At 48.0% G+C, this 67,983-nt stretch overlaps 2 protein-coding genes and 1 long non-coding RNA gene across 6 annotated transcripts in view; 1 reads left to right on the top strand and 2 right to left on the bottom strand.

Moving 5' to 3' along the window:
- Positions 1-3,428, bottom strand: part of LOC138109181 (uncharacterized) — a 4,726-nt gene extending 1,298 nt beyond the window's left edge. Inside the window, exons 1-2 of the long non-coding RNA XR_011150332.1 lie at positions 3,311-3,428; positions 2,658-2,754 (exon numbers count right to left, since the gene is read on the bottom strand). This is a non-coding gene — a long non-coding RNA (uncharacterized lncRNA). The remainder of the gene's footprint in view (positions 1-2,657; positions 2,755-3,310) is intronic.
- Positions 3,429-7,535: 4,107 nt separating this feature from the next.
- LOC138110067 (uncharacterized) lies at positions 7,536-34,514 on the bottom strand. 4 transcript variants are annotated; one of them, XM_069014740.1, is made up of 10 exons: positions 34,426-34,514; positions 31,540-31,625; positions 17,112-17,240; positions 16,363-16,409; positions 15,138-15,230; positions 11,847-12,018; positions 10,372-10,509; positions 9,157-9,286; positions 8,176-8,337; positions 7,536-7,731 (listed from the first exon to the last, which is right to left on the bottom strand). In XM_069014740.1, the coding sequence occupies exons 3-9, from the start codon at positions 17,119-17,121 to the stop codon at positions 8,196-8,198; spliced, it is 732 nt and encodes a 243-aa protein (XP_068870841.1). In that variant the 5' UTR covers positions 17,122-17,240; positions 31,540-31,625; positions 34,426-34,514; the 3' UTR covers positions 7,536-7,731; positions 8,176-8,195. The 4 variants fall into 4 exon arrangements, with proteins under 4 accessions (XP_068870841.1, XP_068870842.1, XP_068870844.1 ...); XM_069014741.1 differs by having other exon boundaries at positions 7,536-7,699; XM_069014743.1 differs by lacking the exon at positions 10,372-10,509.
- FOXI3 (forkhead box I3) lies at positions 34,049-37,503 on the top strand. Its single transcript, XM_069014739.1, has 2 exons — positions 34,049-34,816; positions 35,988-37,503. Exons 1-2 carry the CDS (start codon positions 34,117-34,119, stop codon positions 36,575-36,577), a joined length of 1,290 nt encoding a protein of 429 aa, XP_068870840.1. The 5' UTR covers positions 34,049-34,116; the 3' UTR covers positions 36,578-37,503.
- Positions 37,504-67,983: the final 30,480 nt, after the last annotated feature.

Raw genomic sequence — 67,983 nt, 5'->3', positions numbered from 1 at the left:
GCTTTCACCAGACAAGATTATTGATTATTCATATTGGTCAAGGTTTTGAGTGATCAAGGGATAAAGGACTGAGTTGCTGCCTTCTCTGAGGGGAAAACCACCCCAACAAACAGTGTTTGAATAGGAAAACATCTATCACAGAATGTGCAGTAACCGTGGAAAATGTGAATGCAGGAGCAGGTTTATGAGGAGTGACTCAGACATTGGTCATCCCCAGAAGAGTGGTCAAAACAGTGAGGAGAAGAGTGACAGGAAAGCACCTGCATTGCAGAGCTGGTGTGACTCAGCGGAGAGTTTAATCTCCAGCCTCACAGATTTCTGTCCTGTCATGCAAGTCCCATCCCCAAGAGCATCCCAAATCCATGCAGTCTGTCTTTCCCTACCAGCTGCAGGCCTGGGAGTTTGGGGCTCACACTCAAGAACATTTCCCTTCCTTTCCAGAGGTGAAATTCTGAGGGAAGAGGGGATCCCTCTCAGTGCAGTGTTCATTCAGGATGAAAAACTGGTTTGGCCACAAAACCATTTGAAAATTGGTTTTGAAAACACCCTGTGCTAGCATGGTTAGGATGATGTTGATAGGGACAGCTGACTCTGCTCTGGAAAAGTGGATAATCAAATTAGGTAAAAAATGAATGGAAAAAGAGTGTTACAATTTTCTAAAAGCCCAAGTATTGTCTTTTCTCCTGTTCCTCTGTTTTTCAATCTTCCTTAAAAGCTAGAAATGTGCCAGTGAAAACAAAAGGCCTGATTCCTGTTCAAAGACTATTCACACAGTTCCTTTAACCTAGAACAACTTGCTCCTCAAACCACAAAACACCCCAACCTTGCATTCACCTGACACCCCACTCCCAACCAGGATGGGCTGGTTCCCACACCCTGCAGTCCTTCCCTTCTGCCTGGGCACCTCCAAGTTGTCCTCCCTCCCACAGAGCCACACCACCAATGGTCTTATAGTCTTTTCCTCCTTCCTGTCTCACCAGGGTGACCTCCAGAGAGGACTGGAGTTAGATGATTTCCAAGGATTACAGAAATATTTCTTGGATGTTTTTCCTGTGAACACCGTATTGGGATCAGAAAGAATTGTATGAAAAACCAAAACATCAGAGCTGGCATTTCTCCAGCTGGCTGCACAGCTCCATTTGGAATGAAAAACCCCATTTATTCTGTGTTAGGCAAACAGGAAACTGGAACAAGCAATGTATCTCCTGGATACCCACCACTCCTGGTATTTGCACTGGCTGGGTTTCAAGGCAGCAGGGGACAGGCACAGGCTCAGAGGGCACCGAATTCCCCAAGCACATCAGCTGCTGCCCCACTCTTTTCCTTCTGGTTCGTGCCACTTCTTGATTTCTTTGCTAGTCTTGAAGCAATTTTTCCTGCCTCTCAAGGTTCCCACTTCTCCAACAGCCTCAGTGGGGTTTCCAAAGGTTTGGGGCTCTGTCTTGAGCCAGTGGCCCAATTTTTGAGGGTTCTGTTATTGCAACATCTTTACTGCCTTGTCACACTGGGAACTCAGCACCAGTCTGTGCAGCAGCACCATGTGAACAAGCCTAACTCAGCACCAGCACCTTGCAAAGCCAGGATAAGGCAGAGGTAAAGCCTGCAGGCTGGTAGTTGTAGCAGCAAAGTTGGGTTTATTGATTTTATTGCAGGGAGCTGTGACCACTGCAGGAAAGAGTGCAGGGGAAGCAATGAGGAAAGTGAGCACTTTCAGCTGTGGGACTGCAAAGAGTCACACCAGGGGTCTCCTCTCTCTCATTTTTATTAAATTTACTTTAATTTTTTTTTCTTATTTATTTTCTACAGAATCTGAGCCTCTTGAAATAAGCAGTAAATTTTCCAGGGAACCCAATAGCCTTTGGATGTGGTTTTCAGGGTGTGTGAACCCACCACCACAGTGAGAAACCCAAAGCCCCTCTGTCACCTGTGGTGCAATGCAGCTGATCTGGCTCTCCAGGTAAAGTAGTTTTTTGTCACAGCTGAACTGAAGAGGGTGTGGGTGATTGTAATGGTGGCATATCAATCACAGCCTGTATCTGCTTTTGAGGCAGTTTGATGGAAATAAAACACTGAAGTTCTTGCTTTCACTTTTTGTCATTATTTATGTCTTTCATATGCACATTCCTTGGATAAATGCAGTGGAATCTCATAGTGTGAACCGTGATGGAAAGCAGGAGCAGCTGGCAGAGGAAGGAGCAGCTCCCAGCCTGGAAGAGTCACACGTGTTGATTAGAGCAGGAGCTTTCTGATGGGAGTGTTTGCCCTGCTGACCTGATTAGTTAATTGACTCATTATCAGCAACCCACCCAGGAGCCATCTAACAGAGTCCATGAGAATATTTTCCCTTGATATCCAGCCCACAGAGAATGAAAATCTACTTACTTTTCATATTTCTCTGGGTTATAATTTCCCTGAGGAGTAACACATATAGCTGGATGTCTCCAGCTGGCCATGGAAGGATGAGAACTGAATTTGCAAATATTACAGCATGTTTCCATTTAACAACTGTTTTTTAAAACAGGGAAATGTTTTATATAGGCTTAGTTCCATGTAAGATTGGCTCCTCCTGAGGGGGATAGGCCTGGCTGGATATCTTCACTGTTCACTGGGAGAGCAGCAATGCTCAGGTCTACAAAGGCCACATGATCCCAGAATACCTGAGATGTGTCCACTGCACCAAGAATAACCTGCCAGGTAAAGGAAATGCTCAGGCCACCCAAAAGACAATTTTCTCAATGTCCAGTGACAAAGGACCTAAAGAGGAAAGTAAAACATGTGGGTCAGCATGACCCTGGGTTGAAACATTTTGCTTTGAGCTCATGGAAGGAGAACAGAAAAATATGGGCAAAATCAAAACTTATTACAGATTATGTTGCTTGCAATTTAAAAATAAAATAGTATCAGTGGAAAATTCTAATAGCTTTACCAGTATGGTTTATATCTGATGGAGACAAATCCATCAAGCAGCATGCAAACTGACCACAGAATCAGAGAATAAGCTGGGTTGGAGGGGACCTGCAAAGATCATCGAGTCCAGCTCCTGGCCCTGCACAGCACCATCCCCCAGAGTCACACCATGGGCCTGAGAGCATTGTCCAAACACTCCTTCAGCTCTGTCAGGCTGGTGCTGTGACCACTGCCCTGGGGAGCCTGTTCCAGTGCCCAGCCACCCTCTGGGGAAGAACCTTCTTCTAATATCCAACCTAAACCTCCCCTGACACAGCTTCAGGCCATTCCCTCAGGTCCTGACAGCAGGCTGTGTGTTTCCTCCCAGAAGAAGGAGATCTGAGGTAAAGCACTTGGAACCCACCTCTGAGCTGAGCACAGGCCAGGACAGCTGCATGCAGAGGACTTGTCAACATCACGTAGTCATTTATAGCTGCAGTCATTTATAGCTGCAGTCATTTACAGCTGTAAACTCACTTTTATCTTGCAGCAGCATCAGAGGGATCTGTACACCATAAATGGAGTCATCACATCTCAGCAACACATCCCCTTTCATTTTCTATTGGATGATTCATGTCGCTTTTAACTGAACCAAAGAAACCGTCTTCATCTAAGCAAGCTCAAATAAAGGCAGTGAAGGATTTTTAAGTGTTTATGAACTTCTATGAAGATCGTGTCCCACATTCAAGCCCAGCAGACCTGTTCCCAAATGCTAACAGCACCTGAGCTGCCCCAGAAACTGCATGGAAACAGGCATGAGGCCAGCTGAGACTGGTTGGAAAGAAAAAGACCAGATTTTAGGGGAATTGGGAGGAATGACTGGCAATTGCTTTTGTTCTGGACTGCCAAGCCATCACAATAAACCTTTCACCCTTCTCTCTGTTTCTCTCTATTTCTTTTGAACTCCATCTTTTGCCCAAGAAAGTGCCATTAAAACTATACCACTCGAAAAGGGCGGACCACCATCCTTTGACAGAAATCATACCTGGGCAAAATGTGTTAATTGGCAAGTTCTTTCCCTTAGCTTATACTTTCTGCCCAGGTTGGTGGCTGAGCCAAGGGCAAGGCTGGCCTGGCTGCAGCAGATGGAGGATTTGCATCATTAACTCTTGCTAACAATGAGCATATGCTGAATGATTTATTGCACAGTTGTGAGTTGGGTGGCAGCCATAGGAAGAGTTTTGTCCAAAACAGGAGGAAAAGTTGATTGCTCAGTGATGGGTGAGGATCAGCCCTTGAATGTCCTTGAAGCCTTCCAAGAAGTGGTGGCAGTCATGGGCAGTGCTGTTTGCAGAGCAGGGAAGGTGCCCAAGCAGTTACTGCAGGTGCTTCTCTTTTGTAAATGTCACGTCACACCACTGAAACCCCAACCACCAATGTTTTGCTCTGCTGGGCCAAATTAATCTTCTAATTACATTTGTAAAAACACCTCTGAGAATTTGTGCCTGTTCTGTCACAAATCACCAGTTCTTCCTAACCATGCTCTTCCAAGGAAGCTGCTGTGGGATTTCTGCCTGTTCCCATGGAAGGTGAAGGCAGCATCAAACACATTTGAGGGTTCAGTCATTCCTTGGTGAAGTAGCTGCTCGGTAGTGGTGGCCAGGATGACCACAGATGTATTTTAGGCTATCTTTCAGCACTGTGAAATTCATTTAGCCATTCAACAAGGAGGTTGTGCACCTCTGATGTACAATGAGATAATCTGTGGAGAGTTCTAGAGAGACTCAAAGTAGAGAAAGTCATCAATAGATTAACCCATGATAATCTTGAATTAATTTTTCCATAAAGGATGCATGAAGTTTAAAGTTCAGTCGGTGCTGCCACGCTGGGAAATAGAAAAGACAAAATTAAAGATGGAAGATGCTACTTCAAAATTCACAGTGATGATGAGGGATGAACTCAGAGTGTCCTTTTCCCTAAACAGATATCTCTATTATGAATCCTAAGGAAGACAATTCTTTAGCAGCTTAGCAGGACCAGGCAGAGCGTGGCATCCTGATGCCAATCAGGATTCTAATGACTGAACCTCCAAAATGAGAATTTCCCCTTCTACCCAGGAGATGGCACTAAGGCACTCAGACATCACTTCAGCCTTACCACAAACCTGTTTTCCCTGAAGTTGTATGCTGGGGGCAAAACCTGCAAATTTTACATTCACTGGGTTGTGCTTCTTGTGATGGGACCGAGTGTCCCGAGAGCAAACATGTTTGTGTGGCTCTGTGGATGCTATCACTCGGATTTTAAGTGGATTGTCCTTCTCACGGCTCTGGTGAGCTCTCACCAGATCAGAGCAGCCTCCATCCAGGGATGTTCCTCTGTTTTGGACACAGGGAAGCACCGAATACTCTGAAGAAATATGCCTCTGCCTCTGCCATAGCTGTAATGAGGCAACAGGACCCTGGAAAACATCTCCTAATCTCCACCAGCCACATTCTGACTCATACCCAGCTTGTTTCTCTGTGTTGTTTCAGGGGTTTTCTCTTGAGCCTTGTTACTACTGTAAAAGCTGGTTGCATCCCTTTTTGAACCCTGTTGAGCTCATGGCTGGTGTCATCTTGGTACTGCAGAAAAAGGACTGAAAATGGATGGTGTTGAGGTAAAGCCAGTATTTCTAGAGCTTCTCAACTCTTTTTGACCCCAGTGCTCTTCAGTGTTAACCCTGTGTCACTCACACAAACAGGATCCATCCACTGAAAAGCCAGAGCACTGCTGGAGGCAAATTGAAAAGGAAAATTGAAAAACTGATTCTGTGTCTGCTCCCTTCTGCCATCTGGATATATTTGCATGCAGCCTGAATGTTCCCTGCATGCAGCAGTGACTCCCTGGGGCCCTGAGAGCCCTTTGGTGTGTTTGAAATGCCTTGGGACCATCACCATTTCCATTAGCAGGGAGCTGGGGGGGGTAAAGCTCTAACAGCATCACTGCCATGACACACAGACCCATATTGGGAAGGGGCAATGATGGCTGGAGAAATAAAGGTTTGAAAGAAAACTCTGGGAAGAGAAATGGCAGGAGATGGGGATGCAACAGGCTGGATCCTGAATGGAGGCTGAAACGTGGAGCACAGCTTTCAAAAGCTGCATCTCTAAGCCTGGTCTACAAATCTGAGAAGTGCCTGAGCAAGGATGCTGTCAGGAAATCCAGGAAGGACATTTATGTCCAACATCAGCAGCTTCCTTCCTTCTCCCCAACACAAAGTTAAGGACCCCTTTAGCAAACCCAGCATCCATCTGCCTGATTGAATATCCTCATTACTGCTCCTGATGGGGTGTAGCACAATAGTATCTTCTGATCCAGGCATTTGTTTTCACCGTGGTTGTGATTAGCATTTAGCAACACGCTTTTTCCTAGTGATGTTACCTTGTATGTCTGCTCTGAAAGCTCATCTAGCCCCTGTTAGTGCAGCAAAACACACCAGAGCAGTGTGGAAATCAGCTTGAGGAGCCCGACTCCAGTCTGGGCAGGCAGGAAAATGGTGCTTTTTTCATAAGAAAAACCTGTCAGTAAGGCCATGGGGTTAATTTTAAGTGGTGTAAAAGTACATCTTTCCACTAAGAACATCTCAGTTCTCATGGTCTCGTTTTCCTCGGAGTCAAATCTGTCTCCTCTCTGATGTAAGCAAGTATTTTTCCCCACTTTTAAGGTTAAATGTAGTTTCATTGTTTCTGTCCTCCAAAACTGCCACTATTCCACTATGCTTAGATACAGTGGGAACACCCTGTGTCACCCACATGCTGCATTGGGTCAGCAATGCCCCACAGCAGAGCAGCTTTGCAGAAACACTGATCTCTTCTGCTTCCCTGTATCATCTGTTTGGAGCTTGGCCCTGCCAGACATCATTTTGCTAAATCCCCCAGAGCTTAGATGAACTCCTTGGGGCGGGGACCAGCATGCTGCTGTGTCTACACAGTCCCTGTCACCAACAGGTCTGGGCATATTTGATATTACTGTAAAATAAATTATTTGTTCTCATTATTTTTGATATTTTAGCTGTATCTGTTAAAAATGTCTTGCTTCTCCCTCAATACTGCAAGGATGTCCATTAAAAGGAATACCTTTAAGGAGTCAGGGAGAGGTTTCTCTACACCACCTCCTCCGGGATAATTTTGGCATCAATTTAGAAGACCCAGTCAGGTCACTAAAGCCACAGCAGAAGGGCTGACAGCCCTTCCCAGGTCTGGGTTCGGCGGCTCTCCATTGCCATCTTCAGGCTGGGAGCAGCCTTGATCCTTCCAGAAACTTGAAAATCCCGAACGCGGCAAACTCAATTCCGGTTCACCCAGCATTAGCTGAAATTGACGGCCAAAACCTGGAATAAGGTGTTAAATGTAAAGGAGGGGAAGGAGCTCTGCAAGGCTGGTACCCAGCTGCCCTGAATAACACAGATATCTCCCTCCCTGTGAGGGCACAAGGCTTTAGGGAGTAAATTAACACTAACAATGCTGTTTAACACACACTGCTTCTTGCTGACAAAGTTTATCTTCAAGTTTTCTTTAAAGCACATAAATTGAAAGTGCCCGAGTGATTTTATCTCTGCAGCCTCCATTGTCTCCCCCCAAAAACACCCTTTTTCTGACTGTGATAAAAGCTGAGGTTCTTGGGAGATTTTAATCATAATCTGCACTTAATCTACACTCTGCCAAACATTTCACATCTGACAGACACGGTGGTGGGTTTGGAAGAGATGAGGTATCCCAGGCTTTCAGGGTCTCTGATGAGCAGTATCACACAGGCAGCTTGGAGGGCCAAAGAGCTGTAATCACAGAACAACACAGGTAACACATCCTAAAAGAAACCAGAAAAACATGGAATAATGCAGGTGTCCTGGCCCAACAAGGCCAGCCTAGATGAGGCCACTCAGACCCAGCACTGTCACCCACTGAACACCTCCATGCCATTCCCCCACCTCTCCAGTCTCCAGACGGTGTCTGACCACCCTCATGGTGAAAAATACTCTCCTAATTAGATCTGGTTGGAAAATCACTTTCTAGGAGCCCAGAAATCATAGAATCATAGAATGGTTTGGGTTGGAAGGGACCTTTGAAGGTCATCTAGTCCAACCCTCCTGCACTGAGCTGGGACTGATGCTGCTACTCAGAACAGTCCAGCAGCCAAACTACTCTCATGGTAGTTTGTACCAGCTCCCACGACTGTTTACAATTTTTTCCCACTGCCTGAGTCCCTGAAATCCCAGCTCTCAGGGCCAAAATGGATGATCCTGGTGCTTACCACGGCCACCGTAGCACCACTCAGTGAGTGGCCTCTTTCCATCGCGGTGTCCATCGTGCATCCTTCCCAAAGGGCAGCCACTGAGCAGAGATGGGAGATGACCAGTCCAGCCTCTTCAGGAAGATGCTGTAGCTGTCTGCATACTCAGAAACCCAGTGGCTGCTGCAGAGAACATGGGGAAGGGGGTAAGGAGAGGACCTCCATCCTGCGGTTCGTGCCCCAGGACAAGGGACCTGCCTCCCCTTCTGCGGTGTTTGACCACCCAGCCAGGAATCTGTGTAGAGCAAACCAAAGCACATTCAGATGGGATGGGGGACAGGGGGAACAGCCTGTCTCCATCAGGAACGGGGCAGATGCTGCGACACACACGGCTGTCATCGGGATCAATCTCCCGCGTGGACCAACCATTACATAGGCTCAGTCTCCAGCCCACATACAACTCCAGGATCACAGATTAAAATCTGCAATGCAGAGCTGAAATATGTGTGTGTTAGGGGAAGGTGGGGGGCATGAGGCAGCAGGGAGGAATTGTCTTTCCAGTGAGAAATGAGAGCTCAGGAGCAGTTTATGCCTGTTTGGTTCATAGTGTGCAGATGAGTCACGTTGCAAACAGCTCCTGCCTTGGTTGATTTGAGAGAGCCCTTTCCCAGGGGAAGCCTGGCCATGGAAATGATGAGACATGTCTCTTGCCCTAGCCCCACAGGGATCTTCTTTCCATAGGGATGAGGCTGTCCCAGAAATTGTCTCCCCACTCCAATCAACCCCGCTGCAAAACTTTTCAAGAAAAGGCTGATTGGGCTTTGAGAGTGGATTTGTCCCCGAGGGAATTTCTTTGGGCTCATTGCATAGCACGGACAGGGAGATTTATGCTTGAGAAACACCTTCCAATTCCAAGCAGCTCCAAAACCTCCCTGCCCTACTCTTACCCTGTCCCCCACTCCCAGCAGCCACCCTCTCCTCCCTATCCCACCTCTCCCTTACTAATTGAAGCGGCTCTCTTCAGGGAAAACGGGAGAAGGCCTTATCTCCTCTGTATAGAATCCACCATGGACTCCCATCTGGTGCTGGTAATCTTGATTGTAGATACTTTTCCACTCAAGGTTAGAGCAGTCTAGTGAAAGAAAATCCAAATAATTAAAAGATTTTTTTTGCTCTCTGTCTCCTGTATTGCACAGCCTGAGTGTTCCCCCTTCCCCTGAGCTCCATTGGCTATTTGTGCTTCCAGTGCTCCTGTTGGAGCTCCCATGATGAAGGGATTAGCCAAAGGAAAACACAGGAATTTCTTCCCTGGTGTAGATAAAGTCATTTAGATGAGATTATTCAGCCCTTATTTCCCATAGCCTGTGTGAGGAAAGCTGCACAAGGCAGACCTGGAAATGATATCTTGTGATCTTCCTGTCTGGATATTGACTTGTCACCTGGTATATATTTTCCCCTACTGTCTAGATTTTCTTTCCTTCGTGCCATTAATCAGGGACTAAACCAGGGAAGAGATCCATGGTTCACTTAACCCCTAACTGAACACCACCACATCTGCTGTGATATCTTCCCCAAAAATCTCTGTGGGACCTGGTTTGAAAAGGTACCATCTCCCATCTGACTCTCCAGAGATGTCTTATCTGTGTGTTAACAGCTTGGTGTGTGTCCTCCTGTCTGTTCTGACCAAGCAGATCTGCCTGGGTATGAACATGCAGGGAGGACACACAGAGAAGAGCCACCCATTGTAGATGTTTCACCTTCTCTGGGTATTTTTAAAATGACACATTCCTATAATGAGTCATTGGTAGAGTATTTTTGTAGTGTTCACTGTGGCTGAGGTTACAGGTGTGTCACATGTGCATGACCGTGTCAGGCTGTTAATGCAGCCCAGCAGCAGCTCCTGTGCTATGACATTATTTCCAGGGAGACCAAATCAAAGCAGCATTGTGCTCCATGGGGTGGCCTGTCTGGAAATTGGGGTGAAAGAAACACCATTCACAACACTCCAAACTCTTCTGGAAGATAACTCTTTTTCTCTGCCCTGCTTCTCCCCACTGATGGGCAGGTGGTTGCAGGGGATCTGTGAACCCTTCCTGTGTCACTCACTTTCCCTTCACCCTCCTCAGCCTCTTCTGGAATTAAGTTAAAAACCCAAAGCCAGGCTGAAGGCCACCAGTCATTCTCATGGGGCAGCTGCCACAGCCCCCATCCACTGACCTTTCATTAAAATAGATGAGCCAAGGTTATGGTATTTGTATTTATCAGCATTGTACAGCCTTTCCTGGTACAAATCCCGGGTGAATTGCTGGTAGGTGACCACATTTGAGGATGGCAGTTCCCTCTGCACCAATGCCCCTGAGACAGGGGAGAAGAAGAAGGTGCATTAGTCAGGAATCACCTGATCAATCAATTACTCATCCAAATCATCACTCTATCCTTCAGATGGGGTAAGTTGAAGTCTCAACTGGCATAAATCAGGGGAGATCCAGTCACTTCAGCAGAGCTTTGCTGAAGTGCACTAATTTTGCATTGATCTGGCTCATGGCACAAGTAGGAGAAGGATTTATGTTGGTGCAAAGCAAGTGGAAGGAGCCGTGCTGTCTCCACATTGCCCTGGAGTGCTAAAAGGAGCTGAGACACTCTGCAGCAGGTCTGTGTGTGAAAGGGAGAAAAACTGCACTGCTGGGATACACAGGGGCAGAGCAGGAAGGGAAAAGCCCACAGGAGTTTTGTCACTAGCACAAGACAGCTTCAGATGGGCTTGGCAAGGAGATGTTTGCAGCCCTCAGATGTCAAGTGCAGTCCATATGGAGACATGTCCATCTGAGATGCTTGTCCAGACTCTCCTTCTATTTAGTGGAGAGAGAAAACCTGCCAGGGCTTACTTCACCTCATTGTCAGGGTGGCATTGAAGCTACAGGAGATGGCTGTGTCTTTGCTCCCCTCTGATCATGGAAGAATCCAGACACAGGCATCCCCCACTGGGAGAGATCAGCTCAGGGAGCAGAGAGGACATCCCTGGTCTCCTGTTGGCTTCTGGAGCACTGCTGAGCAATGGCACCCTCTTCACTCTCAAGCAGGAGCTCAGGAGAAAGTCCCCACTTTGGGATGGTTGAGCATGGCAGAGTGATGTTTGCTGACCACTCCTTTTGCTTTTCTGACTTCCATCAGCATTTTAATCCATGCAAGCAAGCTGTTAAATGGTGTGGCTGAGAGCTGGCTACCACCCCCTTTGCTGCATTTGCTGTCAGACAGGTACCCATAGTAGAAGGCATTCAAAAACCACCCAAACCCCTCACATCCAACCAGAATCCTTTTCCCTCCCTGCACTTCTGCAAAGCGGGGTTGACAGCATCTCCCTCTATCCCAACAGAGCTGTGAAGATAAAACCCTTAGAGACCCTTGCTAGCAGTGGCTTTTCATGCACTGAGATGTTTCTAAAACCCCAGCTCCCTACACCTATGCTTTGAGCTGGCCTAGGAGCTGCATATCCCTGGTGACAGGTGCTGTGCCCACGTGTGCATCCTTGCCAGGCTCAGCCCAGCACCGAGGCATCATCAGGATGCTGCCGTGTGCGTCCAGCCAGCACGGACCAGGGGCTGGGGGCTGGCAAAGGCCCAGGCAGACAGCCCCTCAGGCAGCTGGACATGGCCAGTCAGCTGTTCACCAGCAGTGCCAGCGTCAGGGGTTACCCTCTGTTCCATCTGTCGGAGCAGGAGCTGGAAGGGGTGGGCAGCAAGACAGGTCGTGCATCGGGTCAGCGAGAATCTCCAGTTTCCCTGCCCGTCTTGTTGTCAGGTCAGAGGGCTGGCACTCTGGTAGGTAGCACTTGGGTAGGTCTGGAACAGGAAGGAATGAAGGTGTCTGCAGAAAAAGTCCCGTGTGAATGGAGAGGCAGCAACTGGGGGGGCAGTTGCTAAAGCATCGTCGAGCAGCTGCCCGCAGCAAGGCCTGGGCCTCGGCGGGGTCAGCATCTCTGGGGGCACAGTGGCCACAGAGCAGCTCTGTGGCTCTCACTGAAGTACAGGAACCATCACAGCTTCCTCTGTCAGCCCATCTTACAGCGTGGGCCCTGGGTGGGCAGTGGGAGGGAGCCTGGGCAAAAGCTGCGGTTTGGTGGTGGGAGAGGGAATGGCTCCAGGGTTCATGTCAGGGAAAGGCTGAAAAGGCTGCTGCTGTGGCTGATCTGGGGGGGCTCCAGCCTCTCCAGCTGCACACTGCAGCTCCAGATGGTTTTTAGGGGCTCAGAAAGGGATTCTCCTGCTGTGAGCTCCACCAGGCTGCTGGGACCAGCAAGGACCATCCTCACGGGGTTTGTCTCTTGTTGTTTTGGGTCTCTGTGGGTTTCTGTTTGTCCCTCAAACTCCAGGGTCCTCAGAGCAATCCCCCAGTGTTTCTCCTTTTCAAGGCTGACAGGTGGAGGCTGCAGAGCTACAGGAACTAGCTGTATCTGGGGGCTTCCCCCACTGAGGATGGCCAGAGCTCCTCCTGAGGCATCTCCAGAGGGACAGGAGCCTCTAGGAAACCACAGTAGGGATGGCTCATCAGCCAGTGCTTCCTTCCTTAATACAAGGAGTTCCCCACCTTCCCCTTGGGAGTAGGTTACTGCCCAAAATGTCACAGATAAAAACATCACAGTTGTTTTATCCTCCTAAAAAAGTACAAATCCTATCAGGGCCAAGAGGGAAACCTGGGCCTCCCACATACCTCATCATCACACTACCCAGTGGGACAGCTTTCTTTGGCAGGCCTTGGGAATTAATAAGGAGCCAAAGGGAGCTGCAACCCAAGAGAATCAGACATAGCTTCCTTCCTTCCCATCTCCCAAACTACACCAGCACCTCCACAGGGCGCGTGCAGCCTTCCAAAAATAAAATTTAAAAGTTTAAATGAAATAAATAAAGGAAAAGGAGAAAAGAAAAAGAAACTGATATGCACGGCTCGGAAACCACGCTCCAGCAGGCAGGGGTTAAACCTTGCCGTCGCAGCCGGGCTCCGGGCTCCTGGAAGCGGAGCAGCCACCTAAGGCTGGGGCTGCCCGGGAAGCGCTGGCCAGCCCGGAGAGCAGCGGGAGCCCCGAGCGGGAGCGCTAATGAAGGCTGCTGGCAGCGGGAGCGCTCCCTGGGGCAGGAGGAGAGGAGAGGAGAGGAGAGGAGAGGAGAGGAGAGGAGAGGAGAGGAGAGGAGAGGAGAGGAGAGGAGAGGAGAGGAGAGGAGAGGAGAGGAGAGGAGAGGAGAGGAGAGGAGAGGAGAGGAAAGGAGAGGAGAGGAGAGGAGAGGAGAGGAGAGGAGAGGAGAGGAGAGGAGAGGAGAGGAGAGGAGAGGAGAGGAGAGGAGAGGAGAGGAGAGGAGAGGAGAGGAGAGGAGAGGAGAGGAGAGGAGAGGAGAGGAGAGGAGAGGAGAGGAGAGGAGAGGAGAGGAGAGGAGAGGAGAGGAGAGGAGAGGAGAGGAGAGGAGAGGAGAGGAGAGGAGAGGAGAGGAGAGGAGAGGAGAGGAGAGGAGAGGAGAGGAGAGGAGAGGAGAGGAGAGGAGAGGAGAGGAGAGGAGAGGAGAGGAGAGGAGAGGAGAGGAGAGGAGAGGAGAGGAGAGGAGAGGAGAGGAGAGGAGAGGAGAGGAGAGGAGAGGAGAGGAGAGGAGAGGAGAGGAGAGGAGAGGAGAGGAGAGGAGAGGAGAGGAGAGGAGAGGAGAGGAGAGGAGAGAGATCACAGTGATGCCATGAAGATTTTTGCCTTTTATACCCCTGTTATACCTTTTTACAACTTCTGTATTCTTAGTGCTTTTTCCCTACATTCTTCGACTCATTTGTTAAGCTAAGAGACTAAACATTTTAGAAGCTTCGTAGCCAGAGATCAGTGTGCCCCAGACCCCAAGGTCCTCTCCAGAGCACATTCTGTAAACCAAGATAGAACCATCCAGGGGAAGGTTCCTTGGGGAGGGGGGCTCACTTGAGCCTCTCATTGGGGAATCTTTGATAGATATGCTAATTAATAAAACCTATAATGTTATACCCGATGTTGGGGAGGGGGACAGAGAGAGATAGACTCGACGGGGTGCATCTCGATGCATATGACCTGGACGTGTGCACCTAAGGATCCTTAAAATAAATACCAAGGTAAAATCCCTTTTCCCCTTCTAACCGTGTATGACTCTTGATTTTAAGACCAGGAAAAGGCTTCAACAGGACAGCACAGGACAGGGCTCCCCAGGCTGCTGCCCTGGCAGGGATGGCAGCAGTGTCCCCACACAGCCCCTCTGCCCCACGGGCACCTTCACACAGTGATTTCTCTGTTGTTGCTCCTCCCTTTTCCTCCCCAGCCTCAACTTTTTTTCCCTCTCTCATGAGCGTATGAGCCCAAAGCACTCCAGCAGCCGAACATGCCCCCCACCACTTCTCCGCAGTGGCCCAGTGCAAACCGCAGCTGTCCCCACCGGGCTGCCACAAGCAATTAAGCCAGGGCAGGCGGAGCGAGGCAAATCAGATTAAATAGCTCAGGGGGTCGCTCGCACTGCGAGGAGATTAGAAAAAAAACAACCCCAGTTCCCCACAGAAGTCTTCTCAGGCCCGTGGCAGGGCAAGGAGCCATCTCCATCCCAAAAGCAATCCCCCTCCTCAAGGCGGAACCGGGATGGGTCTGATCCTGACGCACCCACCAGCCCCACGGGGAGCAAGCCGAGTCCAAGGTTCGGCACCGGTTCAGCAAGCAGTCGTTAGTGCCCTGACTTAATGAGTGTAATTAGCATCACTCCCCACCAACAGCTTTACCGGAGGGTGCAAGGGGGATTTCCCGCACAAGGGATGGGGGCACAAGCCGAGGGCACTTGGGCGTGATGGGACCTGCTGGTGGGTCACAGCCGTGGGGACCACGGCAGTGCAGACAGCACCCACTCCTGCTGCCCGCTTGGCACCATCCCAGTCCCCAGCTGTCCTGAGAGGGGAGCTGGCAGCCTGGGCTGGGGATCCAAGGCAGGAAAAGGGCACGGTACCGGTACGTGTGCCTGGGTGGGTGAGTGGTAGTCGTCCTGCCAGCAGAAGTCCTTCCGGTAAATGCTCTTGTACTTGTCCAGTGCGGGTGGCAGCTGGAGGAGAGAGAAGGCAGACACAAGGAAACACTAAGATTCAGGGGAAGCCTTCAAAAGGGCTGATACAAACCCAAAATGCTCCCTCATAGCTCAGGAGAGGATGAGCTGCTCTTCTGGGCCACCTGGGGCCAGTCTAGTGGGGTGACCCCTTGCTCAGTTAATCCCCGGGCAGGATGGCAGGGAAGGTCCTGCACTCTTTTGGCAATGGTTTCTGGGGCTCTTCTCGTCCCAGGATTTCCCCATGCAACAAAGACCTTCCTCCTGCCTTCCTCAAACCTCCTCTGACTGCCCAAATGGCCCCAGGCAGAGGACTAATACAGAGCTGCCGAAATACTTTGATCAGCTGCTGAGGTCCAGTGTCACTCAGGTTAAATCAGCACATGCTTCCATCTCCTATTTCAGTAACATTTGCTATGTGCTTATCACGTATTTAAAGAGCTGGCTAATGTCAATACTCATTCAGCAAAGCCGCTGGAGAAACCATGGCAGAAAACTCTGCCAGGGGATATAAAGCCTGTGACACCTGCCCTAACTCCAGAAATCCTTGCGGTACAAATTTTTGGAGACAGGGAGAGGATTTTAGGGAGAGAGCACTATCTGTGTGTCTTCTCCCTCAGCATGCACCATGAGCACTGCTGGAGCCAGGAAAGCTGCTGAGACAAGCCTTCAGGCTGGCTCCAGAGCTGTTTCTATGCTGAAGCATTAAACGTGATAACTCATCAATGCATGGCAAGGGCTGGGGCAGATGAGCTCCGATTGCAGGTGTTACTGTGATCTCCACTGCTGCACAAACACATCCACCACACAGGCGTGGCTTGGCCAGCCCAGGCAGGGGCTGCACTGCCGTGTCCCTGTGATTAGGGACACTGCAGCAGCACACAGCACCTTAGGGAGGGCTTTGTGTGCCTTGCCAACAGTCACCCACCTTGGGCAAGAATGTATTTTATATTCTCAGTCCTTTTTTTCTAACATTTCACTCTTTTCCCCCTCTGGGCTTCTCAAACCAGCATTTGCCTTTTGCCAAGGATGAAGAATTCCATTGTCACCAGTTCCTACTATCTTCCCAGCAGACCCAGACAAACCCAATACTGAAACACCAGTGATGATGAGATCCCTGTGTGTACTTCACCTTCCAGGCCTTTGCATCCCTCATTATCTCCATGGTGAACCAGGAACCTGCACCAGAAAATTAACTCAGTTAAAAACCAGCAGACCAGATCTTCTCCTCCATCCCACCTCCAGGGATAAGGGAACTGGAGATCTGAAGCTGGCCACGGGTGGGAGGAAGGGGATTCAGCTGGGGCTGAAATACTCAAATTGGCAGAGTATGACTGATTTCATCCAACTTCAGCAAAGCAAAATATACCCAACCAGGATGTATGGAGATGGACACTTCAGGGGATGCAGTCTGTCGGAGCCCAGAAGGGATGAGATGGAGGCATCCCAGCACCAGCAACCCCAAAGCCACCCAGAGGGTGAACAGGTGTGACCCCTCCTGGGGCAGGGAACATCAGTGATGGGATCCAACAATGCTTGTGTGGTCATGGTGTCTCCAGGGTCAAAGGAAAACTCCATTGTGACACCACTGAACTTCAGAACCCTGGAGGCCTTGGTGGAGGAAGGGGAGCCCAAGGGGGTTGGGGTTTTTTCTTGGAGGTGAAGGCACCTAACAATCATGCTGGGGGGCTGTTAACCACTTCTACAGCTGCAGCCAGCCATGCTGGGGACACCTGGTCAGGAGAGGGACAAAGCCTGCCCTTTGTGAGCCCTTGAAACCCAGCCCAGCTCCTGCTAAAGAGGTGAGCAAAAGATGGGGAAACTGAGGAGAAAAGGACATACTTTGTGGATATGCTAAGCAGAAGGAAACAGCATCCTTACCTCCCTGCATGGAAAGATGGGGAACACTGCAGAATTAGGGCAGGCAGGGATCTCCTCTTGGACTCAGAGGGTGGCTGAGGACACCTGAACTGTTCCCTTCAGATGCTGCCATTCTCTTCCTCTGAAGAGCTGCAACATGAGGCAGCAGGGGATGCTCAGATGGAGCCCTCTGTCCCATGAATAGAGAGCAACACCACACCAGCTCCACAGAGCAGTATTTAGTCTTTAAAAAACATCAAGCCTTGACCAGGTTTGTATGCATTTCACCAAAAAGACTAATCTTGCCTAATTTTAGATGCACACAAGGAGGATATCTCCCTCTGAGCTGATCCATCCTGACTTCCTGGCTCATTCAGCCCAGTTCATGTAACCAATCCAGGTACGTAGTTGGGGCTGAAATAAACCCAGAAAGCCTAGGTTTGGTGAGCTGAATCCGAGAGCCCAATTAGCTGCATGTGAGCCTAGTGCAGCCATTGGTTCAGAAATGAGGTTCTCTGCCACTACAGTGATTCAAATAGTGGTAAATGCTGCTTATGAGCCAGGAAGATGAGATCTCAGCTCCAGGAGGAGAGCCAGTCACAGACCTGTGTTCACAGGCACTGTCGAAATGAGCTGAATTCCACGTTATTTCTCTCTGCACACTGTTAGGCACCAGTGTGCAACTGGAGCCCAAGGATGCTCTGGCAAAGGTTGTGAGCTGCTGACAGCTCTGCACTGGTGTCAGGAAAGAGGAGAAGCCCTCCATCCTCACTGCATCTGATGCAAATTAATATTAGAATAAATAATGCAACAAGGAAAGAAACTATTTCCAGAAATGTGAAACTCTCGTGTTCTCCTGTGCTTATATTAAAGGGATTACACTCCATTTCCTTCTTAATACAGCTAATGCTCTATGGGAAGCCCTCAGGCCAGGGATTAAAGCACTTATTCAATTAATTAGGAACAAACTTCTGCCTTAAAGTCAAACACACAAATATCAGTAAGCCCTTGAGAGTGTCTTCCTTCCCGGGCAGAGAAAATGGATCCTATTTCTGGTGTAAATGAAACCAAGCCTGCACTCTAGGATTACCACGAATAATATAAATTCAGAAGAATCACTTTTAAAATATCACAATTCTGTAACACAGCAGAGTGAAAGAGGGACAGTCCCATCATCTTGAACTCAGCACTGGAACTCCCATCATGGGGAGCAAGATCAGGTCCTATAAGGATAATATAAACGAGCTACAATTTTAGGATGTAACATTGGCAACCAGCTCCAAGCTGCAGGCACAGCAGTGTTTGGGAATATTTGAAGTTAGGGGTGAAATCCTGGCCCTGGTAAACACAAAAACATAAAATGCTTATTCAGTAGGATCCGAATTTCACCTAAGGTGTCTGATTCATTACTGAGATAGGAGACAATTTCCAAAACCTGGCTCCAAATCCTAATCTTTCTTGATGATAGCTTGATCCTTCCATCTTCTCGCAGGCACAGCTCACATGAAATTAAAAGGCATTTTGCCAGAATAGTTTATGCAGGAACAGCCCACTGTTGCTGTTCAGTTTCCCATTCCTTCTTCCCAAATATCAACGGATGGGGCTGATAGTTGCCAGCACAATCTCAATTAGAAGTGGGTAGGAACCAAACTCCCAGCTCTCGCCTTCCTCTGCCTCCAAGAGAACTTATTTGCCTCCTCATTGCTAATGCAGAACTGGAGAAAGCTGTTCCCTGCATTGCTGCTCTCTGTGTAGCTGTCTGCACACCCCTGAGACAGAAGAGAGTGCTGAAGACAGAATAAACACCTGCAGGAGGAAATTGCTCTTAAATAATTGGTTTATTTTCACAATACTCCAGGGAGATGATGGCTCAGATTCCCAGACTCAGGAGCTTAAAGCAGTCACGTGAATGGCAGCACCCCTGTTTCTCAAGGCAACGACAACTCCAAACATCCAGGGAGGTTTCCCGAGGGTGCTGGTGCTCTTGGCCTCTCCACATCATGCTACAGAAGCATGCTCTCCACAGCATGCACAGAAGCAAAGTACAAGTCAGGCAGGACCAGAAAGTCGAAGGCAGACAATTATGTGTTTTAGTAGCACCTTGGGAGGATTTGCCAGTGGGCCTAAATGTGTGATAGCTGAGCTCAGGTCCTTCAAAATCAGATAGGAAGAGTTTAAGTTAGAGTCAAGGATCTTAATTATAGTGTAAAACAATGAGATTTATGTACCTGACCTGTGCAGATCCTTCCTGGAATCTTGCTGGTCATTCCCCCTGTGCACAGAGGGGTGAATTTCCCTCTGGAAAGCCAATCTCATAGCCTCAGTAAGACTGCAGTTGCATAGAGGACATGATGCAGAGACAAATTTCACCTCAGTTTGGCCCTAACTTACCATTTTTGCTGTCTTTTTCCACCTGTGAAACACAAGAGTTCTCTCTAAGCCTGTACTGCCCTTGTGCAAGGCACTGCTCTGGGCACTGGCAGGGTTTGGGGGAACCAGCTCAGCTATTAACAATTCCAGGCACAAAAACATGGCCAAAGAAGACATACCTCCCTGTCATCCCAGCCCCTGACAAGTGCTCCTCAGGCCAGGAATAAGATTCATTGCCCCCATGAGGATGTTGAAAGAGGGAAGTGAGGGGTAAGCAGGACCCCCAGCACAAGGAAGAGGCAGGGTGTAATCTGGGAATCTCCATTCAGGTTATCACCACCAGGAGACAAAGTGCAAAGAGGGGACTCTTCTTCAAGGGACGGGTGTTGACAGCCCATTCTGTCAGCAGGAGGTCAGCACCCATTTGGGTCTAAAAACATGAACTTTCGTGGCAGTGCAGCAGTCCAGCATGGGCACATTTCCCATGGAGTTGTTTCATCCTTCTCTCTTGTTTTCTTGGCAGATGGGTGGGGGCATTTATGGTGTCTGTGAGCAGAAACAAGCAGCATCCTTGAGCCTAAATCCAGTCCTGCTGCTCTCTTCCATCCACCTAAAGCACTTACAGGACTGAGCCCTCAAAGCCAAACCCCTTGTTACACAGACACTCCTCTGTGCAGAAGACAAGGGGAGCTGGTGAACTCAGTGGTGGTGTTCCAAATCTTTGGGCAGTTCCGCTGTAACCTGCTAAAACAATCAACTGTTTGTCCCTGATTATCCCCCCCAAATCATCCATCAGCAGAGGATGGCTGAAATCTCATCACTGCCTATGTGATGTGTCCTGTGATATAAATCATAGGATATTTATGCACCTGTGTAAGGCAAATACATATGGGTTTTGTTGGAGAGCCTAAATCTGCTCCCTAATGCCGTTGTTTAAACAGCCCTTTAACCACATCACTTTTCTCCTCGTTAGGTTAAGTTGCTGGAGGTGAAAAAGTCCTTCCAAAATGGTTTTCACTCACTCACTCAGTCCAAAGTAAACATGCCTCTGGGACCATTATGTGTATCAGGTATCCAAGGCTTTGTTAAGAGCTTGCCTGTTAGGCAAATTCTGCTCCTCTTTCTCCTTGGAAGAAACAGGTTAAAATTAGAGACAGGCTCACAGGAGTAAAGCAGAGCAGCTTTACAAAGAAATAGGAAAAACAGACAAAATTCAGAGCAGCTCACACAAGTGACCCAAGTCTCAGAGAGTCTCTTGATCTAAAGTAGCTCTGGCTACAATATGACATTGGCTTGATTTATGCCTGTCACTTGTGATCACATTCATGGCAGATCTCTTGGTCTGTGCTGGACATTTTCACCAGCAGTCAGCAAAGACACCCTAAAGAGCTGAGAGCACAGAACAACAAACACAGCCTTTGCTAACAATACATAAAGAGGAAATGTGCATTTTTAGCACATCATGAAAACTCTCCAGCCGTATGCCCACAGGCCTGGAGGAGCACCTGGGCTTTCCTTGAGCATCACCTCACATTACAACACATCTGCTTCCTAAAGGCAAGTCTGGCAGGGCACTCTGAATCAGCTCATCCAGACCTCATCCACACCTGACTGCAGTGAAGAGGAGCTTTTCCATTGACTGCTCCGAGGTTTGGGCTGGCTATGCCAGTGAGAGATTCCCTCACTGCAGTCATTAGAGCTGTTCAGCTCATCTAAACTTGTCGGGGAGAATAAAGCAACCACCTGCTTCCAGTGACAGGAAAAGTAAAGTGAGATCAAACACAAGCAGGAGGAGAGAATTTAAGCAATGCAAGAGGTGGCTGCATGTCATTTCAGAAGTCACCTTTTGTCTTTGATCTGTGCTTAGGAAGTGGGCACCTCCTGGATCAGATGGCCATTGGAGAAGTGTGCCACTGAAGCCATCCCACCTTGAAGTCTCAAGTGTTTGCTTTCCCCAGGGATCCTCCTTCTACTTCCGCTGCTGTGTAAATCATCTGCCCTAAGATTTCCTTTAGAAAAGCCAAATAATCCAGATTAGGGAGCAGGGACCAGGACTCGTGTCCTCCCCTAACACCAGGATTGTTCACTGCACTGTATTGTACATGCACAGGTAGATCCCCTAGAGATCAGGGACTTATTATAAAAGCTGCTATGCAAACAAAAAAGCCCTGGCCCTGAAAAGCTTACAGTCTAAACACGAGACTCATCAAGACTTTGACTGGAAGTATTTTAAAGACAAAGCTCTTTGAGACAAAGCAAGCTACAGATCACACAGAAAATCTGTGTCAAAACCATGGATAAATCCCACTTTGCTGAATCCTCACTTCTCCTCTTAACAGCTCCTTGGAGCACTGCCTGGGTTTTGCTAACAAAGCATTCATTTTAGCAGCACACTTTGGGGGAATAAAACACTGTGCCATTTTCATGTGGCAAGAACATGCAGCAGCTTTCTAGAGGCCGAGATTCACAGCAGCCATGCATGCAGATATTGACCAACCCTGGGCATGCAACAAAATAAACCCTCTGCATTTAGTTTGTTGATGCCTTCAGTGAGTGTTAACAAGTGGAAAAATCAGGGGGAAGAGAGAGCCTGGTCTCAGGTTACCCCATAAATTGGTTAAGGCTGCAGAGGGGATTACAGTGCCAGAGCCATCCTAAGCACGGAGATGTCATTACGGCAAAATCAAAGGTAACCACGGGGCTTGGCAGGTAACTGTCAACAGCCACGGGAAAGAGCCGGCCTGGGAAGGAGCTCCACGTCAGGATGAAATTCAGTCACCTTTATTTTCATTTCAGGTGAGGGGTCAAGCAGAAAAGCTATCCCCAGCGGCCTTTATTTACAGTTTTCAAGGGAGCGGCTGATGAAGCATTTAGAGGAAGAAGGATGAACCTGCTCTCCCCTCACTCAGGGAGACCAGCCTGATGACAGACAGAGGATGTTGTAATGGCACAGGAGCTGGGAAGGAGCCTTTTATGAATGTAATGGCACAGGAGCTGGGAAGGAGCCTTTTATGAATGAAATGGCCGTGGTGCTAATAAAGTCCCTCACAAAACTCCCAGCGACTTGAACAGGGCCAGGACTTCACTGTAATGTTTGCAGGGAGCCCAAGGAAATTATCTTCCCACCAGGACACTTTCTGCAGCACAGGAACTCACTCCCACCCGTGGTAACAACACACAGCCCTGTAAGCAGATTTCAAGGCATTTTTTCAACTTTTTTCTTTTACATTTCTTCTCTCCATCCTCCCCAGGCAACCAGCCTGAATTTCTAGCAGGCCACTATATGATCATTTTTTCCTTCTAGACACGTTGAAAATTTGCTATAAAAACTTTGCAAGGTTTTTGTATTTCTCTGGATCTCTTGCTGATGAATGAATACAGAAGCTATAAGTGGTTTTGTGTTGTAAAGTCGGAGTAGCTATATCCATGTATGAAAAAATACCCTGGACTGTTCCGTGTTCTGAGCTCACATCCACACAGCCCAGCCAGCACTCCCAGTGACAGACTGGTCCCATGGAAACTGCCCACTGGAGAAGTTTATAGCCTCTGAGCCATGCCTAGGGATGGGAGAGTACTGTAAATCCCAAAACATGCCTGGTACATGCTAATAACTGGACAGCATGGACAGTTGCAGGTCACTGGCTGGGCCCATGGCACGGTGCTGCTCAATGCAGCAGTGGAAATAGAACCACTGTGTATGTTCTGGGCATCCAGTGTTCTCCTGGGTTGCTATCAGGTGAATGGAAGATGACTTGCAGGGGAGTTTTAAGTCCTCACAGCTTCCAGCTGACCAGCATGGGGAGGAGCGTGTGATGGCATCCCACAGGAACCCCACAAGGCTCAGTTCCAGCTCCTCCACGGACTGCGGGCTGCAGCCAAGCCTCCTGCCATTCCCAGAAATCCCCACCCAGACAATGAAACAGACAACAAAGGGCAAAATTTCTCCTTTTCCACTCAGGCACTGGAAACCTTCCTTCACCCTCCCTCCTCTTTAAAGACCTAAACCCAACCAGCAGCCAGTTTTGCAAGGGTTAACCAGCATGAAATGAATGTGGAGAGACAGTCCGGGACCGTAATCACTTATTATTTTCAGGTAATATGCTTTATCTCCGACTAATCTCCTCATCTGGAGAAACACTCACTGCAGACAAGAGTCACTGAGGTTATCTCTGATGATGGGGCTCCACGGGCTGCTGGCTGCGAGGGACCGAGGAGAGGCCAAGGAGAGGACTTCAATTATGGCCTGAACTATGCTCTGGTAGCTGAAAGGCCATTGTTTAATCTACTAGAAATCATCTATTTTAGCAGATAAAGGGATTACTTGGGTTTTCTTTTCCCCAAGAACAGCATGTTATTCCAACTACTAATGGAACATTCGGTATTTAATTAAAGAAAAAGCACAGGGAGAAGCAACACAGGCATCAACATCACTTCTGGGGAAATTCAAATTGATTGTCACCCTTTGATGCTGCTCAATCACCTCTATCTCACTCACCCTTCCTACAACCCAGATTAAATCATCTGGTTCTCTCCATCCTGAACATTTTATTTTTTTTTTTTTCTAAGGGATCCCATCCAAACCTTTGGGACTATGCAATGTGAATTCACCGCTCTGCAGGAATCTCCTGACTCGTAAAGAGCCAGGTTACACTCTCCTTGTCAAGAGGAGAGTGTGGAAATTTGAGTTGGATTTTGCCTCTTCCACACGCTTGGTGCTGGCTGCTGTCTGTCAGGGCTCTGTCTGCCTGCCCCATTAGAGTGACCTGGTGACACAGGTCCCACGATTGGAAACTCAAAGTGGCTTCATTGCTCGTGGATGAACTGGAACTGCTGCATGCAAAAATCTGCTCTTTGTCCCTTTTCCTTCCCAGCTCCCTTGTCTCTGCCATCTCCCATTTTTAGAGAGGTTTGCCCTTTATTTTTTGCCCCACAGACTAATGACCACAAAGGGCAGTTACAAGTCATTTTCAAATGTTCCTCTGTGCTCAGCAAATACAGGTTCCTTTTTTTTATGTCCTCTACCCCTTCGATCCATGGACTGTTGGACCCAAAGGGTCTGTGGGGGAATATTAAGAAGTAGCTGCTTACAGAGGCAGGTGCAATGGAAGGGTCCACACCTCTATTGAGAAAATTGCACACCACCAACAAAAAATCCAAACAAAAAGCAATAAACTCATTTCTGCTAACATCTGGATCTTAATCCTCTTCCCTTTACCAGAATGAAGAACAGGGTGTCTTGGAAGAGATGATCCATCCAGGCAGCAGTCAGACCTTCCTCACAGAAATGACTTTTTGCACATCCTCCTGCTGACTGTCCCAGTCCTGGCACGGCCCCACAATCAGTGACACTTCATTGCAAACCCCAGCTGTCTTTTTTTGTTTCGCCTTCCCGACCATTCTCTCTGCACACAAAGCAAGGACAGGGACCAACTGAGTAGCCTGATTTTTGCTTCCCTCCTTTCTCTGTGTCTTTTCATGGCTGTTTCAGTTGATCTACGCCCACATGTGCCAGCTACATCCTCCTTCAGATCTCTGTGAGGGATCTGCTGCTGACCTGTGTGGTAAAATGTCTCAGATAAACAGGGCTGTCCATCTTGTCCACCCGGCTGCTGCCTGTCTATGTAGTTCTCATCCTTTCTCCCTTTCCTCCTGGCCTTTGCCTGGCTCATGCCAATGTTTGATCTGCATCACTCATCATGGGACACAGCAACCTGACTCTGCACATCTGATGAACCGGCACCACCACTGGAGATGAGATCATCTTCAGGTTTTTGATCTTCTGTCTTTGCCCCAAGTCTTTGGTGACTCTAACTCCATCCTTCACTTTCTACAGGCAGCTCCAGAAGTTACTGCGAATTATCAAGTCACCCTGTCTGCTACCAGTCATTGTGTTGAACCAGTTGTTCAGCTTGTTCTTGACCAGGACTGCTGACCTCACCTCTTCATAATGTTTTTCAGCAGCTTCTTACACATATCATATAGCCCTAGGACACTCCACACACCTATTGCAACATACCGGGTCAAATGACTTTTTGAAATTGTGCAACTGAAGAGCTGAAGTGCTTCTTGATATCTCTGAATTTGCCTGGGATCAGCCTCTTGCACTGGTTTTGCTGTACTCTCCCTCTTGCTTTGTGGAAATGAATCTACCTTCTCAATCCTCCAGCAAGGAACACAGTGAGGAATTTGCTTGGGTATCAGGAAACATACAAAATTTGGAAGGTCCCTTGTGGGAACCCATCTAATAGGAACACTTTTCCTTGTTTAAGTGATCTTTTCTTTCCTGATAACATGCAGGTGCCTGGTTGGGCCAGTGACCCATGCCACAACCACATGGATCCATCCTCAGCCCCTCAGAATTCTGTCTCCTGACCTTTCATAGAATTATAGAATGGTTTGGGTTGGAAGGGACCTTAAAGATCATCCAATTTCAACCCCCCTACCATGGGCAGGGACACCTTCCACTAAACCAGGTTACTCAGAGCCCCATCCAACCTGACCTTGAACACTTCCAGGGATGAGGCAGCCTCAGCTTTCCTGGGCAGCCTGTGTCAGTGCCTTACAACCCTCACAGCAAAGAATTTCTTCCTAATATCCAATCTAAACCTGCTCTCTCTCAGTTTAAAGCCCCTTGCCTTGTCATGACACACCCTTGTAAAAAGTCCCTCTCCAGCTTTCTTGTAGGCTCCCTTCAGGTACTGAAAGGCTGCAATAAGGTCACCTCAGAGCCTTCTTCTCTCCAGGATGAACAATTCCAATTCTCTCAGCCTTCTGTGCACCTCTGCTAGCAAGATCATCTTTCCAACCTGCTTCTGAAGCATTATAATCTCCCAAACACTTCAAATCTTTAAATCTCTTTATGGGTCATCTTTAAAAACTGTGTTAATATTCCCCCCATCTCTTCAGCCTGTCCTCTGAAAGTCAAGAGCTTTCTTCAACATTAATGTTGTGGAGGATACACTAATTCTTCTTCCATAATGTCGAATATAAAAATCCATCCTGACTTGGACTTTCACAGGAATGTTTTAACACTGCCTTGTTTTTAAACCAATTCTCCTTGACTACCCTTGACATTTTCACTATTGCTCCACATCTGCCTGCTCAGGATAAATCTTTTCACCAATGCATCCTGCTGAGCACTGGCCAGGTGGAGAATGTCTTCCAACACTCAGGCTCAGTGGCTGCCTGCTTTCTTTCTCACCAAGCAGTGTTAAATAAATGTTGTTGAGACAGGTGATGAGACTATGGCTGCAGAAGACCCCAGGGGAAACACAGGTCTTTCTTTTCCCCTCCTTGCTAATTTTGGTCTTCCTAAATGCCAATCAGAGCTTCTCAGCTCTGTTGACTGCTTAGTTTGCACTTGCACTTCTTTTTGCTTATGTAGAGTCTGTAGAGCCTCATGAAAGCCTGCAGGCACTCACCATATCTGTCCCAGTTAGCATTGCCTTTGCCAGTCTTTGACATGTGCCAGTCAGTCACAAACATCAGTCACTGGGCACATGAGTGGTTCACTCCCAAGGTCAGGCTTAGGCATGCCTTGACTGGGAGCAAGATCACCTGAAATTCTTCAAAGAAATCAAGGAAGTTCTTCCTTGGCATCTGTTGTAGGAGCCCATAGAGCTGTGAGCATCAGGGAACCTGTTCCACAGCCCTGAACAGAAAGGCTGATTTCTGTAAGGCGACAAATCTTGATTTTACAGGGGTTTTCTTTTTATGACTGTGATTCCTGCTGATGCCTCTCTTGCATTTTGCTTTACTGCCTTAGAACAAGGTTTTCCCATATGACATTGCTCCCTTGTCTGTCCACCTGATTTTCAAAAGCACACAGTATTGTGCTGGTACATCTCTAACTGCCTCATAAACAGTGGGATTTTACCCAAAGTGATCTCAGATTCCTGTTTCTGCTGGCCAAAGCTTACATTAGCAGCAATCCTTTTGCTGGACCACTTCCCCTCACCAGACACAGACCAAGTTGGAGATACCAGATAGCATCTACGTGGCCAAGAAGAGTGAACAGATTTCAAAATGTTTCTTTACAATAGCCTTAAAGTGTCACTGTGGTCAGCTATCTCTGTGTGACCAGCTGAATTGAGCCCCTTCCCTCTATCCTGCTTAAGTTCTGGCCCCTGATTCCTGCTCTGACTTTGTCCTTTATCCTCACGCTCCAGCTCTTGCATAGATATTTATAGACTACAAACAAGTCACCCAGAATATGCCCTTCCTGTAAGTAATTAAAGAGAGTTCCTTGAGAAGCTTCAAGGCATAGCTGCACATTGTGTGGTGGTATCTGCTCACAAACATGGTCCCAGTTTTTGTTTAAATCCCATAGGGTATTTGTATTGTATTTAACTGGATAATAAACAACTTCATCCCTGTTATTTTACCCTGCTACTCATGATTTTATAGGTGCCATCACAATTTCATACAGCATCAATATGGAGTTATAATTTCTTATTCCAGTGCCTCATTCACCCCAAAAGCACAACAAGGAATAGGTGATTATTCTGAAGAACCACAATAACCTTTCAAAAAATTATTCATTTTTGAGGGAGACTCCATCACCTCTTCAGTATCAACTTTTTTTCCTAAATGTATCCTTTTGCTTTTCCATATCAAAGACACCCTGCCCACTTGCCCCCCATTTCCACGTAGAGGTAGCTCTGTGTCAGTGAACTGTTCTCTTCCTTATTTAACACTCCATAGCCTCAGTTTTAGACTCCTTCACATTCAGTAGACAACAATTCTTTATTTTCCCCCTGAATTGATGACAGAAATGGAATAATGAACCAATTTCCACAAAACTTCCCTGAGATTCAAGGATTCATTTTTCACCGTGACATTCTGAGATCTTGGTTCAACCAGTTGGATCCACTTAATGTGAACCATGGTGATTTCATACCAGTTTGTAAAGTCCGCCTCCAAGACGGAACTAATCAAGTACTTTCAGAAATCAGTCACACAAGAGTTGTTCCAACAGCAAATTAATTTAACAAGGTCTGTTTTCTATCTACACACACTCATTGGCATTGGGTCATTGTCTCCCTTTAAGAAGGAAATTAATAATTAATTAAGACATTCACCCACCCATTTCTTGCCTTTTACATTGATGGGCTGCCAGTTATAGCATCACCCAAATCATTTGCCCCAATCCTTTTAAATAAGGAGCCAGTATCAGCTTTCTTAGTGCTCTGAAATCCTCCCAGTGTCCCAAAATGAAAAGCCAGTATTAATGGCCCACACGGTATGTTCCTGGTTCAGGGAGTTCAGAAACCCTTGGCTGTGAATTACTGGGAGTGGCTCATCATAAAATATTTCATTTATGTGGCTGCTATTTAACATAATCCCTAGTTATTAATGGAGCCCAAAATACTTTCACCAGCACCTGAAACTAACATACTATCTGATTTTTTTTTGCCCCAGACAAACATGAAAAAGAAATACTAATTTAATACTCCTCTGTTTCCTTGTGGTGATAGTGATGGCAGCCACTGTCTTTATCTACTAATAGTTTTGATTATTTTTGCCTTAGCTGACCATAAATTTATGTTTTTCTGTTCCTATTACTCGTTCCAGAGCGGAGGTGGCTTATTCAGATGAATTAGGACCAAAGGAGATTGGTCTTTACCTTGCCCTACGGGAGTGATCACTACAGAGTAACCAGCCCAGAGCACCAAGCTCTATTTCAAATATTCCATTGCACATAAAAAACATTTTAAAAGCACGGAGATGCTTTGTTTCAGCCCAGGTCAACTTCTTGCTTTAAGCAAGAAGCCCCTTGCTTAACACTCCTCCCAGAAAAGACACAACCCAATAGTACCAAGTCAGGCACACGTCATTGCCAAGTGGACTTTTTTACTGCTGCAAAAATAAAACGAGGAAGGATTAAATTCATGGGACCAAAGTGAGGATTTTGAAATACTTTTTATGAATCTTAAGCCCAAGGAGAGGCTGGGGGAATGCAGGGTGATGAGAACTTCTGCAAATGTGTCCCAAAACCCCTGGAGCATGTGCCTAATCCAGCCACAAACAGGTGACTTCCTTCTGTCTCCCACCAGGTTCCTTTCCCCCTCCCCCCAAAACACAAAAGTCAGGATTCTTTCCCAGTTTTGGTAAAATCACTTCTGATACACAGAGTTACTAAAGCCTGGCCACATCCCTCAGTCCCTCAAAACTCTGAAATTCCCACTTGCAACTGTCTCACTCCCAAGGTGTCTATTTAATCCCACTTTTATTAGGAGCACAGCTCTGGGTAGTTTACAGGGGTTACAAACAATGAAGCTTTTATCAAAACTTCGGCTAATCAGTCACTAACAAGCTCTCACTCAGGAAGGGGCTAGGCAGGCCCAGGCTAAAACTAACCTGAGGGGATAAGAAAAAAGGGGGAAAAAAGGGATTGGGAAGAGGGCGTTCTTCTCAAACTGGATTAGTGCCCCAGCCAGCCACAGAAACACTTGTGCGAGCACAGCAGCCACAAAAAACAGCGAGAAGTGGACACAGAGCAGAACTGCTCCTTTCAGCCACGGTGTTTTCTCCCAGCAGCCTAAAGTGCTGCAGCAACTACAGTTTGAGATGAGCTATGGTTTATTCCTTGCGTTGTGGCCATGTCCAGGGGCTCCATGACACTCAGCAACATGGCAATGCACTCAGAAAATATTAATATAAATATTCCAAAATGTTAACCCTCAGTCTGCAGCCTGCAAAGTTCAGCAGAGGCCGTGAACTTGAAACAAAACCAAACCAAGCCCATTGTTGGTAGCCTGAACATCATGAGATGAGAACACCTCCCTAGGAAATGTTGTAGAGCCTGAAAAATCAAGAAAAGGTTTGAAAACCTCTGATGTTATCATAAGGTAAGTTGGCAAAATTAGATGTCCAGAACTTGAGTCCAGTAGATGACTAGATACAGAGAGGGAGGAATATACATCATTCTCCTTAGGTAGGGGATAAAAATTACTTTAACCTGTGTACACGTACACAGAGCACCCTTCCCAAATTCACAGCAGTGAAACATCTATTGCACACCATCTGTTAGCCATTTGCATGAAAAATTGGGGGTTGAGTGAAAAAAAGAGATGTTCTTTAAGCATATTAATAGGTGTAAAGTACCCAAAATAGGGAGGAATATGCTTGGCTCTAAGGAAGGGAGTGATACTAGATCTTAAATTTAATTTGAGCTGCTCTTAGTCAATTCCTTATTGTTCTTGAAGGTGGAGACACTGGAGTACTTCAAGCGAAAAGACAATTTTTCCATCTTGCCTCTGAGGATGACGAACTCATTCCTGATTTCACCGATCACTCTGGAGAAATTTGTAAAAGAGTTCTTAATGAGCAGATTGTATGTGGACCATAGATTTACCACCTTGCTCCTTGCCAGCCCTGGGGAAAAAGTGAGACTTAGATTGCAAATGCAGCCAAAACAAACCAAACCTGTGGTTCCTCCTTCACTGCAGAAATTTGGAGCCATTGAAGGGATGCTGGTTTCTCTATCCTCCTGGTAAAGCCAAGAGCAGCCAATATGGGCTCTTATGTTCCGCTCCACCAACACATACCCTGTGCCTAAAGCCCAGCATCCTTGGGAAATGGAGAGAGATCCAGCTGGGTGCAGGTATCTGTCCCCACTGCTGGGCTGGGCGCTCAGGTCTGAGGCATTTCCAGGTTTCCGTGTTCAGCTGCACACATCTGAGATCCACAGCAGGAAAGGGAAGCCTGTACCTACATGTTCAGAGGAGCAGGGCCTCAGAGGCAAAGCCAGTGTCTTCCTACAGGGGGAAAGTGCTGCTGCATGCACAACAAGGACAGGCACGGCACCCAAGCCAACAGTGGGGACAGCACCAGGCAAGGATGGGAAGGACCTTGCTCTCCCTCAGCCCTTGGGAAGCCTTGAAACACCTTCTAAGGCAGCTGGCTGGAGAAGTTTGCACTTAATCACAGCTGGCTGGGGATACAGCTCAGCCCAACTCGAGGTGCCACGGGCTCCTCTACCCAGCACACCTCATTGCCCACTCACAGAGCCAACAAAGCTGCTGAAACCCACCCCCAAATCTGCTCCCAGTGATGGACAGTAGCCTCAGACTCTTACCTTGAAACTGATTTCAGTTTTGTGTTTCATCATCTCTTGCCAGCTCCCCGGTGCGTTTCTGCAAGGCAAACGTCTCCCAGAGCTCTCTGGAAAAAAAGCAGCACTTAGAAAGCAGAGAGGCAGAGTGCTGGATCTCTTCATGCTCTCCTCATGCCTTGGCAGAAGGGAACAGCAACAGGTCTGTACTGAGAGCTGATGATGTTTCAAGGCAACACTGCACGCTACTTGCAGGATAAATGCATTAAGAAAATTAAATGTTTTTACAGCCGTCACACCATCAAAGCTTTATTCTCTCCACTCTTTAAATTAAGTGTTGGTTTGCATATCCATGCCATCCCAGCTGTGTAATAACCTCTCTAAAGCTATTTTTGTTTCACATTCCTTACTATTCAGTAAAGCAAGCTGGAGTTTTCTGAGGACACGTATTTTTATTAGAGCTAATTCAGCATTATTTTCTAAGCCGTTTCCTTTGTTGGAGGCAGAGAAATCAGCTAAAGGAAGCTCGAAGGCAGCACCCCTGCCTGTGAGGGAAACTGCCTTCCCCGCCTCGCCATAGCCGGGCTGTTCCTCTAGATGGCTCTGCCTTTGCCCAAAAACATCAAATCCCTGGAGCAAAAACCTCAATTTCGAGAGATACGGCGATCCCACTGACTGCTCCTCTCCCTCCTGCAACGATCGAGGGGGTTTTGATAAACACAGATTTGTTGTAATTTTAGAGAATAATATTTTCGGCTTAGCTCTTCAAACTCAGAGGACAATTGCTTTTTAAAACTCTGCCTGTTTGTTGTCCTTTAAATGTCCTTTCTAGCTGTGATTTCCCCATAAAGTGCTTGGTTTGGATGCCTGTTGTCCCGTCAGACTTCAAACCGGCATTTTCCAGCGCGACCCTGCTCTGAAAAAGATGACGAGCTGTTATAAATCTTAAGGGCAAGGAAGCTGAGAAGGGAAAAGGCACCTTGCGAAACGTAATGTAAACTTTTCTCCTGCTGTTCTGGGTATCCAAATACACACTGGAAGATCTTTTCCCCAAGGGATCAAAAATAAAATCAGCAACAGTGACGGAAACAAAGTAACAACAGAAGAATAAAAAAACACGCACACACACACAAAAACCCAACAAAACAAAAAAGCAACAAACCCCCCAAACACCTCTCCTTATGATTAAAGGAGAAAACCCCAAATCCTAGTTCTTTAAGACAGTCACCTTTAAGTTATTCTCTGTCTCAAAAAATGTTTGTTCACTTGTTTTAAAACGAAATACAAAGTCGAAAATCCTTCGGCTATTATATCCCTGCTTAGACCACACGGGATGAAAATTTGGGATTGGAGACAACTCGGGAAAAGCTTCACTGGTTTACATGTGTTTTTATAACTATTTTATGAAAGGCATAAAACGCAAAGGCTTCTCCCAAACACTCCTCTGCCCCAAATCCTGTTGTCAGACCAAGACGCCCGGCGCTTGCAGGGAGCGCTTCGTGTATACACCAGGAAAGGGCATTTTTGGGCATTTTTACCAGCAGAAAACTGAATAACAACCCCATTTAAGAACGGCGGATGAAATGTAGGACTTATGTATCTAGTAAGCGACCGAAAAAGACTCTCTAAATCCTCCCGCACCACTGACCGTATTTTTGTTGTTAACACGTGTGCTTTGCCCCGGACCAGATTTGTCGGAGCTGGTCCCTGTGTACATCCCGGCTGTCGGGATCGTTACGAACACCGAGAGCTTTTTCTCTGCAAAAGGATGCGCTTTTCCTGAGGCTGCCCCAGAGTACTAAGGCGAAAATAACTTTTATTCACTAAATCTCGCCCCGCGCCCGCCGGGCCGTTCCGCCCGCGGTACGAGCGAACACGCCGGTGGCGTTCGTTTCTTTAATTTCGGGCAATTCCTTATCCAAAGCTAATGAACTGCGACCTCCGCCCCGGCTGCTGAGCGACGGGTGGCAAAACTACACTTCAGGAAGAGAGTTTAAGCGAATTCCACCCTTCGCGTTCCCGTCGGGGGAACCGCAGCGATGCTCATCCCTCTCCGACCTCTGCGTCGGGGCCGAAGGGATCGGGGGCGATCGCATCCGTGGGAAAGCGGGATCGCATCCCTGAGCCTTGGGGCAGCGCGGACAGCTCCGGGGAGGGGGCGGCCGGTGCGGAGGCGACCGGGCAGCGCCGGGAGAGACCCCCAGGACGGGGAGGGGGGGGATGGGCACAGCCCGAGGGGTGGGTCCGGCGCGGGGATTCTGCCCCCGCGCTGCCGGGAGCCAAATCCCTGGCGCCTCCCGCAGCTCCCCCGCCTGTCCCTCCCCCATCGCCGCTCTCAGGGCCCGGCCTTGCCCCCCTCCGCCTCCCTGCCCGCCGCCGAGCCGCGCTACTGGCTGCTCCCTGCGCGCCGCCGCCGCCCGCCCAGCCCCGGCCCCGGCCGCGGGCGGGGAGTCCGGGCGCACGGCAGCGCCTATAAGGGCGCCGCGCCGCAGCCCCCCGGGAGTTTTTGGTCTGGGGCCACCGGGGCCGCGGGGCGGGGGGTGTCGCCGGGAGAGGACGGGAGCGGGGGGGAGCGCCGGCCGCCCTGCATGGCCAGGGATTATGAGCGCCGGTGAGTTGCAGCAGGCGCAGCCCAGAGCCTCGGCGCCGGCGGCCGCCCCCGCGCCCCCGCAGCCCCGCAGCGCCCAGGAAGCCCCCGACATGGCCGTGTACTGCAGCGAGAACTTCAGCGTCTACCCCCAGCCCAGCCTCCACCCGCCCGGCGCCGCCGCCGCCGCCGCCGCGGCCGCCGCTGCCGCCGCCGCCGCCGCCGCCTCCTCCGGGCAGCGGGCGGGCGGGTACGCGCTGGGGGACTACGGGGCTCCCGCCAACGCCGGGTACCTGTGGGGCATGAACAGCCCCGCGCCCTACCTGCAGGGCCCGCCCGGCGCCGCCGCCGCCGCCGCCGCGCCCTTCCTGCCGCCCGCCTCGTACGGCTGCTCGCGGGGCGGGCAGCTCGTGGGCTCGCCCCCGGCGCCCGGCTCGCCGTCGGCGGGCGGCGCGGAGCTGAGCTGGCTCAGCCTGGCCAGCCAGGAGGAGCTGCTGAAGCTGGTGCGGCCGCCCTACTCGTACTCGGCGCTGATCGCCATGGCCATCCAGAGCGCGCCCGAGAGGAAGCTCACCCTCAGCCACATCTACCAGTACGTGGCCGAGAACTTCCCCTTCTACAAGCGCAGCAAGGCCGGGTGGCAGAACAGCATCCGCCACAACCTCAGCCTCAACGACTGCTTCCGCAAGGTGCCCCGCGACGAGGACGACCCCGGTGAGGTGCCGCGCCGGGCGGGAGGGATGGCGGGGCAGCGGGGACCGGCGGGCGCGGACACCGGCACCACCGTGACAGAAGGGCGGCAGCGTCCCCGTGGCCGGCGGGTCCCTTATCCCTTTCTAGTCGGGCGCTGTCCTGACACCGCGCTCCCCGTCCCCTCGGGGCCAGCGCTACGAGACCGCGCTTCTCCATCCCTTCTAGTCGGATGCTGTCATAAGACCACGCTCCCCGTCCCCTCGGGGCCAGCGCTGTGAGGAGACCGCGCTTCCCCGTCCCCCGTCCGCGGCGCTGTGATGTTTATGTGACCATCCCCTCTCGCCCCAGCCCGGCCCGGCGCTGTCCCGCGGGAGGTGTAGGCGGGGGCCAGCCGGCCCCAGCCCTCGCCCCCTCCCCGAGCAGCCCGGGAGCGCCGGTTGTGCAAGGCCCGGCTCCTCCGGCCGTGATTCACGGCTCCCCTCCCTGGCCGCCGCTGTCCGGCCCGGCCCCGGGGCACAGCCGGTGCCCGGGAGTGGGCGGAGGCGCGCCCGGGCAGCGCTGGTCCGGCCCGGCGGGGCCGGGACGTGCCGGGCTGGAGCCCGCTCGGGACATTGTGGGGTCACTGCGCCCGTCTCGGCCGTGGGCAGGAGGCGAGTGGGGACAGCTGATGCCTCCACAGCACCTCGCACCAAGTCTTGTGCGAGGGGCAGCTTGTCTGCGGCCCCCGCAGCTCGGTGCTGCTGGTCTGCTGTCCCCTCGGTGTGCCTGAGTGTGCCAGCCCACCACTCCATCCGCTCTTCTGAGAGCCATGCCCCGGGTACTGCCTTGTCACCCACTGCTGAGCTGGCTGTGCCCCAGCTTCTGTGAGGCAGCCAGAGCCAGGGGAGCCCCTCTTCACATTCTCTTTAGCCAGGTCTGATGTAGAGGTGCAGATCTGTTTATGCTTTGAGATGGGGAAGTTCTCCTCTTCTCTGTGGCCTCAAGGTTCACTTGGTCATCGGAGGGATGGAGGAGGAAATGTCCTGGAAACAGGTTTTGGATCCATGTACTGGATAACAGAGGGAGGAAGAACAGGTGCAGGAGAGATGTGGGTTCTGTGCAAGTTGGACAAGACATGGATGCTGCTTATCTGCCAGCAGTGGGGCTGTCGCAGATGCTGACTTTCTCTCTTCTGTCTCCTGTTTTCCACCAGGGAAGGGAAACTACTGGACCTTAGATCCCAACTGTGAGAAGATGTTTGACAACGGGAACTTCCGTCGCAAGCGCAAGCGGCGCTCTGAGCCCAACGCGCCCGCGACCGCCTCAGCAGCCTCCTCTCTGGGGGGCCTGAAGGCTGAGGAAGAGCGACCCATCCCAGCCACAGGCAAACCATGTGGAAACAGCCCACCCCCGGAGCTGGACCCCTCACCTTCTGCCAGGGACCATCCCAAAAGCTCCTCTCCCTCCAGTATCATTTCATCCACCCCTAGCTGCCTCAGCACCTTCTTCAGCGGCATGAGCTCCCTGAGCGGCGGAGGCAGCCGGCTGACAGGGGGTCTCAGCAGTGATCTGCATCACAGGAACTTCTCTGCTGGACAGCTGAGCAGTGGCACTTTCACCCCTTCCAGCAGCTCTTCTCAGGAGGTGCCTTCCCCAGACCAGCTGCAGCGGGTCGCGGGACCTTCCCCTGCCTACTACAGCTCCTTCCACCCCAGCAGCGGCAGCCAGGGAGCCCAGTACAACCACTACTACAACTTCACAGTCAACAGCCTCATCTACACACGGGATGGGACAGAGGTGTAGGATGCTGGGGCAGCCAGCTGGCCAGCGCTGCAAAGGGAATGGGAGTTGGACCATGCGCTTTTGCAAACAGCATTTCAACGTGGAGTCTTCCCAGGAGTTCTTCCAGGAAAATGGGTCTTCTCACCTTTCAAAATAAGAACACCCCTTAAGCACCAGCAGAAGGCAGATGCAAAGTTTTTTTCCCCATCGTGGAAAACATTAGGTGGTGTAGATGATTTGCCATCTAAATTCTGCAGGCGTGAACTGAATTAATGTTTTCAGAGGTTTCTAATCCTGAATGTAGAACAAGAAGTTTAAAACCATAGCCATAAAGTGGTATTGGCAAGAGCCGAGCGTAGACATCCAGTGAGTCTTAGAAGAGAACAGCAAAAAAAAAAATGAAGAGATTTCTTATGAAGTGCCTTGTACAATGTATTAAAAAACTCTTCTGCCAGCAATTGCCTCTGTAAGCCCTTGCTTGTGCCCTGATCCTGCAATATGCAACGCACAGGGGGATACCCTGTATAAACACCCACCCAAAACCTCCTCAAACTCGCAGAGGGTCTCTCTGTGTCTGGCATATTGTACAGCAGGGCCGTGTCTTGTAAAACCATCTTCTTTCCCTGAGCTTAGTACCAAAGATAACTCTAGCCATGCAGCTTTAGCACAAGAATAAACACTGGGGTATTTTTATACATATTTGTACGTAATGTATCTCTTCTGTACATACATTTCTATGTGGTTTTGTATTTGTAAATTATGCTCTGGAGCTGTACTTATTTATAATGTGTTTTAAACTTTGTTAAAGTTTATTTTACTTTGTTTCCCCCCTTTTTGTTGTTTTATTTGTTTTGATTTTTTTGTTGGTTTTGTTTTTGTTTTTAGTGTATTACTGAAACTTTTCAGGCTGAACAGCTGTTGGGAATAAAATATTAACAATTGTTAGATATTGGCCTGGTTGTTCATCAGTATGTTTGAGGTATTTTAAAACTCTGTGGGAGACAGGTTTTTCTTTCACATCGTTTGGGGTAAAAGGTGTAAAAATTTACGAACAATTTCACCTGCGCAGTAGGATGGAAAAAACCCCTGCTCTGCGCCAAAAGGAGACTCATCTGAGCTGGTTTGCAGTTTCTTGGAGTCTCACTGTGCAATGTGGGCACTCTTGCGTTTTTGTTTGTTTGTTTTTCTCAACGGTCTGAATTGTCCTTTTTCAGCCTGATTTGGTAAAAAAAATAAAAACTTGCAACAGTAAAAGAGGCGGGACCTGGTTTCAGCATGGTGCCGGCTAGCAGGAGGCTTAGTCCGTTTTGCAAATCAGTTTGTCTAATGGGATTGCACCTGCTTACACTGTTGGCCAGTGAAGAGGTGGGGCCAGTCAGCTAGAGGGCCAGGCAGCACTTCTGAGAACCCTTCCTGATTTCCTGCTGCTGGGAAAAGAGAATCCATCCTCCAGTAGCCATTATGCTAAACACTCAACCCCTCATTCCTGCCGTGTTCACGAGCTGTTTGTCCGGGGCCGTGTGCGGTTAGAGCATAAATGTAAGTGTCTTCATGAGGAATGTAGCATCAATAATGAAGTTAAGCATGAAATTGCAGCTGTTTAACATACAGGCATCTGCCCGTGATTTAAGGCCATCCCTGCAGGCTATTCAGAACACAAAATAGTTGGCAGCGCCTCCGCACTGGCTACCTGCAGAACACGCAGGGCAGTGATGCAAGACAAACCGCTGGCCTGATCCAAAATATAATGAAGCCATGACGAAACATCAGATGACTTCCATGTGCTTGGGATCAGGACCAAGTACTTGCCCCAGCACTGGCCAACCGCCCTTTGTGCAATCGCTGAGACCAGTGGGTGGCTGGCAAGTCCTGCCTCACCCCTCTCCCCCTCACCCCTTCCCAGCACAGATACCATCTTCCTGGCTTTAGGGGTAATTCGTCCTGATTTTAATTCCATCTCAGGTGATGTAGTGGCAGTGATAATGGGAGGGAAAGGGCAGACTACCACTAGGAAAAGGACAGGGTGGTCAGTCTTGTCCTGCTCGAGTTGAGTCCCACCAGTTTGATCTAAGAGCAATGGAGGGATTCCCAACACCTCTGAAAGATAAAGATCCTGTCCCTAAGTAATCCAGGAACTGCATACTTGTGTATCTAAGTGACCAGAGCACCCCTTCTCCACTCTGCCAGCCTGCTCTCAGACCTCAGCAAGCATTGGGCCAATGCAGGATGTTTGTGCGTGTCCAGCTCATGTTCTTCCACCCAGATTTATATCAGCATTTACCCGCAGTCACTTCCATCAGCTGTGTTTCTGCAGGCATTACACCTAAATGTCTGAGGATCCAGAATCAATGGCAAATTCATGTTGCCACCTCCATCAGCCGTATGTTTCTGCACAGTACCCATAAACATTTTCTCCTGAGGATCCCAAATCTGGCAGATTTGTGTTGTTGGGTGGCCTGCACCTGGCAGTATGTCTTCAGCAATATCCCATGGCTCAACAGACCTTGTGCCACATCGGTTGGCAGGGGCATAGCCAGAACCTGCCAGAGCAGAGTCAGAGAAGGATTCACCCACCTCAGTGCTCCAGCCCCTGTCCAGAGTGATGGTGGTGGGCTCGAGGGAGGCTTTGGCAGGTCTGACTGACCCCAGTGCACCTGTCCAGCCATTAGCACCAAACTGTGCTTCTTCCAGGGAAAGCACATCCTTAGCTGTGGCCCCTCCTGCAGAGGAGCCACCCCCGGTGTGCTCAAGGTAAAGGGACACTTGAGAGGAGATTCCAGCAAATAGACACCCATCGGCAGAGGAGACGAGTGAATGAGCTAATGGCAGCCTTTTAGGTTTCCTTTTGCCATTAAAAGAGACTTCTTTTTAGTAGATCTTGGGAGAGGGAGGGCAAGAGGATTGTGTTTAATGAAAGGCACTTAAAAGCAGCAGGGCTTTTGTCATGGGTTTAGGGATTTACTGAGATTCCCCGATTGAAGGAGGGGGAAGACAAAAGCAATTAGCCTGCTGTCCCACCCTGAGAGTCCCCACTCCCCTATAAATGCCAAGACCATGCCTGAGTTGGGCAGTTCTCCATGACAATGAGCTTCTTCCCAGGCCGGGTCAGGTGATAGGCCAGAAGCCCGGGGCATAGCCCACTCCCAAGGAAGTCAGCCAAGAATCGTCCTTCCTTCGGAGAAAGGCCCAAACTTCAGGCGTCCATCCTCTCTGCTCTGGCAGCCACGGGGATCACCGGGTAAAATGCGTCCTTCACAGAACTTCTGGCTCTAGAGGAGCAGTGATTTCATGTGGGTTAGCTGGTAGCCCACAGATCCCGGCTGCTGGTCACTATAGTTAAGCATCGCAAGAAGTCTCATCTTTGCTTATTTTCTCCACTCTTTTTAGGCGTCCGGAGAGGTTCCACCCCAAGTTGTGGTACTCAATGTGAAACCATGGTTGTGCCGATGGCCACAAGCACAGCTGCCTGGTACCTCTGCAACACTCCCAGCACACACAACTCCTAAAAAAGGCATTCCCTGCTTGAAAAGAAGCGCAGTCCAGAGGCATTTCAAGAGATGGGTTGGATCAGTAACAGAGATGCTTGCTGGCTCCTACGTGTGGCACTTCTCCAGCACGGGGTCGTTTAACTCTGCTCAGTGCTGGCCTTATCGACCTGCCAGCAAAGGTTCGGGCAAGCACCCACTGCAGGTCTGCACTTGAGCTGCTCAGCAGTACAAAGGCTCTGCCAGTACAGCTGGATCAGCCCAGTCCCCTAGAGGAGACCCAGCTCCCATCAACAAAGGGAACTCTTGTGCCAGTAAAGTTAAACCCCCCGCCCCCAGCAGCACCAGCGTTGCGGGGCGGTGGGAGGGGATTCCAGAGGCAGAACACAGCCATCCGCGCTGGGTTTCATCGCCCGCCAACTCCTTTAGAAGTGGGGCTTCAATTACTGCCACTGGCCATGGATTGTGGTTTGCTTCTCCTCTGAAGGAGGAAGCTTTGATTTGCCCTGTCATTCACCAAGTCCATGGAATTTGGCCACAGTGTGTTGTGCCCGTAGAGAAGGCTTTACTGCATTTTTTTTTTTTTTTAATGATGATTAAGAGTGATTTTCCCTAGAAATTTTTAGGAATAGTTTAAATGATACAGCAGTGTTCTAAGAAAATACGGGCATCCTGCCCTTGCCCTGTTTGTATTTCTAGAGATAAAAAAATCTTTATCAAACTTCTTGAGATAAGGACCTAGAAGCCCTGCAGATCTCACCTGACCTTGAGCGTGAGGTACCTAAACACTGCCCAGCTCAAAAATGGAAGCTGGTCCTGTCTGTCTTGTTCTGACAGCACACAAAATAAGAGGGACAAAGACTCATTTTGTAGCTTGACCAAAGAGAGTCAAGATGAGGATCAGGGCTGGCTGGTAGTCCATGGATGTCTAACACCTCAGTTAGAAATAGATGGAGATTGCAATTGTTGGGAAATTTTTATTTCTCCATAGCTTTTGAGGAGAAAAAAGACTGGTTTCATTGCCCTGTTAGAAAATCCCTTCAAAACTAATTTTTGGTCCCAATTTTTTTTTTTCCCTGATTGTTAAAAGAAAGAAAATATGGATTTACCTTTCCTTTCTTGCCCTGTTTGGCAGAAATCTCCATCAAGCTGAATTTCTGCCCCTGCTCCCCTCCCTCAACATTTTCTATTAAAAAGAAGGTTGATGGAATGTTTTTGACCAAACTACTGAGCGCAATATTCACCTGGGTAAGGTGACGAGAATTTGCCCCTCAAGGAATAACTGAAGTGTAATGTAAAACATCAAAGGTGTTATTTTTTTTTTTTTACCTTATACCTGAGCTATCTCTGAATCATATCAAATAATCTTCTCGTTTCATAACACCATACAATGCAGGCTAAAAGTGTATGTGATCTGCTTTGTGTACTGCTGAATGGATGATTAAACTGTCTAACCTGAGGGATAGTCATCCAGGGCCTGCCCCAAACACAGTGAAGTCAGGGGAAAGACTCCCACTGACTTCAGAGGGCTTTGGAGCAGACCCATAATCAGCCAGGCTCTCATATACTTCAGGTGGTGTCTACAAGACTGCCCGTGGACACGTAAAAGGAGCTAAAGATTGCACATTTGTGAAATAAAAGTTGTAGGCCTGATCCAGGCAATTGGCAGAAGCTGTCTCCCTGTCTGGCCTGGCTCCTCAGATCATTTCCCCTTTCCTGCAGTCCATTGTGTCTGGGATTTATTGACAAAGCAAAGGTCTCACTGTGTGACTGATCCACATTTGCAATAACAGTGACAAATCCAGTCAGGACTGATGCTTAACCTGCCCTCGGACCCTTCAAGGGGTGCTGATTTTATATCTAATTAAAGTAAATAGCTGAGCTGAGCTGGGCCATTTCCCTCCCAGGCTGGTTCAGAGGGTGGCAGAACCCACACTTCACCCCACCACCTGAGGGTCACCACAAAGAGTTATCCTGGAGGACACAGGGCTAGCGCCTCAACTCCAAAAGAGTGGAGGGAGTCAAAGTGAACACAGAGCAGAACCAAGCTTGGGCATCCTTCAGCAGGGTGAATGATGCTCAAATGGGGATAAATTACATTCCCTCTGTGTGGAAATGACATTTACACTCAAGTAAGTTCCTTCTAGTCTAGACAATGGACATCTAACGAAGCTGTCAGACAACAGGTTCAAAGCAGACCAGAGGAGGAGGTGCCTCACTGGTGATGGAGATACCCTGGGGATCTCCTTGTTTCGGGAGACTGGGTGTCACCCTTAAAAAAAAAGCTGGCTAAGTTAGAACAGACAAGTTGCTCTCTGCAGGTGCCTGAAGAGCTAATTTAGGCCAAACTTTTAGACTCCCCCAGGGCAGAAATTCATGGATATCTGCAGATATGGGACATCTGTCATTTGGGTTACAAATAGTATCATGACCATCAGAGATGGGGGTTTCAAAGCAGGACACACAGCCCTAATCCATAGGTGAGCATCCTTTGTCATGGGAGAAGAAAGCTCCTGCCAGGGAATTTCTTTGAGGTGGGATAGGGAATTTTGATGAGCTTTTTTACTCATTTTATTCCTGTTCATTCACTGCTGTAATCTGTGGAAGCACCTTCCAGCAACGCAACATGATCAGTGTATTCTCTCTTGCCTGCTGCAAGAGATGCTCATGAAGTGTAAAGCTTTTGGTTTTAGTGACCTGCTGAACCACTTAGATGCTCACAAGTTGATGGGATGGAGCAGCATTCATCCAAGGGTGCTGAGGGAGCTGGCAGAAGAGCTCACCGAGCCCCTCTCCATCATTTATCATCAGTCCTGGCTAACTGGGAAGATCCCAGCTGGAGGTGCCAGTGTGACACCAATCCACAAGAAGGGCTGGAAGGAGGATCCAGGGAAGTACAGGCCTGTCAGCCTGACCTCAGTGCCCAGCAAGGTTATGGAACAGATCATCTTGAGTGTGATCACACAGCAAATACAGGACAAGCAAGGGATCAGACCCAGCCAGCACAGGCTTAGGAAAGGCAGGTCCTGCCTGACCAACCTGATCTCTGTTAATGACCAGGAGATCTGCCTGGTGGATGAGGGGAAGGCTGTGGATGTGTCTACCTGGACTTGAGCAATGCCTTTGACACAGTCTCCACAGCACATTCCTGGAAAAGCTGGCAGCCCATGGCTTGGACAGGTACCCAGGGAGGTGGTGGTTCCTGGAGGTGTTTAAGGAAAGACCAGATGTGCCAGAGTGCTGTGGTCTGGTTTGCCATGGTGGTGTTCAGTCATAGGATGGACTCGATGATCTCAGAGGTCTTTTCCAACCTAATTGATTCTGTGATTGTTTCCAGGAAAATACTGTTTCTTATTTATCCAGCCTGCTCTCCTATTCTCCTAGAACAAGTTGTTTGTGAAGGGCAGCCTGGCTGCAGATGGCAGGAGGTGAGAGTTGTGGTGCACTGAGATTTGCAGCTCCATTGTCCCCAGCACCTGGAGCAGCAGTTTTGAAACTGAGCTCAGATCATTATTTGGTCTGTAACATCAAAACCATCAGATGTCTCAGTGGCAGAAGGCTGGACAACCTTTGCTGGGCAGCAGGAGAGCAACACTCCTGAGAGAGCTGTGGTGAGATGCCCTGGCCTTGCACTGCTGAAGCTTCATTAGGGCCCTTCCTTGGACCAGGGCTCATCTTCAAGTTCAGGGAAACAGATTTACATGCTGGTTAAGGCAACATGAGTTTGTGGCTTTCACAAGCAAAGTGAAAATAAGCCATGAGCTCTCAGCTCATGGGAAAGGTAAGGGGGAATTCGTCCCTGCTTGCATATAAACCCATGTGAGCTGATGGGGAGCAGCTGGGCTCTGTAGCTGAGGCAGTGTGTGACTAAATGTGGATATAGGTTGTCAAAAGATAATAAGAGCTGTCATACTTTGGTGGAGAAGAAAATCAGTGTCTTCCTCCTCTCCAACATTTGCCACTTATCCTTGGTAGCATGGCAGGGAAGCAGACCTGACAAGAAACCAAGGAGACCCTTCAAGGAATCAGGGAATGCATTTATTATAATGAAACAACGGATGGTATTTATTTTCACTGTCCCAGGCAGGGAATATGTGAGCAGTGGGAAAACTACAGCAATGAGCATGTCATGAATGTTAAGGTCATTTAGCATAACTCTGAATGCTGTTTCATTCCAGACAGCAGCTGCTTGTCACAGTGTGAAACCTCATTCCCTGCCCTGAAGAGGTGACAATCTGAAGAGACAAGTATGACTGAGGAAGTGTTACAGGCCCCGTTTTACTGCAAGGGGTCAAGGAACATCATGGGAAAGTGATTTGTTAAAGGTCACACAGTGCTATGGCAGAGATAGGTGTCAAATCCATGCTTTGCAGTGCCTCCATCACTAAACTGTCCCTGCTGAGTCAGCCTGAAACACTCTGGCATAGCTCCAAACTCATCCTTCCTTCGTGCTGTTACAGGAAAGCACAATGAATCCCAACATTTCTTGCCTAAATCTTATCTGTAGTGGCTTTACAGAGAGGCATGGGTGCTGCTGGGGGAGCATTGACTCTGCCTAGGAAATCCTGCAGCATTTAATCTTCCTCCCTCCAAACCCCACAAGTGACCTGCGTATCCACGGTCTGGTTCTGTCCCAAGGGATTTTCATAGTGTGTAAGGCCTGCTCTTAACCACAGGACAACTGGAAATGTGCTAAACCTGCCATAAATAACATCAGTAGCTCAGAGCTGCAGTGACCAGAAACTTGTGGTCCCTTTCCATGCATTACAAATCTGCCCAGGTTTTGCAGTGGGAATGTTTCAGTTGGCATGCCACAATATTAGAAGAAAGGGTTAAAATGCCTTATGAGCTGAATTCTGCTCTGGAGATCTGATAATCTAATTACAGCAGTTCAGGTCCCTTTTCTACCCCCAGTGCAAACATCTTTGCATCCAGGAGTGATACGAATCTGATTCCACCCAGTTGGAGCTCTCTCCAAGCAGCAGCCTTGCTTGCACTCGTGCAGCTCTGTGTAGCTGCTGCAATGCACTGAGAGCATCCATTCTTCCTGTTCCTGAGGGTGGAGGGATATTTTTCCCCCAGTTTTTGTTGGACACGTGAGCTCCTGGACTCTGGTGAAATGCTTTGGATGCAGGAATGCCGCATTCCTCCTTGCCACTAGCAATCTGTTTCCACTAGAAGTAAAAGGATGCCTAGAGTCTCTGTGAGGAGGGTGCTGGAAGCAGTTGGAGGGATGCCTTCGAACTGATCTCTTTTCCTGGCCAAGTCACCATGACTGGATCCTCAGCTGCCAGGAGGTGTTGGTTCAATAAGTCTAGGAAAATATTTCAATTTGCAGTAGAGGAACTGTCCCAGCTCACTTCATGTCAGACATGCAGGTGTGACTCATGCCCTGAGCTCCTCTGGCTGTGCACAGCCTATTTCTCCTGCTGCTGACAGGACCTGGCCACCTTGCCCACGTACAGACACCCACCTGCAGACACGTGTGATCCAGTGTCTTACCTGCAAGCTGCATCCTGCCCTCCCTGCCCACCTACATGCCTGGCTCTCAGATCCTCACCAAGACTCCCCAACTCTTTCTAACAGTGGGATTGGTTTCACCAGCTTCAGGTGTTTCCAGCACAGAATGTCAGATGTCTACATCTGAGCTAATCACCTTTTGCACTGATAGAGAAATTGGGGTGATGCACCTGCTTTTTTTTTTTTTTTATTTCTTTTTTTTTAGGTTTTTCTCAGGAATGGATTACTTGGTCCCTAGATCTCTACTGCCAATGGAGAGATTTGCTGTAGTTGGCCCAGTTCCCTCTCCATAGTGTAATAAGTATGATTAAAGTCACCAAGGACATGAAGGGCAGGGAAACTGTCGTACTTCACCAGGCCTGGCCTTCAGACCATGCTGCTGCAAGCTGGGAGATGTGGAGGGAAGGAGGGATTAAGCAGGATAAGACAAACTCATCAGGAGCCATTCATTCATCTCACTGCCTGTGGAAGAGGTCTTTTTTTTCTTTTGCTCCAATACCTACAGGAGCCACTGTGTTTCTCTAATTGTTGAAGGAATGAGGCCAAGTCCCTCTTCTGATGCAAATTCCCTTGGATGCATCCTGCCATTCACAGTATGGACAACTTCATTTTCTCTGAGAGCAGCCCAGGAGCCATGCTGGGCGCAGGGTGACTCACTGACACCGAGAAACGGAATTCAATGGCTCTGATTGTGAAATGCTGCTCAAGCAGTGAAGAGGAACAGCCCACATGGACCCTCCTAACCAGTGAGTTGCTCCAGTTGTCTTTGACTAAAACGATGCAGGCAAATCTGCCCAATGCAAGTTTTCCACCAGCATTACTGCTTGGAGTCCATCAGCATCAGTCCAAAGAAGTGAAGGCAAAATCTCCCTTCTTCCTTGCCAGGGGCCAGTGGGGGAACTCTGTGTTTTCCTCCGCTCTCCTCAAGGTTTTCAATCAAGGGGAGGAAGACCCTCCCAAACTATCCTTTCACTTTATGATCTTAAACCTGCTTGGGGTAGAAAAAACAGGACTGGGCACACCAAATCACACTTGGACTTGAATCCTTTCTGGGTTTTCAAAGCTTTTTCCAAATCTTAACTGCATTTCTAGTTATCCTGACACCTGTATTGAAATGTACTGTATGTGTTAATTTCAAATTCTTTTCTTTTTCCATAAGCTTTTTCAAGTTTTCCTGCACTCAGGAAATAAATCCAGTTGGGTCCAAAGGTGTTATTGGAGAGCCAAATTTAATTTTCAGCTCCAGATATCATTTTCATTATTTCTATATTTATTTTTCCTTTTCTTTTTTCTTTTCTTTTTCATTCTTTTGTTTTTATATTTTAATTATTTTCCTTTTTTTTTTTTTTTTTTACTTTTCGTTAGTTTTTCTTTTTTCTTCATCTTTTTCTTCTTTCTTGCTTGTATCCCTTCCCTTCCCTTCCCTTCCCTTCCCTTCCCTTCCCTTCCCTTCCCTTCCCTTCCCTTCCCTTCCCTTCCCTTCCCTTCCCTTCCCTTCCCTTCCCTTCCCTTCCCTTCCCTTCCCTTCCCTTCCCTTCCCTTCCCTTCCCTTCCCTTCCCTTCCCTTCCCTTCCCTTCCCTTCCCTTCCCTTCCCTTTTCTCTCTAATCCCTTACAGAAGTTACACCAGTACCTGGACTCTGCTCCTCTGCACGTTCCCCTTTCTTGTGCAGGCTGAAACTGCTGGAGGTAGAGGTGTGGCAGTGATGTTTGATCTTATTTCACATTAAAACTCTTCCACCGAGGGCTGATCCCCCCACGCACACTTTCACCTTGAAGAGCATCCTACTCTGTCAGTGCTCTGCAGGAACCAACAGGCAGGGTAAGGTAATACCTGTTGTGAGTAGGGCTGGCAGGATCAGTCCTTGAGCAGGCTGCCATCCCTACAGGGCATGAAATCTGTAGCCTCCTCCAAAAGAGAGGTGAACGTGATGGCACTGCCTTTAGACACTTCATGCCTCTAAGCATATTCGGGTTCCAGATGAGGATGAAGCCTCACCAGAGCCAGGATTTTGCCTGTGTAAAAAATACACAGGATACTCCCTCTAAGGAGTATCTTGGAACTGCCTGTGTTGTCTCTATTCCTATGAGGGCAGAATTAGGCACTAAAGAGCACCTTAATCTGCAGCCTTTTGTCTTCCCAAATGCAAATGAATGGGAGTTATGCAGTGACTGATTAAATAAAGCAGAGAGGCACTTGGTGTGTGTTAGGGACTGATGAAGATGACTCAGGTGAGAGGAGCATGCACTCCCTGGGCTGGCAGGCAGGCTGCAGGATTGTCACTGAGGCACTCACGGGGATCTAAGCAAGTCCTTCCTCTGTGTGACTGTAGAGCTTTTGTGTTACAAACACTGAATAGTTTCCTCACAAAACGTTTTGAATGTCACTACATGGAAACAGCACTTCAGACTGATTTTCTGCTGCCCATCTCTGTGCCTGGTCATTTTATTAGCTCAGTTCTCATCTCCAGGAGCTCACGGGGACACTCCAGCCCAGCCAGGCAAGCTGCCCTGTTGCAGACATCTCCAGGGAAAGCACAAATCTCTTGCAATCAGGTCTCCCAACAGCACTTCTGGGCACTTGCCCTACGATGGAGGAGACAGCAGCTCAAAGGAGGAAAGGCTGGGAGCAGCAAACCTTGGAATGCTCTTGACGTGGCATGTCCATGCTGGGGACAGGTCGTGGAATCACAGAATGGTTTGAGTTGGAAGGAAACTTTAAGATCATCCAGTTCCAGCCCCTGCCACACACAGGGACAATTTCCACTAGACCAGGTTGATCAGAGCCCCATCCAACCTGGCCTGGAACACTTCCAGGGATGGGGCAGCCACAGCTTCTCTGGGTAACCCGTTCCCAGTGTGTCTCACCACACTCACAGTAAAGAATTTCAGATTTTGTGTGGAAGAGAAGCAAAAGCCCCTGCCTGTGCAGGGTGACTTTATGGGCAGTATCCATAGCAGGGAAGGCAGGAAAGGTCATGTCTGTTCCCAAGGCATGAAGAGGTCACCCAGCTCCATCTGACCACGTGTGGCAGCTGGAGCAACCAGCCCTAGGTCTGGTCCCTGTAGTGCCTTCTGGCTTTCCTTTGAATAGGTTCCCAGTGGAGGCCTCCTCTGTGGTGTCTCATGGGCTGTTCATTGGCCAGTGGAGGAACCAAATCTTGGCTCCTGTGATGACAGGTATCACCACCACCAGTGGTGAACACCCAGAGATCAGTGCTTCTTCAGGCCCTCCTTCAGCAGCAGGTTGGACTGGGGTACTTGGACATGGAAAAGACATAGACAGCTGTGAAAAAAAATCATCGAAAACCATTAAAAAAGACCAGGGAGTGAGACACATAGAGAGTGATTCAGTGTGAATAGCATGGCAGACGAGCCAGAAACATGACCAATACCTAGAGGTGTGAAGGGTCAAAGGACAGGGATGAAATACAGATTGTCTTAGTAGCTATTAAACTAAATACAATCAACAGAAGTAGAATGGTTGCTCCCCAGCTCCTCCATCTCCACTATTTGTGATAATTTTGAAGACAATATTTTCTAGAGACACAGAATGGCCTTCTGGGAGAACACTGAGGGTTTCTGAGGGAGAGTGGCTTCTGTACCTTCTCCCACCTCTCCTAATCATTTGGTATCTGACATCACCCCAACAACAAACAGCCTGCCGTGTGTCTCCAGCAGCTTTCTGAGGGTCTGTGGCTGTATCACTCTCCTCTGCTGCACCCACACTGAGCATAGGAGTCCTTACCCCAGCAAACTGGGATGTCTGATAAAGCCCAGTAATGTGCTTCATGATTATTGATCCATTTGTCTCACCAAGTGCTTTTCTGGTTTTATCAGGGCTCTTCAGACTATGGGGAAGGACAATATTTCCCCTCTACATTAAAGGGGTGAGTGCTTGTGGAAGCACAAAGGACCTGCATTGAAATTACTGGCAGGGACCATGTAGGGTTGTGTGTTCATCAACTGGAGTCGCTCCAGCACCTCAATCTCCTTCCTGAATTGAGGGGCCCAGAGCTGGACACTCAGAGTTTGGCTTCACCAGTGCCCAGCACAGAGGGACAATCCCTGCCCCGGTCCTGCAGCCACACTATTGCTGATACAGACATGGGGCTGTTGGCCTTCTTGGGACAGGTTGGCTACTGTTGACCAGCACCCCCAGGTCCTTTTCTGCTGGGCCCTTGTCCAGCCATTCAGCCCATGGCCTGGAGTTCTGCAGGGGGTTGTTGTGGCCAAAGTGCCAAACCTGGCACTTGGCCTTGATGAACTTCAGACCACTGGCCTTGGTCCATCCATCCAGCCTGTCCAGATCCCCTGCAGAGTCTTCCTGCTCTCCAGCAGATCGACACTCCCATCCAACTTGGTGTCATCTCCAAACAGACTGAGGATGCCTTCATCCCCTCATACAGATCATCAATAAAGAGATTAAACAGAACTGGCCCCAAAACTGTTCTCCTGGGGAACCCCATCCAAGCCATAGACAACCAATTTCTCCAGGAGAACACTTGGGGAAATGGTGTCAAAGGCTTTCCTAAAGTCCAGGTAGGCAACATTCATAGCCTTTTCCTCACCCACTGAACGTGTCACCTTGTCAGAGAAGGACATCAGGTTATTCAAGCAGGACCTGCCTTTCAAAAGATACTAGAGGAGTCACTGCTACCTCTAGACCCTATCTCAATTTAACTGAAATGCATCTTGGACATTTCTTTTTGGTGGGTTACCTCAAGGGTGACTCTGTCCTATTCATATCAGGCATAGCCCTAACTGGAATATCCCAGTTAGCTGTGGCTCTGAGGTCATGGCAAGGTGGCAGTGTGGTGCCATCAGCATCCCAAATGTCCTGTGGCTGGATAACATCTGGCCACTGTCAATTCCCACAAGAACATGTGACATAACCTGGACATAACCTGAACGTGCACCATGATGGTTGGGTACCCACATCTTCCCCTGCTCCCATGTCCTGCCACCATAAACACAGATAATCCCCAGCTCATGCTCAATCAGTCCTTCTGAAACCACTTCATGGGCTTGAATTTAAGCTCTGCTTTATGACCGAGGGAGCACAATCCTTGCAAAGCCCCAGTAATCATAATACGTGGAGGCAGAATTGATACATGTGGGCTTTTTCTATCACTCAATTAAATGGTTAGTTTATGCAACATGCCGTCTTTTTGAATCAAAGCTGGGTCACTGTTAGGCTGAGGTAACATTAATTATTTTTCCGCTTGTCGGATCCCATGAAAAGGATGTGAAAATGGCCTGTTTATGAAAGAGTGCGGGCAAAGGCTGTGAGCTGATTATGTCAAACATATTCAAAGCTTCCTCTGCAAAAGGGATTGTGATCAACAAAGCATAGCCCACACCTGCACCCATTTCACAATGAAAGTTGTTAGGACCATGAAGCTATTGGGGAAAAAGAGAGGTTGCATTAACCCTTTTTGGGAACGGGATGCTCCACTGTAGGATTTACACACACAAAGTTGCTTTTCTTATTCCCTCAAGTGGATCCCAAGAACATTACCCCAGGAGTAAAACCAATCTTTCCCACCTAACTTTTTCCATGCATTGGCTTTTCTAAGGTGGATGGAACCATCAGTTTGATGCATTTCTTCCTGCTCTTTCCTGAGTCCCAAGGGAAGTTTCAGAGAAGAGCTGTCTGTGCTGGAAGAGCAGGAAAGCAGTGCAAGCTCAGCCTCCACTCCCAAAAGTTTTGTTCAGGGCAATCCTGGCACCCTCAGGGCAAGTGCCTATCACAGGGATCACATTGCTGGAGTCAGGCCACCTCCTTAATAAAAAATGTATCTGCCTGGAAGGCAGGAAGAGAGAGAGGTGTGCTCTCAGGGAAAGCTGAACTGCATCCCAACTGCAGGGTACTTGCCCCGTTTTCTTGCGGCCCTGTTGGTTACTCTACTGCTGGATAAGATCGTCTGAATTCAGCACTGAGCCTGGCTGGAGCAGGAGGCTGGACCAGAGTTGCCCTGTGTTCCCCACCAGCCCAGGTGATGCTGTGATAGGCAGTGCTGTGTCCTCATGAATTCTTGTGAGATACATGAGACTCGGGCAACCTTGGATCTGCTGCTCTGCAAGGGAAGATGGGACAGAGCAGTGTGCCAGCATATTTCTCTACAGTCTTAGTACCTGCTCTCCTTTCTGTGATTTGGGTGGCAGGGCTAAGGAAAATAGATTTGCAGTGAGTGTGACCCCCTGACAGCCTGTAGTGAACCCTGACCAGGTCACAGGGCAAGCTCAAAAGGCAAAGTGGGAGCATTCACCCGGCATTTTCCTGCAGCACCCTGGGAACTGTGCAGGAAAGAGTACAATGTTCAACTTCTGCACACAGAGCCCTGATATCTGGCCAGAAATCCTTCTCTTTGGAGCTCCTGGAAGATCACAATCCCACCTGTGTGGGAATTTTCAGCTCATCCTGTTGGCTGGTACTGATGAGCCCTCCACGAGCAGGTAAGCTTTATGACAAATTCCCTTGAAGCCATCTGAAGTCAACAATGGCACACAAGATCTATCCCAGGATAAAGATGGTACTAAAACTTCAAGTTTCTGTTCATGCCTCCTGTGGTTCAGCAGATTTTCCTGGCTCTGTCCTCTAAATCCTTTCTGGCTCCTGTGCCAGCTCAGGATTGTCTTATGGCAAGACCTGGGACAATCCTTTAATTCAGCAAAACTTCTACTGATTAATGTAAGAATTATGCCTTAATAAGGATGCCATAGACTAATTGAATTTGTTCTAATTAATGCTCCTAAGGGGAGATCTAGAAATGCCCTGCTAAGCATCACATAATATAAAACCAGATTAAGGCAAATCTCTACCTGACTCTTATCAAGTTTGAAGTTTTCCCTGATTCATTGCATATCATGATGGCAAAGAAAATGTTCCTCTTGTAAGTATTAAGACACTTCCAGAATTATTTTCCCACGTGTGCTCATTTAAAATAATGTTGATATAACTATACCCTGAGTACAGAGCAAAAGCAATTACACAATAAACCTCTAAAACTCTCACGTTTTAATATCTTCAGGCTGGGTTTTGGAGTCTTTAAAGATGAAATGCTATAAAAAGCATTGGCTAAATGCTCTTTGGTTGGGCTCTAGTCTTATCTCTGGGCCATGGTAAGTGGAAAAGAGTAAGAAAGCAAGGCATGTTGCAAAGAGGTGTCAGGGATTCAGGTAAGAAGGTGAGGAGGTAATTTTTCATTATCAAGTGTTCTCAGAGATACTTTAACCTTGTTTGGAAACAAACAATCAAACAAAACCTCCAAATACGTAATCTTGCAATCCTCATAATTAGCATGGAGCAAGGAAAAGTGAGTTTGGTAAACATAAACTCAGCTAAGAAACTATTCTTGATTAATATGAACAGCAGTTGTTGGAATAATTGTTTTATTTAAAAATCATTCTTTTTTTCTTTTGACAATTTAAATCCCTTCCCTCAGGAGTTTAAAATAGCTTCAAATATTTAAAAGGAGCAGAGGGTGAGAGCACTTTAGTTTAACAAATGCTACAAGCTCTTTTGAGAGCATAATGAAAGATGTTATAAATGATGGAGAATAGTCACTATTTGATTACAATTATGTAGATATGCACTAAATCTCTCAATAGTATTTGTGAAGGTCATTACACAAATCAGACTATGGCTTTCTGCACAATAGTTGGTTTAATCATGAATACACCTCTTTAGAAACCAGAATTTCCCACTTGCAGGATATTGTCTCATTTCAATTACTTATTCCTAAATCTTGAATGAAAAGCCAAAATACCACCATTTTCCTGGAAATTACAACCTGCAAAGTGTTCATAAATTGAAAGTGCCAGCATGCGGGCATATTTTTAATATATTTCTTCAAAATCTCAGTGTTTTAATGCACTAAATGGTACTTCAAGCCAAAATGTTTGATGGTGGTATTTTTTCACCTTAGGGAAAAAATTAAAAATGCTTTTCAAACTAATAACTACTCATGACAATTTTGTGGTGAGAAAACAGCGAGATAAGACCAAACCAACTTTTCAAGAGACTTAAATATTTGTGGAAAAATGTAAACATGAACCCTGTCTGAAGAAAAGTTTCTGTTTCCAGGATCTGGCATTTAAAAGCAATCCCCTCCTCTGGCTGAGAGCAGTTGCTAATGCCAGTGGCCCTTGGCAGCCTCTGCAGCTTCTGTCCCTGCACTCTCTCCTGCAGGTGGGACTTTGCCAGCTCCAGGCACTGTGAAATTGTGCTGGTGCTGTGTGGGCTGGCGTGGACACCAGTGCAACATTGCCAGCAAGGCTTCTTGAGCCATCCCTGCTACACCTGGAGACTCGTTTTTTACCGAAAATTATTTCTGCTCCTGGAGTACCTACCACGGTGCATCCTGCTCAGGGGCCAAATAGGTGAGGCTCATCTGGTCACAGGCAGGTGTCTGCCCAGCCCCTTGATCCATCTGAGCCAGCCCCGGGCTCCTCTTCTCATCAGGGGAGAGAAACTGGATTTCTCAGAGCCTCTTTAATTCAACATCTGCATCTGACTGATGAAATAAGCCCTACTTGGCAGCTCAGGAGCAGACATCTTCCATACAGACATCTGCAATTAGGCGAGGTGAGTCCTGACTATCTATCCACAACTGATTTGGCTATTCCTCTTCCTTTCCTTTGGAAAACCTCTGGAACACCTGACAACCAGTCCAGGAGCAGGAGAGCTCCTCAGGCACTGCCCATAATATTTACACATTTTCACATCTAGGACATCAGCACCATGAGCTGCCTTTCCTCATCCTTTTTCCCTTTCAGCGTGGAACTGAAGTGAGGACTCAGACCCTGTAATAGCACAGGCGTAGGAAGTACAGTGTGTATATAAGTCCAGTTAAATTCTATAGGGCCACCTAACAAATATTTTCATGGCTTTGATGTATGTACCCTGAATTATTCATCCCCTCTTTCACATCACACCGTTGTGGAACAGCAGGGACCCCTCACAGCCTGGCCCAGAAGGTCCAGTATCACTCCAGAGGTGATGTCCACAAACCCTGTCCTTAGTCTGGGAATGGGAAACTCTGACATTCTGACACAACTGCAAAGCAGGAATGAAGTGTTCTGATCATCTTAGATTGTTTGGCAGCCAAAATAACACCAACATGTCAGAGGGAAGGAGGGAACGGACAATTATTTGTAACCTCTCTCCTCCTCACTGGTGGTGGTTTTTCATGACATGTGGTTTGTTTTGTTTGGAGCTGAGTTCCAAACAGGTAGTGAATGGAATCAAAAGCTGCTTTCTTGTCTTTGGATTTTAACCTGGAGGTGTAACTTCTCTGCCTCTTTGTATTTCTCCTTTTTCCACATCTTCTTCCAGCATCTCCAGTGGCAGATGCAGTTTCTTCTCAAAGGAAATGCCAGCAGGACATTTAATGACTTTCCCTCTCCTCCAAGGGCTTGACTCATAATTATACATGGAAAGATACACAAGAGATTATAAGAGGAGTAGCAGGCAGCCAAAACCAAACTGATTTATGTACAGTTTGTGACATATGGCAACATGAGACAAGATCTCTGGCTTATGGGTGTTCTGGCAAGACATGAGGTGCATCCTGTGGCAACGCCTTGTGCTTGCACGGCTCCCATTTCTGCTGCTCTGTCCTGGCTTTTCTTTCACCTCATCTTCAGGCCTTCAGTGACAGGAACCCAAACTTCCTTGGCCAGTTCTGACCTAGGTATTGCTTAGACACAGGCACAGGTGAGAGCCACACAGCTTCAAGGGATAAAGCATCTCAGGGAACATTTTTATCCCATTTTAACAGACTGTAAATGAAGGCAGTGATATCCCGTTTATCTACTTCAAAACAGAGTGTGAGGGCAAGTTAGTGGTTTAAAGCACCAGGTAGCTGGTGGTTATTTTTCCTATTGTCATGAAAAGTCAGAACATAAGAGCCAGTCTGGCTTAGATCACCCCTCTGCCTGGCCCAGTCATCTGTCTCCAACAGGACCAAGAGCAGGAGTTTGGGAGAGGGTTATCAGGGTAAATCAAGACCCTTTCTTTACCTTTACATAGACTTCACTTGTTTCCCACTAATCTGAAATAATACCAAAGGATTGACTATTGCCTTAATTGCCTTTCCTTTCTTTATCCCTGTTTCCCTGGAAATGAGTCACTATGTGAGACAGGGGAGGCAGGAGGTGTCTGCTGTCAATGGGAAGAGCAGCTCTCAGTCAAAGGCAGCAGGGCAAACCTGCTTCCTACAGCCAGGAAGGGAGTGGAAATTTCCATGGGGCTGGTGCTTGTGGGTCCCACCAGTCTTGCCTGCAAACCCTCTACCTTTGATTCCTCACAATGGACTTTTGAATGCATCGTTCTGCCTTTGATGACTCCTGCCAGATTATTTTTCTTATCTGACTTAGGAAAGATCTGACAGGATCAGTTAGCTAGCTCCAGGGTAGGTTCTTTGAAAAGCAATGATTTAACAGGGCTTTCTTTTACCTCCTCTTGGGGTTCTCCAAACTTTCTGGTTTATCCAGCTCTCTGACACACAGCACTGCCCTCAGCAATGCCTGGACAGGCTTGGTCGAGGTGCTGGCACAGCCTGACCCGAGGCTGTAATTCCTCCCTCAGCAGGGCCATGAGGATGTGGGGAGCGTCTCCAAATAGAGCACCAGGAAAAGGGGAAGGCTCTTTGGGCAGCATGGAGAACCAAGGTGCTTGGAGTTAGCAAGGGGGTGAGCACTGAGTTTATCTGCACTAAAAGAGGCTGCCAGAAAGTTCTGGCTGTGCATTCATCTCCCCTTTTGGCCTCTGCACAGCTCTGTGCAAGGGTGGAGGGAGAAATGATCCCCACTCAGCTGGAGCTGGATGCCAATAAACACTCAAAGGCTCAGCTGGCTTCAGTTGGTCCTGGAGTTGCAGGGTTTGCTGGGATGGAGGGGGGATCAGCAGCCCTCCCAGACAGCTGGGACCCTGGCAGGAGAATCAGAGGGACACAAGGTCTCAGCAAACGTTGGGCAGCTGGGTCTCCTCCATGGGAAGGGTGGCCTCATGGAGCCCTCCATGGTGAGAGGTGTAGCTGGAGGAGCTGTGGTGTGGGACCGGTGGTTTGTGGCACTGTCAGACACAGAGTGGCTCACAGAGGGGTCGCATGCTTGAGCAGACCCGAGCAATTCACAGTCAGAGCTATCAAAGCAATGACCCAGCTCCTTTAACACGCTGTCTGAAATCGTGTTCAGAAACTATAACAGAAAATTTTAATGCTCCATTGTACCGTTACAGACAGGCCAACAATGATGTTTTTACATCTACACGTCACCTTCCACACCAGAGAATCCCATTGGGAAGGTCTGGAGTGAGTTCAGGGGGCTCTGAGGGCTAATGGCATTATGTAAAATGTCCATACAGGCACACAGCAGTTCAGTGAAGTATAATCCTGGTCTCCTCCAAAGCTGGAAAATTTTTAATGGAGGACGATATAATTTCACACACCGTGGACACACAGATGATTTTGGATTTACCAAATTTGCTGCCTGTGCCTAAGCTAATGCTCTCACTGTAGCCCTGTTGAGTAAAGGGCAGGCCGAGACATCCCATCACCATCCAAACCAGTGGAAGGCGATGGACAAGACCATTGTTCATCTGCAGGAAGGTGGAGAGATGCTCCAGTGTTAGGATGACTGGAAAGCTCTTTATGGCAAAAAGGAAGCCCAGGCAGGAAAGAGAAAAAGAAGCTGTGGGGAGAGGGAGGGGGCTGTGGGAACAGCACAGGGCTTGCAGCAATGGGGCTGCCTGTCTGCTGGGGCGTTTGCCATTTGTCCAGATTGGAGCTGGTGATACAACGAAGCTCTTTCTCTCTTCATTTTTTGTTATTCAGACAGATAGAGCGTTTCTTTGGTTGCCACATAGAATTAATTTCAGATCTGATGCCAGAGGATATTCGATATGAGATCTAAACAGTGCTGTGTGTAAATTCATAATGCTGTCTGTGCCGGAACATGTTGCAAGACTTTGAATCTTACTCTGTGTTAGTGCCATCAGATACACCTTAATGCAATCAAATGTAACACGCCCAGCCAAAGAAAAGATGCGACACCCTTGCTGTAAAGCTAACAGAAAACTCGCCAAAAGGGAACAAAATCCCATTTGGCAAAGCCTCAATCAGCTCGGGAAATTCAGCATTGAGAGTGTGTAAGTGCTCACAGTGCCCAGTGCAGCGGGAATGGAGGGAATTCTCAGAGCAGAGAGGGAAAGGAGGTGTTGGCAGCAAAGCACTTTAGATAACATTGCTCCTGATCTTGCCTGAGATTCACCCTCTGCTCCGAGGCTGGGAACAGCTCTCCTGGATTCACCTGTCTGGATAAAGAGCCTCCTGCCTCCAGCTCTGCGTTGCCTCCCTTCCTGCCCAGGGAATTGCACTGTAATTCCCACTCTTTAAAATGTTTCCTTCATCCAATAGATTTGGGAAAGCTTGCAGATGATGTAGTTGTAATTAGGCAATATGGACCAAGTGCAGTCCTGACACCCGGTGCAAATGCAGCTGAGCTGGATTCCACACCTATGGCAATCACCAAATTCTCTGCTGCTTCAGACAGTGGAACCCTGAGGTGTTTCAGAATGTGTGTACCCACCTAAGTTTCTTCTCACACAGGTATCTGTCCCCCCCCCCCCCCCCCCGTGTTTGCCTGTTGCTGGAGGAAAATTCCTCTGTAGATTAAATATGGAAATCTACTCATGCAGAAATTAGGGTGTTCAGAATTCCCTAGATCCAGATCACTTCAGTTTTCTTCCACTCCTTTTCCAAGCACAATTTCATTTGGCTGCCCATCCCAGAATGCAATGTAGCACATGCCCAGCAAAAGCCTTGTGGTGTGTAGATGGAGCAGGGTGCCTTCAGCAGATTCTTGATCAGACAGCAAGATGGGAGTAATGTATTTAAAGGTAATTGCTTTTGCGTGGTTTCCTGTAATTTTAATTTTAAAATGTGCAAAAAATAGACTAGATACCTTTGATATATTTTTTGTTCATACTCATCATCTTCCAAGTGATAATTCAGTATGCAGAACATGACAAACTAAAGAAGAGACTCTGAAATGTGCCCAGTGAATGTGAGCCCACAGCCAACATTGCTCAGTAGTTTGGTGATCTTCACACAGCTCCAGCACTCTGTCATTCACTTCCAGGGGGAAGCCCATGGTCATTTTTCACAGCTGGCCCTATAAAATTAACTCAAGTGGTTGTGATGGTGTCACACTTGAATAGCTTGCAGCATCCTACATTTTTTTAGGTGAACCACAGAATCATCTAATCCATCATGGTGGAGAACAGGATTTCTGACATCTTTTTTCACATTTAGATGTGCAGGATATTTGTCTTGCCATCAGTATGGACTTCTCCATTCAGACTGATCATCCCTGCCACATTATCCCTTAGTCTTTTTAAGGGGAGTGATCCTACAAAATGACAGCTGTCACTGAAGCTGGCATTGAGAGGGGTGGCTACAGGAAAAATGGGGAGGGTATGATGAAAAATGTGCATGTCACTGTGAGTGACCAGATTGTTTGACACCTATTACTGCAAAAGCAGCTCTCCAAGCCCCACTGCTGCCTTCCCAACCTGCAACCAATTCTTTTTATCAGAAAAATGAGGGTTTGACCCTGTTTTTCAGATGGTTCTCCATTATGGGATCATTCACACCCAGAGCAGTTCTGTGGTCAGAGCACTGGGCTAATAAGCAGAAAATTAAGTTGTGGCTTTGGAATAGATACCTACATACCCATGAGCCAACTGCCCATCTAGAAGATGAACATATTCATACTTTCTTACTCTATTGATTGTCTTTTGGGCTTATCCCAGAAGATCTCTGTCAGGATGGTCTGTGGTTGTAGAGTAATTGAGAGGAGGACTCAATTTATTCAGCCCCTGCGGCCACTACTGTGCCTTTTCCCTCCCTCTGCACCAGCCCTCACAGCCCAGCAGGTGAGATCCTCTACAACATGAAGATAAAAATTAAGTATTCCCTGAGACAAGGTCTGAAGGCCCATCAACATTTTATTTTTGTGGGGTGACTTCCTACACCTGCTGCTTCTGCAGTGAGACAGAGCTTCTGACCAGCCCAGAAATGTACTTCTGTTTAATTTGTTGATTATTAAAAAATATTGGATTGCTAAAAATGAAAAGACATGTTCAGTGCTGGGCACAAGGAAGGGACAAGGGGACAGCCATGGTGATGATCTAGAGTGTGAAAGCCCCTACACATGGAAGAGGAGGTGTTTTCTGTACAAGACAGGATCTCATGTATATTCAATACACACAAAAGACCATCAGTGGCTCACCTTGAGAAACAAAAACTTCCCTTCCTCAGAAGTTCTCTGAGACAGTAAATGGACTCTGACTATAATTTTATTAAACACTGTAGATACTATCTCACAAGCAACTTGACATATGTTGAGTTACTCAACCCATCCTATTCCTCACGATATTGTTAATGATTCAGTACAAAATGTGCATGCAGAGTACAATGAAAATGAACAGGGAGGGCAAAGGAGAATCTAAATGCAGGTAACAATCAACTGTGGATGAAGAGCCATGATGATCACTGTCTATGGACTTGCAGACACCACATTATTCAATAACTGATTATTCCCCTCTTCAGCTAATCCCAGTTCAGGTCCTCTGCTGGTTTGTTTTTTCAGCTTTTACAAATAACAGAGTAGTAAATCTCAGCTCTAAGAGGTGGAATCTGAAGAGACTCACCTATGTGCTTTTCCTGTCTGCTGGTGGAAGCTCTAAGTACAAGTCTGAGCTCATGCACAGAGGAATGAGCAGTTGGTAATAAAAAAATGTCTATATCAATCATAACCTACAAGGAAAGATGAAACAAGCTGTGATTGCTTTGCATCAAGAGGAGAAGACAGAGTGGAAATAGGCTATTGGCCTTTGAATATATAAAAAGCTGCAGTGGAAAAGAAGGGAATGGTCTGTTCTCTGTGTCCATGGAGCAGCACAAATCGTAATGGTGTCTGAATTGATTTTAACCATCAGGAAACATTTCCAACAGCAAGGGCAGGAGGCTGTGAGGTGGTTTTGCTGAGCAGACTGGGATGCCTGCAGTACTGGACACCTTCAGAAAGTCTACCCAATTCATGGGACAGACTTCAGGTGTGGAGATAGAGTTTTTTAAATCCCTTGCAGACCAGTTATGACGCCAAAAACGGAGGCACTGGTTAGATAAATGGATTTCTAATATCTCTGCATCATTTTTCCCTATAATTTCTAGATGGAAGATGGCAGAATTCATGCCCCTGGAGTGACAATTTTAATCAGAGGAGAAAAAAATATATCAGCAGTAGGGTTACCTGTGCATCACAGTTTGCCACACCAGGATATAAAAGACAAAATTCATAAATCATGACAGAAACCCAAAAGTTACTGAATCTGAAGAGGAGCCAAAGCCCTCCATTAGGTCCTTGTCTTCTCAAACTAGTGAGCAAGAAAGTAATCATGTAGTTCAGCAAGCCTTCAGCATGTGTGTGCACTTGGTATGTACTCAGATATGAATATGTGTGTGTTTGTGCCCTCTAATTTTCAGAGTTATTTTACTGATGGTAATGGTGTAATAATGAATGCAGAGAGAAATCCCTGTTTCCAAAAAATATTTGTTCTCATTCAAAAGCAAAAGTTTATTTAGCCATCCTTATGATGATGGAGGTTCCATTCAGAACAGGTGTGTAAACACATTTTAGTAGCAAAAGTCATCCCTGAATTTTTAACTATACACATCTTCAGTTGAGACCATGTTAAGATTAGAGACAAATCACTATTTCTTCTGGTTTTTGAGATACTGGCAAACACAATAAATCACTTACATGTCTACATTCACCACATTTCTGATTACACAAAGTTAAAATTGCATGACCTGTTCAGGTATGATGTGGCATATATGGTGAACTGCATTGTTTTTAAAACCCTGCATAGACAGGAAGCGTGGATATCAATGATCATTAGCTGCAAAAATATCAAAGATCTTTTGAAGTTGTAACATTAAAATGTCACAAGCTGCTGAGTGACAGTATATGAACATTTACGACCACAACACACACTTGATGATAATTTTTTATTAAAAGAGTGGTAGCTTGGTATCACTGTGTGTGAGTTACTTATTTTTCATGTGCACAGGTAGATTTTAGAAGTCCAAATATTATTATGTCCTTAGGAAGCTGACATTGCTGTACTGCTATTACATTTGTTATCACTAATGCTGCTTGAGGACATGTGGGCCAACCAACGAGGGGTTTCTGTGGTCCTTAATGAAGGACATTTCCTGAGCAATAGGCAGAATTTGCTCCACGTCAAAAATTGTTATATATCCCACGACAGTGGCAGCAGTAACTGCTTGTGGTCATATCCCCTGAGTAGGTAACACTACACTGAGCTTTGTACAGTTGACTTGTAAACATTCCTGGGGAGGGGGATTCCTCTTGGGAGTCAGCTTTGTAATGGAGAACACTGCTAACTTTGGCTTGGTTGGGGATTTATCCTATTTCCAGTTCCCTCTTCCTGCAGTTCCCATGCCAAAGTACAAGTGCTTTCTGCTGAAATAATTCAATCCATGAATTGCATTCGCTTGTACCTACACCACAGATTCCTCAGCATCCTTCAGATGTCAGCTGACAGCATTCCTTGCTTCCTCTCATGGACTTGGTCAGCACCTGGAAAGCTGGACACACTCACCTTTTTCTCATCTTTCCCCTTAACACAGCCTTTGCAAGGACTCTGCACACACAGACAGTCCTCAGTGCTGCAAATCTGAAGTCCTAAATACCCTGAAGCCTCCCAGTCCCTGGGAGTTGCTCTGTGCAAGTTAAATTGATCTCGGAATGCCTCAGAATTTGCTGTGCAATTTAAGACCCTAAACACCAATTTCAGACTTCTAAACTTGAAAATTGTGCCTTGACTGCTCCTCTCTCCTATTTCCCAAGGTGTGGGTCAGACACAACTCAGTGGAGTTACACCAGTGCCTTTTGCAGAGCAGCAGAGGAAGCACCAGGATAAAATAATGCCCTCGGATGTGACTTTTGCAGGATGATGACATTCCATGTGCCTGGGCTGTCCTGTTATCCTGGGAAGCAGAGCCTGGATGCCAGATGCTGGCCCAAGTTCAGGTGCACACAGGCCTGTGGAGCCCTGGTCACTACCAGCACTGCCCCCACAGCCCTGGGAGGGCTGTCAGAGGTCTCTCAGTGCTCTCCAGGGAAACACAGAGCTCAGAGGGAACGGAGCTCCCCAGAAACCTGACATGAAGGACAAGTGTAAGGACTGTCTGAGTCTCGCGATTACTGTCCTTTTGCTAATGTGCTTCGCGCTGTTCTCTTTATAAATTACTGAATTATCCTTAGGAACAAAAGGTATTAGGGTCCTGCAAGCTTCTCTCAGTTTGTGGTAGGACTAATTCATTAATGTGGCTCCAACAGGAATGTGTGCAATGTTCTTTCTAATTGGACATGACTGGTCAAGAATGACTCGGCCTCCATCCAGATCACACTGTCACTTATGCTGTATAATAAGCTACTACTACTGGCCCATGAATCAATTTTTAAACAATCTCCAGTAATGAACTTGGACGGCCCATTGTTGTTGACAAAGAAATGCACAGTCCTGCTATTGTCAAGGGGCTCAATTATGGGTTCTTGCTGATAAAATAGAGGAGAGGGGAAAAGGGGGGGGCGGTCTACGGACAGTAGTGACAGACTGAAAGAAGTGTTTCATCTCTGGGGTCCTTACAGAGGATGACAAGCCAAAAGGTCAGTTTCATAGAGGTTTAACTTGAAATGTCTGAGGACAAAAAAGGCATCTAGAATCATTAGGAAATGTGAAGTTTGACTTGCACCATTGGAAATCCTTAACATATTATTTTAACTGTAGAACTGACAAAACTCTTTGCCCACTGGGTGGGAAAGAGAGGTTAAGGGAAGTAAAAGCTTTATATTTCTCCAGTGGGGGGGAATAAAAAGGTTAATTTTAGTAACTCTGGGAAGAGTCTGTGAGGAAACTGTCAATGTTTCAGCCCATTTGCCATTGTCCTGAGCCAGCAGAGTCAACGCGGGTAGCGGGAGAGGCTGCTGCCGGCACTGGCTGCTGGATGCCGGGCTCCCAGCGCTTTCCCCTCAAATAACCTCACCAGTCACCGAAATGTCAGGGCTCTGCCCAGTTCCCCCTGCCTGAACCAGCCTCATCAGCATGGCAGTGCTGCTTCAGCACTGCACACTTTGTTCAGAACTACTCGCACGTTACCGGGATTCCCTGAGCCCGACGGTATAAAGGGAAGAAATATCTCTGCAGTGGTTCTTAGCAGCTGGGTCTGGCATAGAAGAAGATGTGCTTGAAATACTCTTCCCAGCTGAACGACACCTTATGAAGCAAGCTCTTTTTCATGCCCATGTGGGGACAGAGCTGCCAACTCTTTTTTTAAAGCTTTAAGAACACCAGGCGAAGTCAGGGAGTTGATACCAGGTTTCTTCCAGCTGCAGAGGACACTGCTGTGATCTCATTGTAGAGTACCCACCCAAGTTAAAAAAAAAAACAAGCAGGGTGAAAATTTCCAAGTGAGTATGTCCACTGGGCCCGTGAGTGAAAACTTTCTCTCTTTCCTGGTGATCTCATCACAAAGATGGAGGAGAAGACCATAGGGGGGCCTGCATTAGGCAGTTCTGCTGTGTGTTTCCCAGAAGTTTCCCAGAAGTCACTTCTTCATCTGGATGAAACACCTTGTCTCCATTCCCCAGCCACAAAGCAGGACAGCCTGAGTGCTTTTGAAAGGCCAGCCTTGAGCAACAGTGGGTGGGATGCAATGAGGAAGGGTCCCCCAGGGAAGAGGGGAATGAAACACATGCAGAAACTTTGCTGGAGCGGGGGTGAATCTGGACATGCAGGGCTGATGTCTGCTCAAAGGTGGAGTCTGAGCCACATCTGCTGCTGGGAAGGCTGCTGGGGCTTGTCCAGCAGATTGGCTCATCCCACAGGATAGTCCTTCCAAAGCCCTTCAGCAGAAAGCAGAGGGAAGGTGCTGAGGACCATGCTCCACACACCCCAACACCAGCTTGAGCCAGGGGGAGAAGCTCCAGGGCCACACATGGCAGCCACACAGGGACCTGGTGGAGCACACTCTGCAGGCATTTCACGAAGCAGCAGAGGACAATCCTACATGGAAACATGTAGCTTGGCATTGTTGGCTTTTTGTTATTGCTCAGACCCCCAGCACACAGGAAAAATTCTCCTGGGACAAATCTGGGGAGACTGTCAGCAGGGAAAGGTGCTAGGCGGAGGTCAGTAAGGCCTTTGCAAAGACAAGCTGCTTCTGTTGGGGTATGTCCTTAGGACAAGATCCTGTGTGGTGGCACTCCTCTGAACTGCTGAAATAGCCAGCTTGCAGGTGACTCCCAGATTTCTCGAGGGAAGAAAGCAAAGCTTCCCCTCCCCATTTTCCCAGCTGGCAAGAAACTCTCTAGAACGTGCCCTCCTGTGAATATACCAGAACCTGTGGTGCTAATGGTTTGTGATTCACCAGGCAGGAATGCATCTCTACATCCAAGAACTGGACTCTGGTTTTTGCATTGCTCCCTGGGATAGAGAAACAAGTAAAGGAAGAGACTTGAGCCCAGGAAGAGAGAAAAGGGCTGTGGGGTGAAGAGTCAGAGGCATGGGGGGATGAGGACTGGCTTTCCACCCAACACATTGACCCATATCTCATTTCAGTCAGCAGAGAGCTGAAGACAGCCCTTGTGCCTACTGACAGCATTTTGAGACACCATCATGTGCTGGACAAGTCATACTGCAGCAACCCAGGACCATGGGACAGAGCCAGATGTCCCAGCAGAGGTAATTCCCACATCAGCCAAGGTCTCTGTAGGGGCTGAGTGGAGGAGAAAGGTCTTGGGAGCTGGAGCTATTTGGGCACTGGCTGAAAACCCTCTACTTACAGAGCCAGAGACTGCAGGGGCCATATTCGGTGCCTGTCTCAAGTCTGGGCGACCCCGTCTGTTCCCATTAGGAGGCCCAGGCAGTAAATTGGGCCCTGAATATATAATTAAGCAAAGGGCACCATCCTGAAGCCAAGGTTCACACTGATTTGTTGTGGCTGGGGTGGGAACAGCCCTTTGCAAATCACTAGCAGGATGTTGCTCCTAGTCAGCTGGAAACTTGGTAGCTCAACTCCATAAAAGCTGGATCTAACGCTTCAGCTCCCCAGCTGGTTTCAGCATCCTGACCAGCACGCAATCCTGTGGCTTGCTTTTCTGCACGACAGTCTGGAAACCTTCCTTGAGAGCCTCTTGTTTGCTGGCTGCCAGGATTTGCCATGCAGATTCTTGCCAAAGGGATAATATAAACAAAGCATAATGTCAAGTTTCCCACACAAGTAAGATGATCTATTAGCACTGCACTTTGTACTAATTATTGCACAGTGGGTGGGGGCTTGTGAAAGGAGATTTATGCATTCAGCTAGCCTCACTTTTATTATTTGTAAGTACTTTTTGGCAAGGAATGAGCGAGATATGTATTTTATTGTTACGCTGTTGCAAACATCCTAATCTTCCGCACTCATTAAAACCTCATAACAAATAGTAAGAATGATATATTGCAGCCACAATGAGCATCTCATTCATCCCCAGGTGGGGGGAGGGGGGTGAGACACAGGAGATGGAGGACAGAGCAAACGGGAATTTGGTTTTTTGGTCCATGGTCATATTTGCATGGAGAGCCCAGGTATCTGAAGGGAGGAAATAAGGGGATGGATAAGGAATGGCTGCTGGGATACCCAGGTGCATGGGGAGCTCTGGGGTAAGGTATCATTGTGGAAGAAGGATGCTGCTGCCTCAAAGGGTCGGTCAACACTCCCAGAAAGCAAAAACCCATTTGTGTCCTTCCTGGCATGAGGCAGTTAAGTTGTATATCTGCTCTGGGAAGTCACATCACTACCCAGGAGCAGCCAGGCTTGCAAGATTTGTGCCCGTGTGTCAGGTACTGGCATAAGGAAGAGTCTGGGGCATCCTGGGAAGACATCTCAGGGTATTTCTGCACTACCTGGACCAACAGAAGGGACCCCAGAATTTACACATTGGGTGGTCAGGTTGTCCTTGGGAAATTCACTGCTGAGTGCAGTACCCGTGGGGTTGATGCTGGGTGAAAGCCAAACTTTATCTGATGTTTTAGGGAAAAAAGGTTCAGTGGAAATGGTTGTCACAGGTTAAAAGGCTCTGATGGTGCTTCCAGGGCATCACAATGCTTGTAGGGCATTTTTTTTACCAGGAATCCTCAGGTAAAGATCAGAAATTATGACCTAGAGTCATACATGCACTCCTGGAACATTGGAAAAGATTGCAGGAAGAGATTAATGGGGAGGTGGCAGGAAAGCCACTGAGGCAGAGTCCCACCTGCTCCTACCCAGATCTGCACACCACAGCTGCCAGAGCCATCCCCACCTTGGATCATGCTTACCTGGGTGGGATGAGAGCTGCTTCAGAGCTAGTGGTGTTTTCCCACCAAATCAGAGCCTTTCTTGCTCCACTGTTGCATCATCTGTAGGGGCTGGCTTAAGAAAAGGATTTTCAGTCTTTGCATCCATCATCATTTGGGCTCGATGATCCTGATGGGTCTCTTCCAACTCAGCATATTCTATTCTGTGATTCTATGATCCATCATTTGTCCCACCCTGAATACTGGATTTCAAATAATGTAGTCAGGGCTTGCCATGAACCCGAGGCTGCTGATCCTTCCCCCCATCAGAGCCTGTTCAGGTGTCATTTCTCTCTTCACCTGCTTCTTCCAAAATACCACCCCTGTTCTCTCTCTTTCTAGCCTCCCATAAGTTACATCTCTGAACTTACCTCTGGTCACAAGGGAGGAGAGTGTGACCCAGAGGCTGCCTCTGACTGTCAGCATCAGCCTGGACAGTGAGGAGCACAGTCAAGCAGGAATTACTGGACACATTTCCAGCACAGCTTTGGAATAGCCATGTGTGTCAGGCAGCCAGCTCAACCCTTCTCCAGAAAGGGACTGAAAATTGTAGGGACTTTTTATCCCTCCAAGCTCAAAACTCTTGGCATCATCTTTCTTCTTCAGTTTCAGGTAAATAAAGTTTTGGGACGGGACAAAAACTACGAATCAGATGTTTCAAAATATTTGGTAATAACTCCTCCATTGTCTTCTTCCCCAAGTTCGTATCAGTTTTCCAGCTGTTGTTGGTTTTTCCTTGGGGTGTTGCTAGGGAAAAAACAAAAGACAGGTATGATGGAAAGAGAGAGAAATGGCTGAATTTAGAAAATTATAGATATTGGCTGGACCTTCAGCCGACAGAAAATGTTGAAGTAAAGAACACCGCACAGAGATTCTTTTTGTGTTTTTGTTTGATTTTTTTTTAAATGTCCCTTCTAATCCTAGAGGTTTCATCCCCTCATCCTCTGG

This window comes from Aphelocoma coerulescens, chromosome 4 (assembly GCF_041296385.1).
Source record: "Aphelocoma coerulescens isolate FSJ_1873_10779 chromosome 4, UR_Acoe_1.0, whole genome shotgun sequence".
Classification (NCBI taxonomy): domain Eukaryota; kingdom Metazoa; phylum Chordata; class Aves; order Passeriformes; family Corvidae; genus Aphelocoma; species Aphelocoma coerulescens.
The sequence above is the reverse complement of the archived record's forward strand: the minus strand, read 5'-3'. Positions and strand labels throughout refer to the sequence as shown.

Coding starts and splice junctions, on each gene's coding strand:
- FOXI3 (XM_069014739.1), top strand. CDS start 34,117: ATGAGCGCCGGTGAGTTGCAGCAGGCGCAGCCCAGAGCCTCGGCGCCG. Junction 34,817..35,987: donor CCGCGACGAGGACGACCCCG/GTGAGGTGCCGC, acceptor GTTTTCCACCAG/GGAAGGGAAACTACTGGACC.
- LOC138110067 (XM_069014740.1), bottom strand. Junction 9,287..10,371: donor CTCATCTATTTTAATGAAAG/GTCAGTGGATGG, acceptor TTCTTTCACTAG/ACTGCTCTAACCTTGAGTGG. Junction 8,338..9,156: donor GAAGAGAGCCGCTTCAATTA/GTAAGGGAGAGG, acceptor TGTTCTCTGCAG/CAGCCACTGGGTTTCTGAGT.